General features: G+C 37.8%; 1 protein-coding gene across 1 annotated transcript; it reads right to left on the minus strand.

Annotated features, from left to right (window-relative positions):
- Positions 1-23,277: 23,277 nt before the first annotated feature.
- Ftcdnl1 (formiminotransferase cyclodeaminase N-terminal like) lies at positions 23,278-57,017 on the minus strand. The gene is given in 7 exon segments (XM_090354562.1): positions 23,278-23,297; positions 30,176-30,308; positions 30,525-30,565; positions 49,699-49,740; positions 49,743-49,793; positions 54,719-56,237; positions 56,925-57,017. Coding segments are annotated over 6 exon segments (441 nt in total). The 5' UTR covers positions 54,873-56,237; positions 56,925-57,017.
- Positions 57,018-72,089: the final 15,072 nt, after the last annotated feature.

Genomic DNA, 72,089 nt, shown 5'->3' on the forward strand with positions numbered 1-72,089 from the left:
GCGGTAGCCTTTAGCTGAACAGGTCAGAGACAGTGCCCATGACACCCCCTCTCCAAAATATGATACTAAGAAAAGGTGGCTTTTTTCTGGTATTTTTCTTTTTCTTTTTAAATTGTATTTTTGACGGGGTGATACATAGAGGGATTACAGTGACGTTCTTCAGTAGTGGGTACATTACTCTAGTACTTTTCTAGTATGGTATCTAAGGCACAGTAAGACATCCTCTGACCTGGGTAATCTTGTAAGCTGTCTTTTGCTCACCTATGCCACACTAGTTATGAAGATAGATTTAAGATAGCTTGAGGGTAGAGAGACTATTTAGTCAGCCAGGCTGCCCTGCCTTCAAACTAATCATATTCTGCTCTTTCTACAGTGTGTCTGGTCAAAGGGCATTTTATCAGTAAGACTTTTTTGTTTATTTATAAAATTATTGTTAATTGCTGTACAAAGGGATTTTTCCATTCAACACATCAATTTATGATTACAGGACATCTTAATCAATGTCTTCTTTCCTTCTTTTTCCCCATAACCTCCTCTATCTCCATCCATGCCTTCAAATACCATCTTTCCTGACCACTTTATAGAAACATTTTCCTTATTCTGTTTCATGTCCCTACATGGTACTTAGTGTCTCCTGTGGGTATTTTTATTTAGCCATATCTCTGTCCACTGCCTATTTCCTACCACTAGAAAGCTAGGTCCTGGGGTGGGGGGAGGCATTTCTTTGTATTGCTCACTGTTGTCTTAGAGCACTGCCCAGTAGTAGGCCCTCAATAAATATTTGTCAAACAAGAAGTTTCTCAAAAGGTAATTGACTTCCCAGCAAGGTGGTAATGCTTCCAAATCCCTGATGGATTTCCTTCAAGATGGAAGGCCTTCTAGCTAAGTCTAGACTAAAAATTGCAAAGGAGAGTTTGAAGAAGGTCCCTCTTCTGTGCTTTTTGGTGATCTATATTGCCATTCACTCTTCTTTTCCTGTACTTGTTTGCACATTTTTCCTAATATTAAGTGTTGAAACAAAATCATCATGGCTATAGAATTATTTGCTTTTCATGTACTTGTCAATGTTGAGAGAGAACACTTTTTGCCATGTGAGAAAGATGTAGCTCTCTTAATCTGGACCTTGAAAACTACCTTTCTACATTCTGAAGACAGTGCTCAACAGGTTGGAAGATACCTTGTATGTCTTCCCGAAATCTGAATTGCTGAAAAGATGTAACAGACTGAGCAAATGTGCTTATGTTCTAAACATTTTAAACAAGATTTTAATCATATTAACTTTTTATAATTGTCACTTTAAAATCTTATGTAAGTTTTTGGTGGTAGCAGTGAAATTAATGAATACTACCAAGATAATTTAAGAAGTAGAATTTTACCTGGATTAGTTAGAATAATTGCTTCAAGTTGCTATTTCCCACATATCATTAAATAATGAACTTAAAAACTATTAATAGTCATCAAAATATATACATTCAATAGTCTTATCTCAACTGGCATATACTTCCCTAGCAAATAGTTCCATAATTGGAGTTAAAACATGTGACCTATATATGTAACACTCACAAATTGTATGCCACTTAAAATTGACTTTATTGGATTGCAATTAAGAGATTATTGACTGGGATGTTGACTGTACTTGGTTTTAACTTTAAACAGTCAGCTCTAGGTCAGTTGCTTCTTAAGTCAATGCTCAGTTTTAGTGGATAATTGAAAAGTTCAAATCATATACTCATGAGCTGACTAATTGTGATTGATATAGTTCCTATTGTAAGTTTTGATCAATGGAAAACGTAGCCATATTACAAAATGTATTCCTGTAGTGTTTTCCTTACCATAATTATTATCCTCTTTCTTTTTCCTCTTTCTTCCATCTTTCTTTCTTCCTTTCTTTCTTAACTAACTTCCTTCCTTCCTTCCTCCCCTCTCCCCACCCAACACTTCTTCCAACTGGACTGCACCAAAATGTGCTTCCTGGTTCAGAAAACAAGTAGCCTTTTAAATGTCCAACTTTATGTCCTGGGTCCTCAAATAGTGATTCTGAAGTGGAGATCTTGATATTAGTAGTTTCATTTTCTCCTTTACAGCTCTTCAAAGACTGCCCATTGAGTAGTCCAAAAAAAAAATCCAGTAAAACATAATGGAATCCAATTCTTGTTACAACTTAGCAATAGAATTACAATGGTTATACCAATAGGGCATTATTGATATTTTATAGTTATGTTCATAAGCTATGCAATCATTTATAATGAGATATATAATATTGAATAGTTAGAAAGAGATATTTTTCACTTTCAATCTACATTCATTAGCAATAGTGGAGTCTCAATCTATTTAAGTAGGAACAAAAATTTCAATAGGCAATATGAATGAATCAATTCATACTGTAGGTGAAATTTCATGAGATAAAAATATAGTTATTCTAAATAGAAAGCTACATATTACACTGTCTGGGTAAGAATACCTGAAATTTTATGTTTTTGACTGCCTTAGTTCTTTTTTTATTTACATAAAAAAATCACACACCAAAAATGCTATTTTAAAATCAAAGAAATCTGTTCTGAATCTCATTTTACTATTTAATAGAGCAGCTGAAAAATGACTTAAAAATGTGGCCATATGGTGTGAAAATCCAGAATCAGAGAAAAAAATGAGATACTGTAAACACGTAAAAAGCAATAAAAGGAGACAGCTATGAGCTTAGTTAATGAAAAGCTGAGGATGAAGGCTGTCGTTTATTGATTATATTTAAGGACACTGACTCACCAGCTTTTTCCAAAATACAAATTCTGCATCTCAAGTGTATGAGAGATTCTGCTAAGTCTCTTTCCCTCAGCCTGGAATTGTTTGCACAGAGACTCCATAGAATAAATTACTGAGGCTCCAGCACATCTCAATTAACTGAATGAAGGAGGGAGAGAAAAACTCCAATCTGGTAGCCACAGAACGTGGCATAATTTTTACTTAGAGAGATTACACGTGGATGATGGGATTTAAAAGACTATGTGAATTTCAGACTTAGAATAACAGGAAGAGACAGCAGGAGTTCAAACTAACACTCTGATCCCTACACACTTAGCCATAGGAAGGGAGGTGTTTGCATCCTAGACATTTTATGTATGTCTTTATCAGGAATTCTGATAGCCCCTTCACCACACATACAGGATGAGCCCAACTTTCTGTGCCCTGGAAGTTCCAAATTATTCTTTCCTTCATTTAACTGTAACTCATAAACGTAACTCAACTTCATATAATACAACCTCAAGTTATTTGATAAGCTATTCAATAATCCATACTTAACAAGAGCTGTCTCATCATTACCCAATTCCGGGCATTTGAAACCAGTTCTTTGTCTATTAATTTATTCAACAAAGGTCTTCTGAGGTTGGATGCAGTCTTAGTTCTCTCAATCTAGTGGAAAACAACATATATGATACCTGAATGAAATACCATAGCCAGTGTGTGTGTAGCTTTCAGAGGGAACTTCCAAACTGGGGGAGTGATAGTGGTTTTCCTGAATGACGGTCTATCAGTGTTGTCAGAGCCATTTTCCATTTAACTTTGTAAAAAACAAATGTGGACACTTTGAAGGTATTGGGGTATTTCCCTCTCTTCCCTTAAAGTGCAGTGACCAGAGGAGGGCATTCTTAGAGGAGAATCACCAGAGCTCAATAGTTGTGCCCAGAAGACCATATGAAATGATGCTTATCAGAATGAACTCCAAGAAATGGAAACAGGAAGTTTTTTTGGTTGTACTGTTTGCAGCTCTTCCCCCTCCCCTCTCTGGTTTTGATTTCTGTACCCTTTAGCTTGTATGTGAGTTTATTTGATTTGGAGAAGGGAAAAGAGAAGCAAAGAAATAGCGGGACAAAGGATAAACTAATTCAACAATGACACTCACTAGACACTATGTTGGAAATGTGCAGAAAGAAAGTGCACTGTTGACCCATCCCACTCACCCTTTCCTCTTAATTTCACAGTGTGGGAGACAGAGAAAGATGGGAGGGTGGTGTTAGGCTGACTTACAGAACAAGGAATGTATATTCCCTCTGTCTCCTGATTCTCCTAAGCCACTTGGTGACAGGATAACAATAAATAAGGAAGAATTGTAGCCATCTTAGGGTTTGCACATTAACAACTGACAGTTGGCCTTAACCATACTTGATCCCACCGTCAGAATCAATAGCAAAGGAAGCTGAAGGAAACCACAACTTCAATGCTGAGAGCCCCACATCGTACCAATCAGTAGATGACATCCTCACCAGTAGCAAGTGCTGAAAACCATGCAAAGACAGAAAGACTGGAGGCCCCATGAGTGAATCTTGAGGCAAGTAAAATGCTCTTTAGGACAGCGAGGGGAAATCCTGATCCATCAATCTCCACAGTCACCTAGACCTGCTCTTCACCCCACATTCCCTCCTGCCTGGGGAATTTGGCTTTACCCCAGCAGCAGTGCCTTCATGTGCTACACTGAAAATCAAACAAAGGCACCATTCATCACAGTTTTCAACAACTGGTTTCTTTTCTGAAGTTTGAAAGAAAAACTTGGCAATCGTAATGCTGAATTTTTTTTTAATTTTTCAATATATTTTCTTCTCAGTGTCAAAATAAACTGGAAAAGAAAAAAAGAAACCGTCCAATGGGAAGCAAAGGAAAATACACAAAACTGTTCAGAGCTCAGCAGGCCACACACTGCCACTGACGGACACCAAACCATGAAATGCTTCACTCTCAAGCTCTCTCAAGCCCTAGAATCTGCTGCCTTCTGCTTCTGTAAGATTTGGCTACTTAGGGAAACGCCCAGTGTTCACTGGGCTGCATATTTACTTTAATCAAAGTGACATTTCCCAGATGGTGTCATCTAGCAAGCCTCATCTGAAATGAGGAGTATGAGAGAATTTAGTTGGACATTCCAGGAAAAAAATTGAATACAGGTGTTCTTCCATTTTACAGTGATCTGGTTTACCAAAATATAACACTATGGGACAGATTCACTTATGGCATATGAATGCCTCTCCCCATGGACAGCTAGTATGTGGAAGAGGTACCAGAAAAATCTGTCTGAAAGTGACAATTTTGTTGCATTATCAACCGCATAATCCAACACTCCGGGTTTTAACTCTGAGGTTCAATGTTTTGCAGTTCCCAGACCCTTCTCCAGCCTAAGCAAACTAGTCAAAGAAAAGGTGAGAAAGTATTTGCAGCAAGTATTTTCAGCTGCTCTAAGGTACTTCTGAAAATTAATCCACAGGAAGGATTTCACTGCATACATCGATGGGAAAAACATTAAATAAACTATACATATTTAAAAATTGAGAAATGCTATCGTTACAGAAGATTCTAGGGAAACAATACACTTGACTACTTATATTGTACTTTTCTACAAGTATTTCTGTGGCTATATGCTTTGTGTCCACCTTTTCAAATGACAACAGTTTGTTATTTTGTCTTTTGTCACTTTTAATTTTTTATTGTTTCCATATCCTGGAGTTCATTTAATAGTTTTTGAACTTAACATTTTTTAAAAATTCTGTTCCTTCTAGTAGCTGAAAGATTTCTGAAGAGCAAAACATATATAAAATTGTTGATAATTTTCAGACACTAGCATAATTAAAATCATGGTACAATTTTCAGTACATGGAAAAGGATTGATTTACTGACTGGTTTCATTCACAATCAGGAATTGAACTTATCACTATCATCTAAGGAGCTCAATACATATTGACAAATTTTTTCATAGGCTATATAGTGTCCTAAATATATTGCAAATTTGGGTTTGATAAAAAAAAATTAGCAATCCTGGTAATGAAGTATTTTCAAGGAGACTGAAACATATCATTTCCTGAAAGGCCTATGCCACTTATTCATGTTACTTTTCTATTACTTAGAGGATTTTAATTTCTGAGTCCTGACTTGCACAATAGTCCTATCTATTTCCAAAGGAAGAATATTATCTTTTTAATCCCAGAAGTAATATATTTTTATAATAATAATATGATAATCTTATCTAGCTACAATTTTTGTTCCCAGAAGGTAGTAACAATATTTCTAAAATTTATAGAAAAGATGGTTTATAACAATAGATCATTTGTCATTTTAAAGAGAATGTAAGTCTGACTTATATTTTACTTAGCATTGTTGACAGATGGCTGCTCTTAATTGTTATTTGAGATACAAGTTTCCTAGTGTGTACCTTCTGACCCAGATGTACTTGTTCTTTATGTTGCTAGTTGAGATTTATTTGCAAAAAAAAACAACAACAAAAAATAGGAATTCTTATCAGGTCCATTTCACTGATTATCATGGAGGAAGGGATAATCAAATGTATTTGTAATTGTAGATTCTGAATCCGAACATGGGTCTTTGCAACGCTGAGCTTCTGTTTAAGGATGGAGCTCATTAAAGCTCTGATCTTTGCTTCTAAAACTAGGAAGACTTTCCACAGTTTAGTTCCTGGCTCCTTACTTATTTTTTGCAAGTCCTGGGCTTGAATTCAAGGCCTGAGCACTGTCCTCAAGGCTAGAACTCTACCACTTGAGCCTCAGCACCACTTCTGGCATATATATATAAATAATACTAAGGAAATGAACCCAGGTCTTCATGTATTCTAGGCAAGCACTCTACCCCTAGGCCAAACTCCCAGCCCCTGGCTCCATACATTTTAAACCTTGTGATTCCTTCATGTCATCCATACTTCTGGCGTCTGTGTGATAACCTTTCTGAATCTGCTGTAAACATCACAACCCTAGATGAGCCAGGGACTCTACCTAGAAGCACTTTATATATTGAAAGGGCTGGCAAGAACTTCACTACACATGGAAGTAACTATAAACCACATAACCATATTCCACTAAATCCTAATTATCATCAGCTTAACTTCCCCTTTATCTGAGTCCAAAAATGTCCAGATCTACTCTCAGAACAGACATATAACTTATGGGGCCCTGTGAAAAAGAGAAATGTGAGTGCCCAGGTTGAAACTTTCTGAATAAAGGAAAAAACACAACAAATTAGAGTTTGGGCAAATCGGACTGCATTAAACTGCAGAGCTCCTGTATGGCAAAGGACATAGCTAGCAAGTTAAACAGAAAGCCCACAGAGTGGGAGAAGATCTTCACTAGCCATAAAACAGATGAGGGCCTCATATCTAAAATATACCTACAGCTCAAAAACTTGAATCTCTCAAAAACAAATCTTCAAAGAAATAACCATCCCATTAAAAAGTAGGCCAATGACTTAAAGTCCTCTGAAGAAGAAATAAGAATGGCCTATAAACACATGAAGAAATGCTCAACATCTCTGGCCATAAAAGAAATGCAAATCAAAACAACTTTGAGATTCCACCTCACTCAAGTTAGAATGAACATTATCAAGAAATCTAATAACAGCAGATGCTTGTAGGGATGTGGCCAGAAGGGTACCCTACTACACTATTGGTGGGAGTGCAAACTCATTCAACCACTCTGGAAACTAGTATGGTGATTCCTCAAAAAACCAAACAAAGTTTCCCTATGATCCAGCAACCTCACTCCTGGGCATTTACCCAAATGTCCATAAACAGGAACATACTAAAGCTACTAGCACAACCAGGTTTGTTGCAACATTATTTATCACAGATAAGCTATGGAAACAACTCAGATGCCCCTCAATAGATGATTGGATCAAGAAAATGTGGTACTTACACACAATGGAATTCTATGCTGCATCAGAAAGAATGGCATTGCTCCATTCATAATGAATGGAAAGACTTGGAAAAAATCGTATTAAGTGAAGTAAGCCAGACCCAAATAAACATAAGCTCCATGGTTTTCCTCATTTGTAATAATTAGTATACATCTAGGATTCTCTTAGCAGAAGATCACAATAGCTCAAAAACTATGTGCATATGGCCATATCAGATAAGGCTAAGTGCAATGAACTCTAGAAAATGAAAACAAGTGGTTTATCTTTGTGATTGTTCTTAATGTACTATGTGAAGTTCTTTCTTTTTCTTTGTTTTGCTCTCCTTATGGTTTATCTCGTGTTGTTACTGTATCTGACTTTGGTACCTAGTATATTGTACATACATTTATTTGCTTATTTGAAATAGGGAAGGGAAGGGGAAAAACAAGATGATTGGGATGGGGGGAAGCAAAGTGGGAGAAAAACATGTTCAAGAATATACCCTCTGAGTGCAAACTCATTCAACCACTATGGAAAGCAGTGTGGCAGTGCCTCAAAAGGCTAAACATAGAACTCCCTTATGACCCAGCAATTCCACTACTTGGCATTTACCCAACCATCCAGAAACAAGGACATACTAAATCCACTAGCACAACAATGTTCATTGCAGCACTATTCACCATAGCAAAGATATGGAACCAACCTAGATGTCCCTCAGTTGATGAGTGGATCAACAAGTTGTGGTATTTGTACACAATGGAATTCTATGCTGCTGTCAGAAAGAATGACATCGCCCCATTTGTTAGGAAATGGAAAGACTTAGAAAAAAATCATATTAAGTGAAGTAAGCCAGACTCAAGGGAACTTAGGCTCAATGGTTTCCCTCATTCGTCATAATCAGTAGAAACCTTGGGCTCTACTAGCAGAGATCTGCAATAGAGCAAAATCTTGATACATAAGGACATATAATGTGAAGCTAATTGAAAGGACCTCCAGGATATTGAAACAAAAGCCATATAATGAATGATTGTTGTCCTTAATGTACTATGTTGTCTCTCATCTCCTTTGCTGTCCCTTGGTTATCTCATATTGTTATAGTATCTCACTTTGTTATCTGATATATTGAATTTATTTGTATTTGGATATTTGAAATTTGATAGGGAAGGGGGTGTTGGGGGGAGGGAAATGGGTACCAAGACATGTGAAAGGGTATCAATGTATGTGAATTAATGTACCTTCTATCTGGCAAATATCATGTAACCCTTTTACTAATTACAATAAAAAAAGAATATACCCTCTATCTGATGAATGTAGCTGTAACTCCTCTATCCATCATCCCGACAATAAAATACAATTAAAACAAAAAAAAATAGAAAAAAAATGTGAGTGCTGTCTCTGAAAGTATTAAAACAACCCTGTGAACTGTGCCCAGGATTGTGTGCTGTTGCAGAGGATGTGAGTCTATAACCGTTGACCCTGGCTATCCCAGTTCCACTGGTCACAAGAAAAAGAAAGATGAAGTGACAATAGAAAAGACAGCAGTTGCAACAAATTGTGCCTAGAAGATCTTTTCTTTTGCAGATTTGAAAAAATTATACAATCAATGAGTATATTACTCAGGCTTGTAAATGCATTACCTAGGCTTCCCAATGTTTTTTGTGCAAGTAAGGGCACCAACAGCTCATGTGTCATTGTTGTAATGCTAAATCTGCTTTCACTGAAATAAGGTAGGTGCTCAAAAATATCCTCAGGATTTTTATAGTATACTCAGTAAAATAAACAATGGATCATTAAAACCCGACCACCTTACAATATACCTAAGTAAAAAAAAAAGCTATACACTGCATAAAATATAGGAATTACAGGTAAAAGGAATGACTAGCCATCTAGGACTTCTGAGTGTTGGGTACACCACCTTGGTAGCACCGTTTCCTCCTTTAAATACTAGTGGACACATCTCAGTGCTGTGGCTGACCTGATTCTTTCAAGAAAGTGAAGGTGGTTCCTGGAACAAATTTATGACTCAGCTCAGGGAACTTTGGCTGGGAGATACTGGGCTCTGTGAGATTCTTCCCCCCTTCATTCCCTCGCTTCATGAGATAGGGTGATAGGTAACTGTGTGGAAGGTACAGTCCTGCAGAGGAAGAACTGAGAAAGTCATGAATCTAGACACTCACAGATCTTCTAGTTAGGAAGACAATGAGCAACAATTCAAGATAAAAGTGTGTAAAAGACAAATAGTGGAGTTTTTTTCCATCTTCAATCGACTACGATTTCTTTCTTCGGTGATTTATAGTTTTCATTGTAGAAGTCTGTCATCTCCTTGGGCTTCTTCTTAGGTATTTGTGAGGCTATCTTGAATTGCATTAGTTTTCTTATTTCTTTCCCAGCAGGTTTGTTGTCCAGCTATAAAGAAACTGCTTATTTTTTAGGTTGAATTTGTAGTCTGCTACTTTGGTGAAGGTATTCAACAAACCGAACAGGGTATTCAACAATTGACTTCTTCAATGACTTATTGATAATTCAAAGATGTGCTGTTCCATCTCCAGGCATTTATTCATCTGTAGTTTGCCTTGCAATTATTTTCTAATTTTCTTATATGATAAGGTACAAGAAATAATTTCAATTTTATTGTAATTACCAAAGTATTTGCTTTATGGCATAAAATGTGATATATTTTGGAGAAAGTTTTATGGGCTGCTGAGAAGAATGGGTATTCTCTTGCTATTTGGTGGGATACGAGATAGATGTTTATTAAGTCCATTTGATCTATGGTGCAGTTTAACTCTGTAGTTTCTTTATTGGTTTTTGTCAGGATGATATATATAGCTATTGATGAAAGTGGGTCTTGAAGTTATCCCTATTATTATACCTGTCCTTTTAAGTCCAGTAGTATCTGTTCTATAAAAATGAGTACACATGAGAAAGGGTATCAATGTATATGAATTAATGTACCTCCTATCTGGCAAATATAATGAACCCTTCTATTAATTACAATAAAAATATATGAAAAAATGAGTACATCAGTGATCGGTACACACATATTTGCATGTTATATCTTTTTGGTTCATAGTCAATCTTTATTTGTGACCTTTGCCCTTCTTTATACTTGAAGACTACTTTGTCACATATGTGTATCTACTCATGCTTGTTTTTCTTGTTTGCTTTAGATATCATTTTCCATCGTGTCTCCCTCTCTCTCTTTCACCCCTCTCTCTTTTTCTGTGAATGTTTTTCTTTTCCATATGAGTGAGTGTGAGTGAGTGTGCACGTGTGTGTGTGTGTGTGTGTGTGTGTGTGTCTGGGTGTATGTGTTCATAATCACATGCTAGTGCTGGTAAGGAAAGTTTCTCATAAATAGCAAATGGGTAGACTTTGTTTTCTATTCTTTCCTCCATTCTATTATTTTTAATTATGTAGTTAAGATAATTTCCATTTAGAATTATTATTGAAAAGCATATATCCTCTTCTGCCTTATTAAAGCTATGCTGAACTACTGACTTACTATTTCCTACTTTTCATCTGTTTCATTTGCCACCCATAGACAGCAAAATGCCATTCCCAGGAGTTTCCCTAAGTGCTTCAGAGGGTAGAAGGCAAACAGCATCCAACGCCCCTTTGAGGTCCATTTCTCAATTACATACTGTGGTGGGAGGGGTTCAGCATCCCTGACATGTGTTCTTTGTTTTCAAGTTTTCTGAGTAGCCCAGCCACCCATAGAATTCCTACCTCACTCCACCACCTTTCAAAAATAGCACCTGGCTACCATGCTCTCGATACTGAAGCTGACATTTCCTCCAATGCCAGTCTGCTATGCAACAGCAGACAGTGTTACCACGGATTCCCCGATAATGAGAACTGTTTCCTCTGAGGCTAGGACTACAAGTGTGTGGTCATCTGGGTGGCCTGACTTACTCTGGTTGTGGCTTCAGGTTTCCCTCTTCCTTTCCTCACTGTGGGGGATCAAGCATTGGATCTATGAACTGTTCCCTGCTTTTGTCTGTGTAGCCTTTCTGCTTCTCCATTGTTTGTAGCTCACTCCTCTGCTTCTCAATGCTTTCCCCACCCCACCTCTCTCTCTCTCTCTCTCTCTCTCTCTCTCTCTCTCTCTCTCTCTCTCTCTCTCTCTCTCTCTCTCTCTCTCTCTCTCTCTCTCTCTCTCTCTCTCTCTTTCTCTCTTTGTTATCCTGTTAAAACATCTTTTTCTTCTATATTGCTTTTTAACCTTCCTTATATCCTTGCAAAGTATGCCATGAAGACAGATGAACAACTAAACATGACTTTGGGTACACACACACACACACACACACACACACACACACAATTATATTTCTCAATTACCAAAAATCCCTTTATACTTACTAGAAATGACAGATTTATATGACAATGGGTCATTGATAAACTATTTCAATCTTAGTGATTGCTTTTCCTGAAGCCATTAGTCTGCGTGGAACTACAGGGACCTAAGAAGGTACAAAACAATGATTGGCTATAAATGTGGTTTCGTTGGTATAAATTGATAGGTACTACACTGAAAGGCTGGGAAAAGTGCTTGGCTGGGCCTACCACTCCTTAAAACTATCACCTACCTGGTAGGTGAAGATGGCTACACAAATAAAGACAAGTAACTAATACAGCATTGAAAATATTTAAATTTTTTAAATTGCAGAATTACTTTAGCTTGCATTTTAAATGAAAGAAGCTATTCCATGCCAAAAAAAGATTCATTGGAAATCTCTATAAAGTGATTATCATAACATTATCCCTTTAATTAAAGTCAAGATGCAATTATAAGAATGTCAGTATCAAAGACAGCACTAAATTTTGGACAATATGAAAACAGTGAGATAAGACAGCAAAGTGTTAATGTTGAGGCTAGAGGAAGTAGGTTCATGCTGAGCATTTTCTGCCTTCTCTGAGCCCTCTATGTTGGTCTCCAGGCTGAGTTATTTATTTCTGAGAGGATCCAATACGAGGGCCAGTTAAGAAAACAGAAATCAGCAGAGTGGTAGTATGTGCCTCTAATCCCAAGAACACAGAAAGTAGAGACAAGAAGATTGTGAATTCAAGGCCAGCATGGGAAAAGTCAGTGAGATACTGTCTCCAAAGCAAAAAGCAAAAGCAAAGGGCTCCTTGCCTGGGTCAAGTAGTAGAGCACTCCCTTAAACATGTGTGAAGCCCTGGATTCATCTCCAGTACCACGAGGGTGTAAGATCGAAACAAAAGGACCACACTAAATAGTTCAAGATACAATACTGAATAGTTGATACAAAACCGGGGCTCACAGAGCTGTAGTGACAAGAAGTAGTGCCCGCTAAGGTTGAAGAACAGGAAGACTCTGAGGCTCTCAGAACCTATCCTGACAACCACTGATGAATGGGGCCACCGGAAACAAGAGCAAGTCACTTGCCATCTGCAACCTGTAGCTCCTCTGTCTGGCACCTCACATTCCAACAGAAAACTAGCTAAGAAGAAAAGTGATTGGCAATACATACATACATATATATATATGTATATATATATATATATTGTGCCTTAGACTTGTGAGTGTGAAGCTGAGACACAATCGGTAGACAACATACTCATTAAAGATGTAGAAAAAGATCTTTTCTCCCATTTTAATCTATAGTAAACCAATTGAAGGGAAAAAATGACAGAGTAACCCAAAGGCAGCCCAAGTTCTATCTAATCTATGCTTCCCAGAACATTTTCTTGAACCTTCAAGACACAGTCCAAGGCATTGCTCATACCTATGAGAAAAGGACTGCCAGCTTGCTTAAAACAATAAGCTTTTCTAACCCCCAAGGACAACACACTCTAGGAGCATGGTCTGGATGCTTATCAAACAAGTTCCTGGGCTGTTCTCTGAAGTTTCTGGGCAAGTACAAACAACAGAGTCAAATAAATGCCTTTAAAAGCAAGACAGTGGAGCACGTACCCTGTCCGTGAGATCCTCATATTCCCACAGAGTAAACAGTAACATGAGAGTATTTATATGAAACAAAACTGTATATCAAGCCTGCTTTGGCTCAGCCAGAGGGAATGATAAATTTCTTGCAGATCTCTCATAGAGTGGTCTTTTGTTGACCACGGACGCCACTTTCAAGACAGTACAAACCAATTACAGAGCAAGACTTTTCATTATGTCAAAGAATGAAAATATTCCACCCCATTTTGTTTTATTTCACAGCTATATTTTACTTACTCCCCCATCCTTTTGTTGAAATAGTTTTAATTTATCATGAGTCAAAGTCCAAATTTAGGTTAGAAACAAATGGTAACTCCCATCCACATCTACACCCACACATACAAACAAACCTTATGACCCTGATTGTCTGGCTTGGTTGCTGTCCTTATACCTCTTTCAGAAACTCAAAGTTGAAGTTTAAAGTTAGGTAGAATGAAAACACTGAAGAATTGACCAGAGGTAAATTCCATCTATCCACCTGGCTTTGGGCCTGTTCACATTTGGCACAAGTCATGGGCAAAGTGCAGTAGAAGGAGCTGGAGGAGGAATGAGCTGTGATGCTATATACCATCCAATGTTCACTTAGAGGTGGCATTTTAAAAAATACCAAAGAAATATTCCCACAAAGTTCTCTGTTACTGAAGAAGCCCATCTGAGAAGATTAATATGAATATTTATTACTTCCATTATGATTTCTCAATCCAATGGGATCATCCTTCTTAGTCATTATAGATATATCACAGCTAATTTCCACTCGCTCATACATGGAAAGAGCTGCTAATACTGTATCAGTCCAGAAATCCGCAGCTGGTTCAGATTTCCTAAAGAATCATGATGGCACAGGGAAAGGAAGAAAAACAAGGAAAGGAAAAAGTAAAAAGTATGATTGAGCTGGTTTTGAAAATTATTTATATCAAAATAGCAATTCACCTTTCTTTCTCTTTTTGCCAGCCCTGGGTCTTGAACTCTGGGCCTAGGCACTGTCCCTGAGCTTCTTTTGTCCAAGGTAAGTGCTCTACCACTTGAGCCACAGCAACACTTGTGGATTTATTTTTGAGTAGTTTCTTGAGATAAGGGTGTCAGGGGGTTTCCTTCCCAGGCTAGCTTCAATCCACAGTCCTCAGACCTCAGCCTCCTGAGTAGCCAGGATTACACGCATGAGGCAATTTACTGTTTTTTTTTTAATTGCTTTCTTTTTTTATTGTCGGGGTAATGTATAGAGGGGTTACAGTTACATTCGTCAAGTAGTAGGTGCATCACTTCTCACACATTGATTCCCTTCTCATGTTTTTGTCCCCATTTCCCTTCCCCACCCCCTCCCAATCATCTTGTTTCCCTCCCCTCCCTTTCCTATCAGATAAACAAATAAAAACATATATAAAATATACTGGGTAAGTCAGATACAGTAACAATATGAGATTAACCATAAAGGCCAAAAAGGAAAAGAGAAATAATATAGTACATTAAGAGTAGCAACCACACAAAATAAAACTCTTGTTTCCATATCCTAGAGCCAAATGCTTTCTTTTTTGCAACTTACTGTTTTAATAAAATGTTGTGTCAAAAAACCAAATTTCAAAAGTATGAATTTAGTGAAACTATTTTATTCATATGCTTATCTTTTCTTTTGTATTTCCTTGACTTGTGTAGGTGAGACAAATACAGGTTTTCCTTAAATTTGTTTTTTAATCATTTTTTTAAACCTGTAATTCAGTAGCATTAAGTATATTCACATTGCTGTGAAATCATCATTACCATCCATCTCCAAGACTTTTTTTTTATTTTTCAAAACTGAAACACTGTACCATTAAGTAGAAATTTGGCTTCATGTAAACCTTGCCCAAAGCCAGTAATCTATAATGTAATAATAGGAACCTGGAGAGGTTACATTTGGTAACTGACATAAAAGAATTGAAGGTTTTCTATGCTTTTACTTCCTGTTATCGCTTTAAGAGAAGCTGTAGAGTAGACTGGTAAAGACTATTAACAACTTACTGCAATGTAACAAAAAAATATATTCCCCCCAAACCTCCCTTAGCTATGGTTGGAATCATTTTCCTCTTAAGGAATGGAACTATGGCTACATTGAAGGCGAGCAAAAAGACCAGAACCCAAGCCCAGCAATCCACTGCCCAATTGTTTTTCACTGGGACCATGTGGCTGCTGACAAAGTAGCTCACTACTCACCATTGCCTACTATGGTTTCTCCCCGCTCAGAGACTGAGAAACTGATCCACAGTCTCTAACAGACAAACATCTCCTTCCTTCCTGAAATAACCAAAATTTCCTTATGAATGAAAACCATCTTCAACCCATCGTATGTTTTTTTATCTTAATTGCAGTTACATTGAAAGAGAAAAGACAACAACCACAGAATTTCAATTCTGGAACAAACAAATGCAGGCTCAGGAAATAAATATAAGTAAAAACAGAATAGATCACTGAATCCTATAAATAAACCTCATTTTTATTTTTTAATCCCTCAAAGGAAACTTATATGTTCCTTTTAGAAATGTTCAAAAATCTTCACTAAAGAAATTAGTGAACACATGTCTCTGTGTTTGATGGATAAAAAGCATTTTGTATTAAAGCAGTAGCAATGCTAAAGATTTATTTTGCAGGGTTTTTTTTTTTTGCCAGTCCTGGGCCTTGAACTCAGAGCTGAGCACTGTCCTTGGGCTTTCTCAAGGCTAGAGCTCTATCACTTGAGCCACAGCACCACTTCCAGCTTTTTTTTTTCCTATGTATATGGTACCAAGGAATCGAACCCCCGTCTTCATGCATGTTAGGCAAGCACTCTACCACTAGGCCAAACTCCCAGTCCCTATGCTAAAGGTTTATATAAATTGCCAGAATCAAGGAGTAGCTTTCTTTACTTCACAAGAGTACATATTTTATTCTATTTCATATGAATTTTCTTTTACGCCAGGTGCTGAAGGCTCATGCCTGTAATCCTAACTACTCAAGAGAATGAGGTCCAAATTGTGGTTCAAAGCCATCCTAGGCACAAAAGTCTGTGAGACTCTTATCTCCAGTTAACCACCAGAAAACCTAAGGTGGTACTGTGGCTCAAAGTGGTAGAGCACTAGTCTTAACCTGATGAGCTCAGAAAGAGCATCCAGGCCCAGAGTTCAAGCCCCACAGCCGATCCAAAAAAGAAAAAAAAATTATTTTACTAGTGTCTTGTTTTGTTCAAAAATACCAGATTCACTAAACCTTAAAAAATTACATTTGAATTACAAAAAAGATAAATGCTTTCTTAAAATCCTTCAACAAACCTCCATATCATCTTCCTATATAAACATAAAATAATTAGATAAATCTAGCTTGTGGACTGCATCTTAAATCAAATCATAGGTCTTCCACAAAGTGGCAAGCAAGACAAAGAGGGGAAAAAGAAAATAATGATTGGAATGGAAACTTTTTTTTTTTTTGCCAGTTCTGGGCTTAAGCTCAGGGCCTGAGAACTGTCCCTGGATTTTTTTCAAGGCTAGAGCTCTACCACTTGAGCCTCAGCACCACTTCCGGCTTTTTCTAAGTATGTGGTACCAAGGAATCGAACCTGGGGCTTCGTGCATGCTTGGCAAGCACTCTACCGCTAGGCCAAATTCCTGGCCCCGGAATGGAAACTTTTAACATTTCTCCCTACTTCTTAATTGCTTGGTACTTGACTATTTAGTGCATATTTTCAGTAATGATTATTCAAAGAACGAGGAGTGTTGAAACAGAGCATGTAAAAGAGTTCAGGAAAACCAAGTCAAATCCATTATCTACTTTAATTCACAAAAGTCAAAGATGATTTGATCCTTCACAGTCACCTTACCCATGTATTTCAGAATGGCATCTAAGTCACCTAAACACAGAGTAGGCTTGCATGAAGGTTTGTTTGTAAGTGTATTTTACTGTCTGGGTAATATATAGAGGGGTTACAGTTACATTCGTCAGGTAATGGGTACCTTGCTTCTTGAACCTTAATAACCCTTCTCATTTTTGTTCCCTTTTCCTTCCCCCTACCCCCTCCCAATCATCTTGCTTTCCCCCTTCCCTTCCCTATTTCAAATAAACAAGTAAGTGTCTATACAACACACCAGGTAACAAATTGCATGAAGTTTTAATGATGACTAAAAGCATGACCAGTGATCACGAGGAGTTCTAAACAAATCAAACACCTGAAAGTGCTTCCTAGATTTCTGGGTCTTCTCATCCCCAGTGCCAAAAGGAATGTTTATACTCACTGACATTTTCTAGTAAATTATCAATGAAGATTGGATCACATGAGAACACTTTGTCGGGTCTTCCAGAATTCTCCAGTTTTCCTTTAGAGCATATTCAGCACACTTCTTGCACTCTTGGGGTGTAAATCTAACTAATGCCCTTCCTATGGTTCCCATTCCCCAATCACTTGCCAACTCGAGCTTCTATGTAATAAGGAGCCACATAAGAAAACTGGCAACCAAGGACATGGTAAGCCACATACTGAGCATCTTCTAAGGTCTCTGTAACCTCAGGGTCTTCAAAACTCCCCACATCACAAGCAATCTCAATTTTCCCTTCATGGGGAAACGCCATTGCTTGAACAGCCCTCAGACCGTGTGGATGTGAGCCTCGAATGACAGTAGCAATCTCTCTTCTTGCCGGTAAGTCATGGGAATCTCTAGTGATATTGCAGTTCATCACATATGGACTGGCACCAGCACCTAAATCATTAAAGAGCATCTTAATCAAACCAAGTAAAGGCCTTGCATGCAAGGTTCTAGTCTTTAGCCACCTTTAGTCAAGAAAGTTTCTTGTATTTTTTCCTAAAGTAGTATAAATATTCCTCATTGTCAACTTCAGAATGTCCTAAAACTCTCTCTTTTTTTTTGTTTTGTAACCGCATTGCATGAACTATAAGCAGGTGACAGTATCTATTCTAGAAGTATCTAAGTGATGTTGGTTTCTAGGAGAGTTAGAGTCCAGACATTCTAAAACACCACTGGAGAAAGGAAAATACATATAGAATTAAGTATCATCAATAATGGCAGACCTTTTTCTTTCATTCATTTCTAAGGCCAATCTCTTCAGAATATGGAATTCAATGACAGGACTACAGATTTCAGAGACAAGGACAAACCACGCCTCTATATCCACCTGCTATTCAGTTAGTTGTAGGGCTTGAACTCAAGGCCTGGATACTGTCCCTGAACTCTGTTGCTCAAGATTAGCACTCTACCACTTTGAACCATAACGCCACTACCCATTTTTGAGTAGTTAATTGGAGATAAGAGTATCACAGGGGCTTTTCTGCCTGGACTGGCTTTGATGTCAGCCTCAGATCTTCAGATGTGATCTGAGATGTCAGCCTTCTGAGCAGCTAGGATTACAGGCAGAAGCCTCTGATGCCTGGCTCTCCCAACACTTTTAGACATTGAATTAGACCAACACAAGGCCAAAATGAATCTTAACACCAGTCTTGGTTAGGAAAGGAGGCCACTGAATAAAAGTAAATAGCCTTGAAATTGGGAAGAGTAATGATGATAGGAGTTTGGCTGGGTTTCAAGTATCATGTGTTTACAAACTTCATATCTTTCTTTTTCACAGCTTAACAGAACACCTCTTTCTTCTATCCTCAGCTCTCCTCCAGAGACTGGGCTAGCCATTGCTAAGCAGAAAGAAGCCTGTTAGTCTAGAGCTCAGGGACAAATGTCCCAATTTTCCCTGCCCTCAGGGATAGTGTAGCTCACATTACAGAAATAGCACTGCTTTAATTATAGTTTATATTACAAGATGGACAACTTGGTTAAATTAACATTGGTATAAAAAGCTTAGGTTAGCAGTTTCCCCCTTTGGGGGAACCTCACATTTCTAAAAGCAAAGTTGACAAGGGACTAATGGGGATAAAAGGCTGACCTCATCCTCAGCATATGACAATTCCTGAGCTACTGTTTCAACCCTATTTTATTGTCATGGCTTTTTCTTGCTTCTTGCAAACTTCTTGCTCATGCTGTCCATATTTTTCAGAGAAGTGCTTTCTCAGTTTTCTTTTCTCTTTACTGTAGTAGTTTGAGGCTTTGCTGCCTAACTTAATTATGCTCACATTAATGGATGTTTCAAAGAAAATCAGTGCACAAAAAGAGCATTTTAACTTTTTCCTACTCATGTACATACAGAAACATTTCAACTTATGAGACTGGGCCTGTTTCTATTGGGAATTGTCAGGAATGAATCAGGTTATGGTATTTCTCCATAATACTGGTTGTATAAAATTAAATTTCCTTACAACCAATATCTCTTCTTGCTTCTCTCTCTGTCTCTGTTGTCTAATCTCTCTGTGTCTCTCTCTCCCTCCTTTTCTCTCTCTCTCCTCCCTCCCTCCTTCCTTTCCCCATTCTCCCCCTCCCTCCCTCTCATAATCTCATACACTTACTCTAAATATCTTGGAGAATTCCATCCCCTTTAACGTTTCATAAACTTTAACTGAAAAATATTCAAACACAGTTTTTCCTCCACTTTCAGATAACACTATAAGTAGTGTCATTTAAGATCTGATCTAAAGCTGGGGGCATATCCTAGTGATACAGTGCTTGCTTAGCATATATAAAACCCTGGGTTAGATTCCTGGGTACTACATACACAAAAAAAGCCAGAAGTGGTGCTGTGGCTCAAGTGGTAGAGGGGCTAGCCTTGAGAAAGCCCCAAGGACAGTGCTCAGGCACTAAGTTCAAGCCCCAGAACTGGCAAAAAAATAAAATGAAAAAAAAAAAAAAAGAAAGCATCTGATCTACACATTCTCTCTGTTTCTTTTCTTTTCTTTTTTTTTTTTTTTGTCAGTCCTGGGTTTAAACTCTGGGCCAGGGCACTGTCCCTGAGCTCTTTGGCTGCAGCGTCACTTCCGGTTTTCTAGGGGTTAATTGGGGATGAGTCTCACGGTCGTCGTCAGTTCTTGGGCTGGCTTTGAACCATGATCCTCAGTTCTCAGCCTCCCGAGTAGCTAGGATTACAGGCATGAGCCACCATGCCCGGTGACACATACTCTTCTAACTCAGAAAGTGGTGACATTTTTACCCTAATTTCCATGAAAGGCTGGGTCACACTAGGGTTTGGTTGAAGAGGATACACTCATGGGTTATAGCCAGCACACCTACTGAAAATACATGTCAAGTGTATTCTTGTTCTTTGTATTCCATAGCTTTAATAGGTCCAATCAACATTCATACAATCACATGTAGTTTATCAGCTTTGGGGACCAAATCACTTTCAAAAGATATTCCTTTATGTGGACCAAGGGAGCTTAGTAGGCATGGTCATGGCATGGCCCATTTAATCCTTATAATCCTGGGATTTCCTCCTGAATTCACCCAGCAATCGTAAGGCATCTTCCACAACTGTGTATTTGATAACTGTCCTGTTACTAGTAGAATTCCCAAAGTTGATTTTTCTTGTCATGAAGTCATTGCATAGATAAATCATAGAAAACAGAACAAATTTAGGTATTAATCCCTATACCTAGAATTTCCATAAAGTATATGCAAAAGTATATTCCATAAAGCATATTCCATAAGGTATATAGTCCATGTACTATTTCTCAGTTTGAGTAAAGAGAAACATTGCTTGTAAAATCCCATCAACAGTATACCTTAGACATAATTGTTTCTTCAAAAATTAAAGACAAAAAATTAGATTATATTCTTTTAAATGAAATAAAAGGCAACTAGATATGAACTAGATATGTGGTTTTAAATTCTTCTCTTAATCTTTATTTATATAATAATTTCATTTTTATTGCTATATCTCATTCATGGACTGTATAGAGGTGAGATAATCAATGGATCCAGCTGGTAATCTCTTCTGGGAAGACTTCTAAGGCCATGATCATTTTTTTAAATTTAACTGAATTGTGTCAAAGGTGATTTATAGAGGAATTACAGTTATGTAACTAAGGCAATGAGTACATTTCTTGTTGAATATTGTCACCCCCTCATTTATCTCCCATTTTCCCACCTCCCCCACGCTGTACAATTCATTTCCAGCATAGTGTCTTGTATCGCTGTTGCATTGGTTCACCTTTTGTCCCTTGTCTCACCATTTTATTATTCCTCTTCCCTTCCCCAAATCAGATAAGTGTACATTTGAGACATGGAAGACCAGAATCAAAAAATGATGTGAAAAACCAAAGGAAAAAAATGAAAGAAAAAAGAAATAACTTCATACATTAATAACCAAGGACCAGGAGTATCGCCTAAGTGGTAAGAGTGCTTGGCTAGCACACACAAAGCCCTGAGTTCGAGTCCTCAGTACTACATATTAAGAAAAAGCCAGTAGTGGCACTGCTCTCTCAAGTGGCAGAGTGCTAGCTTTGAGCAAAAAGTGTCCAAGGATAGTGCTCAGGCCCTGAGTTTAAGCCCTAGGACAGGCAAAAAGAGAGAGGGAGAATGTGTGTGTGTGTGTGTGTGTGTGTGTGTGTGTGTGTGTGTGTGTGTGTGTGTGTGTGAGAGAGAGAGAGAGAGAGAGACAGAGACAGAGACAGAGACAGAGACAGAGACAGAGAGAGACAGAGGATAAAAACAACAACAAAAACCAAAACCAAAACTTCTTGTTTCCAAATCTTGGAGTTCATTTTAATTAGCACCATTTTATGTGGTCATATGTTCATAGCTATTGACCTATTGTGGTCCTCTGATAGGACTATCCTAGACATATACTAATTACTACAAATAAGGGAAATCATAGAGCCTTTCTTGAATCTGGCTTATTTTACTTAATACCAAGTCTTTCCATTTCTTACGAAAGGGGCAATGTCATTCTTTCTGATGAAAGCATAGAATTCTATTACATATATATATATATATATATATATATATATATATCACATTTTCTTGATCCATTCTCCTGAGGGGCATTGATGGTAAATAATATTTCAATAAACATAGTTGTGCTGGTAGCTTTAATGTTGCCTTGTTTGTGATCATTTGGGTAAATGCCGAGGAGTGGGATTGCCAGACCTTAGGCGAGCTCTATGTTTAGTCCTTTGAGGAAGCTCCATTTTGCTTTCCTGAGTGGTTGAACCAGTTTACATTGCCACCAACAGTGTAGTAGTGATCCCTTCTGGCCACATCCCTGCCAATATTTGTTTCTTTATAATGGCCATTCTAACTGGGATGAGGTGGTTTTAATTTGCATTTCTTTTAGGCCATGACTATTTCTTTCAGCAGGAAGGTAGGAGAAGAAGAAAGAAAAAGAAGATTTTTTTTCTTCTTTTATTGGCCCAAATTCATGCTTTTCCCATTTCCTCTACTTAATCCTTCCAAGTCAAAGCCAATAGAGTGATGCAATTATACAGACTCATATTCTATACTTACATCCAACAGTCCCATTGACCTAATTTAAATGCCGAATTTAATTTTATATGTTAATTTAAACCTAAGAAGGTATTTTAAATGAAAAGTAATTAATCCCAACAAATCGTATTTCTAGTTAAATGTCATATAATGAAAATAATTACTTCAAAAAAAATGTTGCTCTAAAATTAGAAGCCTGATGTGAAAGTTTGTTTCTCAGTTTGTGGTTTCACTCCTGTCCTGCGTGCTGTGGATTGGCACTCAGTTGTGCTGGTGGCAGCATGAATCCCTGCTCTGCAAGGCTGAAATTCCAATTTTATTCCAACACAACTGTCACAACGCCCTGAAGCAAGCTAAAAACAAGGGGGGAAAAATCTCTCATATGATTTCACTTTCCATGTGTTCTTTAATGAAAAAATTATCATTCTAAATATTGGTGTTTACTCCTAGTTAAATACTTTTTTTAATCAAAGGGGGGGGAAAAAGAAACAGATTCAGTTGCTATTATTTCACAGGATAACAAGCCTGATGTTTGCCTGACAATTCTGCTATTTTTCTTGTGTGGAAACACTGTATTTATCATATACTCTATGTCTGGTGATTCAGATATTGTGGAGACCTTATGGTGAACTGATATAAATGTAAACCCTTTATGCCAGATTGTTTAGGCAGAAAAAAAAAACCAAACGCACTTAATTAACATCTGATGTGGAGCTTTTACAAACACAAACGCAATATTTGTGTTTGAGCACTGACAGTAATGACTGTGAACTATGCTATTAATGTCTGGTTTAAAGATGCTTGTGGTGGGACCACGTCTGGAATAACACAAATAAAAAACTGCATTCAGACAAAACAATAGTGAAAGACCCATTAGAAAAATGAAGAAACACATGCACATCTTTCCCTTCAAAATCATTCTCAGAAATAGTTCCAGATACTATTGTTTGGGATCAATGAAAGGTGAAAAGATTCCATATATTTCATTTCACAGAAATGTTTCTCTTTCTTTTTTTCTTTTTTTTTTTTGGTCAGTTGTGGGACTTGAACTCTAGGCCTGGGTATTGTCCCTGAGCTCTTCAGCTCAAGGATACAGCCCACTTCTAGTTTTCTAGTGGTTAACTGGAGATAAGAGTCTCATGGACTTAGTGCTTGGCTGGCTTTGAACTGCAAACTTCAGATCTCAGTCTCCTGAGTAGCTAGGATTACAGGCGTGAGCCACTGAGCCTGGCAGAAATGTTTCATTACTTGAGTTTCTCAATGATGTTTACAGAAATTGGATTTATCTCATCAGCCTTCTCTTTAGTGGTTATCATTTACAGATGCAGACAGAAGACTATGAATTTGACCATTTTCAAAATTTGAAAAATAAGTTCTCGCATATCTGAAGACCAAAAAATAAAATGTATGGATTATACTACTGTTTGAATAAACAGATCCCTTCATTAAAAACTTTTTTTACTAAAAACCTATAGAGTGCCAGGAGCCTTGCCGGTTGCTGAAAACAAAAACACAAAACTAAAATAAGGTAAACTTTTTGTCAAAAGTGCTCTTTGCATCAGAGTAACAAGTACCAGACTCTGAAAGCAGGGTCAAAAATAATGCCAGTTGGCCGGGAGTTTGGCCTAGTGGTTAAAGTGCTTGCCTAGCATGCATGAAGACCCGGGTTCGATTCCTCGGTACCACATACACAGAAAAAAGCCGGAAGTGGTGCTGAGGCTCAAGTGGTAAAGCTCTAGCCTTGAGAAAGTCCAAGGACAGTGCTCAGGCCCTGAGCTCAAGCCCAGGACTGGCAAAAAAAAAATAATGCCAGTTATTTCATCAAAAGCAATTAGTTGCCTATTGGTGCTTTCAATGTTTTAGAGCATGAGCTAAAGAGAAACCACAGTTAAAACTGGACATTTCATATCTGAAGCCATAGAACAAACGGAAATGCTAAGTCCCATGCTCCTAGAGTAGATATGATACAGAATGGTCACCCACATGGCCAGACCCATAGAAAAGAAAGCTAAGGAAAAACCATGTTATTCGGGGCTGGTATTTCTTCTCCATGGGACTGAAGTCAAGTTTCAACAGAGGAGGACATTGCTGGTACTCAGCTGGTTGTGACGTTTTCCAGCTCTGGGAAGAACTAAGAACCTCAATATATTGGCTTTCATCTTTCTGAGTAACAGTAACTCAGAACTAAGGCATTTGTAGAAGTGGGTAGACAGTAAAAGAGATGATGCCAGTCTGGGAGAGGGGATTCTTAGGTGGCCTGGCTATTCCCCACTATAAAACAATAACCTTCCTGAGTTCATACAAAACCTCCAGGTTCCAAAGTAAGTCACACATTGATGTTCATTTTTACCATCACAAGTCAACTTATTGGCAAGTATCAGAAAATAATATTTTTTTAGAAAAAAGTTCCTTAAGACAGGAGTCATTTTAAAATTGGAAATTATTTTCCAGTGACTAAGCAAAATGTCTTGGTGTGGTACAAACTCAATTATTCTATGCCAAGAAACATGTCACACGATGTATTTCTTATTTACAGACAGAATACTCAAGCATAGCACTCCATAAGCAATGTAAACAACCAAACAAAAAATCCCAATTCCAAGAGGTGCAATGACCTTCGTGGATGATTCTAAGGCATCATGTGAAACTAGAGTTATTAGTTATTTCTCTATATTTTAAACAATTCACAAATCTAAGATATTCACAATGTAACAGACAGTGATGTTTAAATTATCCTGTAAGTGTTTAGATTTTTAAACATACATACAGTCAAGTCTTTTAGTTACAGACTTAAAAAGTATTAACTATTACTGCTTTGCCATTATTTCTGTTCCACCCTAGCTGGGCAACTGCAGGTTTTTAGAAGGAACTTGCCTGCAAGATGATGTTGTGTGTTCGGCACTAGGATGTTAAGCATCCCTTAAGTGCCTATTTTTATTGTCCTCTTTTATTTATTATTCTTTAGGAACTCCAAAACTACCTGTTCTTCTGTAAAGTCTGTTTCTTATAGGCACTGTATAAATTAGAGTGTCACTGGAATGTTCACAATGGCCTTGTTGATAGCATCAATGTTTTCCATTTACTTTTTTTCAGAAAAAGAAACAAACATAGCAACGATGTACCAAAATTCTTCTGTTTTGGTGGGATGAATAAAAAAATCGTTAGGAAATGCTGATATTATACCCACCATAAAAGAGGAAAAATTAGTATAAGGCCATTGCATTAAAAATAGAGCAATCATAATGATTGGCAAACAAATTTATTAAAAAATTAGATAAATACCATGTCTACCTCAATTAGCAAGAAATATAAGTTTACTTCAATGGATGAAATCAATTTCCTGCTTTCTTGATGGAATCTTTTAAGGAACAATATGTGCCATTAAAGTTATCTAAGATTTCAATTAAGGGCATTAAATTTGAATTATTATATGGCTCATGGAATATCTGAAACTAATTACTCCCCCTTGCAAATACTGTATTTTTCTGCTAAGAGCTCTTGTGTAGAAATCTATTAAATGAGGTAAGAACAGTGGTTTGCTTGCAATTGGCAACTCAAAGTTTTCATGTTTCTTCAACAAACTCAGGTTGTTACTTTTTGTTGACATGTATTAGTGGGAAAAAAATACATCTGGAGAAAAAGTTGCACATTTTCCCTTCTTTGACAGTTGTCCATCAAACCTAACCTGGATGAATGAACTGAAGTCAAACTTGATAATGGTTACTTACTACTGATTCAACCATAATAAATTATCCATTGAAAAAGATAGAACCAATCATAAGAGTGACTTAGACAAAATAAATTAGAAATTTTAAGAACTTAAGAATGTAATATAAATAAAATATAAACATACATATGCATATATATATGTATCTTTTGGCTTTAACCTTGTCTGTTCCCTCTGCCTAAACTCACTCCACTCTATTTCAATGTTACTTTTTCCATGACCCATAATTTGAATCATTCCACTTAAAACCAGTTTACCCCAGTACTCTTTCTGTCCTTGTTCTGTTCATTTTTCCCCTTTATCTACAGCATTTACTATTTTATAACCCATTATGAAATCAATTTATTCATTAGCTTGTTATTTATTGTATGTCTCTTCACTCCAACTACAATGTTAATACTTAGAGAATATAAAAATTCTTATTTGCCCACTGAAGATACTGTCTGACAGGTTACTTAATAAACACTGTTGCACTCACTAATTAATTACAGATTCTCTGTATATTATATTTGCTTATATTTTTCCATGTCCAAAAATTTTGAATTTCATACTTGGGGTATGTCATAGTTTGCTCAATTGCTTTAAAATAGTAAACATTTACATTGTTTCAAGTATTTGCTACTATAAATAATGTTTTCATAAGTATGCTTTTATATATAAATTCTTGTGCCTAATATTTTCTCAATATTTGTCACTAGACCCTGGTAGGCAGTTAAGCACTTTTTTAAAGCTCTTAGTACATGTCATGAACTCATTTCCACAGAGTTTATATCAATGCTACCATTGGCAGTATGAATTCCTCTAATGACATCATCAGCAATATTAAATGCTACCTTTAAAATATCATCTGTAAACATTTTTGTGCCATTTCGTGTAAATTTTTATAAAATTCAGCATATAAATTACAGATCTCCACATAAAGCAAAAATAGAAAACATTCGGAAATCCCTATAGGTTATCTATTTCAAATCAAACAATATAAGTGATGATAGAGAAGAACAGAGTATCTCAGCTAAAGCAAATCGGTAGGTGAGACTGGGGAGGGATGTTCACTTTGTTTTAAATAATTACTTACATATCAAGATTGCTCTCGAGAGACTAAATAAGATCTGTAAGAATATCAGCATTTGGTCCTTTCTTTCCCTTTCCTGTGATATTAGGGATTGAAACCAGGGCTTTTTTTTTTTTTTTTTTTTTTGCCAGTCCTGGGCTTGAGCTCAGGGCCTGAGCACTGTCCTTGGACTTTCTCAAGGCTAGAGCTTTACCACTTGAGCCTCAGCACCACTTTCGGCTTTTTTCTATGTATGTGGTACCGAGGAATCAAACCTGGGTCTTCATGCATGCTAGGCAAGCACTTTAACCACTAGGCCAAACTCCCGGCCCCAGGGCTTTTGTTATATAACTTAGATGTGCCTTTTACATCAGGTTAAAGCACTTCAAAAATATTGACTCATTTATTCTGCTAGCACAACAAAAATGAGAGCTGAATTATTCAAGTGTTTGCTTAGCCCAGTGCTCAAACCACTTCTTCCACTCCTTTCCTGCCAGTGTGCCTCTTCCGGATTCTTGTCCACCTGGAGTTTTCACAGCCCACCTGGCACTGAACTGTCTGAACTTGCAGCTTAATCCCTTCAGTCTTAGGGGGGGCTCAAATTAGAAACAGGAAATCAATTTCTGAAAATTTAGTCATAAAACTTATACTTTTCCATTTGTGAAACAAATCATGAGAAAACATGCCAAATTGGCAGAGAACTATCAGTTCCTTCTTTCCTTTATAACAAAATACCGAATGAAGCTGGGTGCAGTGGCTCACGCCTATAATCCTAGCTACTTAGGAGTGAGTACCACACTGGGCATTTTACAGACATTATTTTAATTTCACTGTACTATAAAGGAAATATCATTGAGCCCATTTTATGGATAAGAACATTGAGGGTTCCTGGGACTAAGGAACGCTTCAAGATGATACAGTACCATCTTGGAGATTGCCTTAAAGCCTATGTGCTTCCTCCTACTACTCTACCTGATTACAGGTAATACCTAAGTGCGTATTTCTGGAATTAGTAACCAAAGGCCAACCTATAAATGATTCTGAAGACTTTGGCAGAGCTGTGCCATGAGAAACCCTATTCTTATCCTTATCTACCTGCCATTCCTTATTTTTCTTGGATTATCATAACTGCTAAGGTATTAACCAACTGCCAAAATGTGGTTTACTTTGCGTCTCCTTACAGAAGATATCTGACAGACAATAAAAGAAAAACTCAAGCAAAAGACCCTAACATGGTATAGCATAGATCACAGGGACAGTCTTTGCCTTTTCCCAGAGGGTTAGTAGTGAGGGCTAGGGAAAGGAAATCCCTTTTTCTGCTATTTATTCTAGAAAAGAAAACCTGATTTCCCTCATTTGTCATAATTAGTAGAAACCTTGGGCTCTCCTAGCAGAGATTTACAATAGAACAAAGCCTAGATACATAAGGCTATATAGAATCACTAAATGAAAGGACCTCCAGGATATGAGTGATTATTGTCCTTAATGGACTATGTTATCTCACACTTTTTTTGCTGTTCCTTGGTTATCTCATATTGTTACAGTATTTCACTTAGTTATCTGATATATTGGATATATGTTTATTTGTTTATTTGAAATAGGATAGAGAAGGGGGGGAAACAAGATGAGGGGCGGGGTGGGGGGAGGGAAATGGGGACTAAAACATGAGAAAGGGTATCAATGTTTGTGAAGTAATGCACCAGAAGGTGCATATAATGTAACCCTTCTATTAATTACAATTAAAATATATGGGGAAAAAAGAAAACTTTCTAGGTGCAGTGGCTCATGACTGTAATTCTAGCTACTCAGGAGGCTGAGATCTGAGAATCACGGTTCAAAGCCAGCCTGAGCAAAAAAGTCCATGAGACTCTTATCTCCAATTAACCACTAGCAAACCGGAGGTGCGGCTGTGGCTTCAGGGGTAGGGTGGTAGCCTTGAGCTGAAGAGCTCAGGGACAGCACACAGGCCCAGGGTTCAAACCCCACGACCAAAAAAAAAAAAAAAAAAAAAAAAACCCAGCCCCTAGAGCTGACATCCACTTGTGAGTCCCAAGTTAATGTTCATGTAGTGAAATAGCTTTCTAGCAGCTAGGAGGGTCCTCTGCCAAAATCCCCACACCCCAGTGATCATCACACTCAACACTCAGCCCCACATCTGGTTTCCAAGTTGCTCTCTGTGAGAAGTTGTGTCCTTTTTCCTCATTGGTGGTCACGTCATTACCTATCTTCCATGTCATTCCTGGGAGAATCTCCAAGCATCTGATGGAAATTTCTAGATTCACCAGTTTAGCCTAGGACGGCCAGAGTAAGAGCTGGGAGGTGACTGTTAGAAGGAATCACTTCTGTAATCCTCCTGGCATTATGAGGAACTGAGCAACTAAAGGAACTCAGAATGCTAGTATCTAATTTAAAAAGAAAATGAAATTGACCACAACCAAGACCACAGGCCAAACCTGTTACACCACATCTTCTAGTAGGGGTAGCCCCCAGGTCAGGCTCAAGGTCACTCAAATCTCTTTTTGTGAACCAGCCCAAATGCTTCCTTCTTTGGACAAGAGGCAGGTCAGTGTCACTAAAGAAAGCACACTGCGGGGCCGGGAGTTTGGCCTAGTGGTTAAAGTGCTTGCCTAGCATGCATGAAGACCCGGGTTCAATTCCTCGGTACCACATACATAGAAAAAAGCCAGAAGTGGTGCTGAGGCTCAAGTGGTAGAGCTCTAGCCTTGAGAAAGTCCAAGGACAGTGTTCAGGCCCTGAGCTCAAGCCCAGGACTGGCAAAAAAAAAAAAAAAAAAGAAAGCACACTGCAGCCAGATATGTGCAGGACCATATTCTGAGGAAGGCCTGTGGAAATTGGGAAATTTTAACACAATCAGACCAAAACCAGGCCCAATAACATAAAGCTGATAGGTTTGACATCCTCATTATAACAATAATCACCTTAACCACTTTTATGTGCTACATACTGTCATGAAGCCAACACCATCAAAGCATATATATAATTTATATGACTTATACAATCTACCAATCAAATATTGGATTTCCTTTGAAATTGAGCTCATAAGAAAAGTTTGTATTTACGTAAGGACTTTTTAATCTGATTTCACAAGGAAAATGCATCACTAGATTAATGAAATAGGTGTCTTTGATTTTTAACAATTCTGTAACTGCCTCAACAAATACATTCTTAGAATACATAAAAGTTAAGAGTCTAAGGAAGATCGTCACAATTCAAAATCACTAGCTATACATGCTATTTAAGGAATTAAAATTTTAGGTTTTTGAAGAGGTATTTGATGCAACTTAAGTGCTCACTAGCCACACAAGAGAGCACAGATACACACTTGTGTATGCAGTATGGATAGCACTGGGTCAGCTAAGGAAGACTATGCCTTGAATGTAAGTGGAGACTATTCTAAGTGACAAAAATATTCTTTGTATAACTACTTGAATAAAAGGGTCCATGGCAGAACATCTTTCCATCTTCTTCTGCTATTTTTTATGTCTGGATTCTTGGTGTCTGACACTATCTTCTCAAGGAAGATTGCAGAATTGTTTTCCTATTTCTTTTAGATTGCTGCATCAGAGGACCTATGCTTGCTGCTATGGCAGCTTTCCAAGAGGCTAACTACAATCCACGTTAAGCAAGGATGGCAGCAACATGCACCTCCCTGTCTCATGTATAAAACACAAGTGCTTATGGAAGTTTGAAACAGGCCTGACTCATCAAAAGGGTGCATCTTGGCCTGGGAGTTTGGCCTAGTGGTAGAGTGCTTGCCTAGCATGCATGAAGACCCAGGTTTGATTTCTCGGTACCACATACATAGAAAAAAGCCAGAAGTGGTGCTGAGGCTCAAGTGGTAGAGCTCTACCACTTGAGAAAGTCCAAGGACAATGCCCAGGCCCTGAGCTCAAACCCAGGACTTGCAAAAAAAAAGGGGGGGGATATCTCTTCCTTATTTGGAGATAAGGAAGGGGCTACATCCAGGACCTCTGGCCACTAAACTTTCCCATCTACAATTTCGGGGATGGTAATCTGTTTATTTATTTGAAACATAGGCTACCATGTTGGTAAAAGAGATTTTATAGAGAAAGATTGTATATTGCTGGGATGTAAGACATCTTAGAAAATATCTCTTCTTTGAGTCAATAGTTACACAATCAAATGAGGCCAAGCAATTGCTAAAGAGTATGAGGCTCCAGTACAAGCAAAAACAGAAGGAAAAGAAGGATGATAAGAAGGAGGAAGGAAGGAGAAGAGGAAAGAGGAAGAACAGGAGGAGAAGAAGGGGTGGAAGAAGAGGAGGAAAACAAAGAAGAGGAACACTTCAAACTCAAAACTTTTATCTCAGCAATCTTCAGATGCTTGACATCATTATTTAAGGCAACAGTTTTGTGCATACTTGCTGACAAATCATTGTTAACTATAATTGTCTTGGCTGTCTGTTCTACTCTGCAGTGGAATCAAAGGTTTCTAAGCTCTGACTCAAGACAATCACAGTGAGTCCCAGGAACAAGCACTCCAGGACTGCACTGATTCCCACTTTACATTTGTGCTCTCCTTCCACTGGCATTCATTTTCCCCCTCTGGTGCTCATGTGTGATTTCAGAGCTTTCATTTGTTTTTATTGACAGCACCAAATCTAATCTATTTGTATTAGACAGGTGATGATGCATTTGCTTCCCCTTTTAGTTTACTGAGGTCCTAAAGCAATGTCTTACAGTTTTTCACCAAAGGATTTTTGAGTAAAGTGACTATGACCCGAAAGCATTCACTGCCAACTTGCAAATGAAAGTAAGGATCACATTGACCAAAATGAGAAGTGGGTTCACCACCAAGGATACATTGTATCCCCACTGTGAGGCTATGGGAACAATTTTCTACCATGTGTTCACATTTGATATACTGTCCTTGAAACAGCTCCCATCTGCAAGAGTAAAGCCATATGTGCTTGGGGAGATAGTAAACGAGTTTGTCGAATATGTGTATGTGCATATATATGCATATATGGTATATCATATAATATATGGACATATCTATGACATATAATTCTGAATGTGTATTTATATATAGGTATATGTATTTAATGCATGTGTATATACACAGATATTAAGCCTTTATTGATTAAAATGACTTTTAGCAGTTCTGATGTGTGTATGTTGGGCTTTTACCTTAGTTTGAGACAGCTTTGTATTTAGTTATGTTTCTTTTTTTATTTGTATTATTTTTAAGTAGTTGTAGAAATGACTTGCCATTTAACAAAGCTGTTTATGAATACAAGGCATCTTGATCCATGTTACCCCTTTGCACATTCTCATCCACCTCTTCCCTCAATCTTCTTAATTTTGTAGGGCATACATTGAATTTCTCATCTTCATGTGCCTGCCCTTTTCCCTTAACTCCACCCTGTCCCTTTCAAGTACTCACTTCCTGGTGTTGGTTTTATTGAATGTTGACTTTGCCTTTCTTAAGAACTACATCATTTGCACATTCCCTTGAATGTACCATATTTCAGTCAATACATTCATATACATTTGTCGTCAAGTCAAACATGCTTATTTATACATTTATAAGATAAATCTAGTTTCCACCTAGAAAGGAAAACATGCATTCTGGGCCAGACTTACTTTTTCTCTTTGCAAAAGAAGAATCAATGCAATGAGAAGTTTCTTGATGCAACAAGAACTTGAGGCTTCATGTTCTTAATATAAATGTCTCTATTATATCTAAATTAGCCACTACTCTGGCTGAAATGTAGGACTTTAGAGAATATACAAGAGTAAAAGGAGTATACGAACATAATATTTAAGAACCTATTGAATTAAATGTACCTGTTTGCTTTACATTAACACATGCTTTGTGCCTGTAGTGGTATTTTTTTTATTTCAGTTTTCTTTTTTAAAATTAGTTGTACAAAGGAATTACCATTCAACAAATTAACTTATTAGTACAATGCATCTTAATTAACGTCACCCCTTTTATCATTCCCTTCCATACTCCCAACTCAACCCCCACTCTGCACTCATTTCTTTCTACATTTCTTTCTTTTAGAATCAATGTAGAAAATCTAATGTAAGCGGAGTTAAAATTTATCCGAATTGCATTTCAGCAGCTCAAGAAACATAACTCGTAAAGCTTAGTTGGTTATATTTTTTGATAGCAGCCAAAAATGCACAATTTAGAAAAAAATCCCTCAAGTCTATCACTCTTTTCCTCTAGGAATAAATTCTCTTTCTGCTCCTGCCCTCCCAACCATGAATGTGTGGTTTGTCGTTATCATTCTTAAATCAAAACTCTAGTAATGCTCAAAAAGTATCAAATCTTTTCATAAGCACATACCAATCAAAAAGAGTACTTTTTCTAACTTAGCACCTCAGACACAAATCAAGTAGATGGGGGGATAAAAGCACAAAAATCTAAAAATTAAACTGGGTGCTAGACTTGAAATCTCATAAGCATCCTCTAGTTTTAGTATAGCTCTCTTAATATAGCCAAGTTTTTTTGTTTCGTTGATTTTTTATTTATGTATTTTTTAATGCGAAGGGGGAAAAATTCCCTACCAGAAGTGATAAAAATCTCTCAGATGGCTAAATAGATAGCCCCAAAAGTTTTGTCTAAATCCATGCACACACCTAAAATAAAACTGGCCAATAAATCTTGCCACATAGTACATTTTAAAAGAGCGGCACTTGGAAATACAGGATAGCAGAGATGAGGCACTACCTCTAATTAAGTACAGACTAGGAGAAATTATTCTTAGCTTAGTCTATGAAAGGGGGTGGTGGAAATTTCTCTTTTGCAATTCAAAATTATTTTAAAGATAGAACATTTTCTTTTTCAATGTCTTCATTAAATGGAGCTGTTAAGAATTGTCTCCCAACCATCCCCAAAAGAGTACAAAGCTAACCAGGATTCACCCCATATGCTCAGCTTTGAAGTGTGAAGCTGTGACCATCCCACTAGAGTCTTACACCACCATCAAAGCCATCTCATTACGCCCAGCACTGAGAGTTAAAGCGTCGGGTCTTACCCACTCCAACACAAACACTGCATTAACAAAGCAACCGCAATATTTCTCCCCCACATGGCTAGGACTTGAAGAAATTCTTACCATATGTACACATGCATGAGATACAAAATTTATTGTGCTAGAACATCATTGAGAAGTACATTAAACATGCTGACTAGAATGGGATGTTATTCTAAGGGACTGGAAAAAATAAAAGGCAGCTGATCTTTCTGATGAAAGAACAGGAATATTAGGCTGAAAAATGAGATTGAGTACAATTCCTAAATTGCATTTTGACTGACACATTCTCTTGCCTGTTCTTTCTTGAGGTAACAGAAAAATAATTTGAGGTGAAAGGAAATTCTACTGTATATCAGTAGATGCTACTGTATACTCTGTCAGGTTTTCTCCAACAAAACAAATAAATGTACAGATGATAGGGTGATGGAAACAACTATATACCTAAATGAACAAAAAGGAATTACATTTGCATCTCTGAATTATCTACAATTTGCATGGAGGTAAAAAAATTACAAAAAAGAAGAGAAATAACATAGTACATTAAGAAAAATAATCTCACAAGATAAATCTCTTGTTTCCGAATCTTAGAGTTCATTTCATTTACTCTCATCCTATATGACCTTAGGTCAAATAGGTTTTGAGCTATTGTAATCCTCTATGAGGACAAAAACATGAGAAAAAATATAAATGTGACAGAAGTAATGCACCTACTACCTGATGAACTCTGACAATAAAAAATGCAAAAAATTGGAAAGAACAGGAGGGCAGCTGCTCCCATAAAGTACTGTTCATGTACAAAGACCTTCATGGGAATTGTCAAAAAGTGCCAAAAAAATGTATCCTGGAAAGAAAGTACCATCAGTACTCAGTTGGTTTTCATGTAAAAAAAGCAATTATTAATATTAATGTATGAACCTAATAATTTTATTCCTTTGTATTTTCTTTCAAGATTTTGTATACAGGACAAAACAAAAGTTACATTGTTGCATTATTTATAACATGGAAGAACTGGGTGATAATCTGAATATTCACAAATAGAGGAGTAAAATATCATTTAAGTACGTAAAAGGAATGAGCTAATGTCTACATAATTCCATGGTTAGATTTCTGTACTGAATGAGTAAGCTGTAGAAACATAGTGTTTTTAATACAAAAACATACAACCAATGCGATATGGAGTTGGGGCACATATTATGCCTTCCATATTCATAGGCTCTGCATCTACAGATCCAACCAACTAGAAAGCAAAAATAATTACATTTGTACTGACCATGTACAGACTTCTTTTATATTAGTTATTCCATAAACAACATAGTGCTACAAATATTTATTTTATTAACCATTATAAATAATGTATTCATGTTTTTAAGTGTACAGGAGGCTATGCCTAAATTAAATGCTAGACTATACCATGTTATGTAAAGAAACTGAGCATTCATAAATTCTATTATGCACAGAATATTCTAGAACCAACTTCCAATGGATACTGAGAGACAACTGTATAGAGATATACAAATAAAATCATGGAGAATTTCTGCATTGGGACATACCATAACCTGGCAGGAAATCAAGAATCAAAATGCTTATCAGAGGTCATTTTAGCCTCATCTACAGTACGTAAAGTTTTATAAAAAGAAGAGCTAAGAAAAAATTAAGACAAGGCCTAAGGAAAAATTATTGCAATAATCCTTCATACTTCTGCTGTCCTGATGGATAAATATGAATGTTCTCTTTTGTGTTTCTATGCAATGAAAAAAAAAGTTATTCACTTGAAGAATGATACTTTGCTGACTTAAATGACACAGAGTTAAACTATATATTACTCAGTATCTTATTTTAACTTGCCACATAGCTCTACTTGTTTCATGAACAAATTTCATGGTCCTAGCTTTGTTGGGAAAAGATACTCTGTTATACTTCTTTAATAGACAAAATCCTGGAAATGGTCTGGGTAGCAGAGGCTCACATCTGTAATCCTAGCTACTCAGGATGTTGAGATCTGAAGATATGGTTCAAAGCCTGCTCTGAAAGACAAATTTGAGAGACTATTATTTTCAATTAACCAGTAAAAAGCTGAAAGTGGAGGTACAGCTCAATTGGAACTTGAGTGAAAAAGCTAAGGAGGAATATGGCATGAGAAATACAAACACAAATACTCCAAAAATATGCTATTTCTCTAAACCATTTTACTCTATATAATTTTACAAATAAAGAACTAATAAAGGAAAAGCCATTTGCTTCTTCCTTGAAAGTTCCAAACTTAGAATTCCAGAGGTGATTCTACTTCCTTCCTCAAACCTTATTTGGAATCTTAATAAATAAAATAGGAGAAAGGGATCCACTGTCTTTATAGTAGACGAGCCTAGTTTGGGCCCTAGTGGCTCAGAATCCCATCCACAGATCTTTAGAGTGACTATCATTGACCATAAAGAAGGACTAACAGTGATAATGGCTGGTAGGATGCAGAAATACTACTCTCATAGATACGATCTCCCATATTATAGATGCCAATCTGAAATAAACTGAAAAGGTGACTCAAAATCTATTTTATGAAACCAACTGGCAAAGAAGGGATATGTGCTCATGTTCATCCCAAATTCTAATTTATTGCCTCTTTCCTCTTTGTTTTCTGTCTACTCCTCTGCCTGAGGTAGTTAGTGAGGTAGTGCATGTTGATCAGAAATAGAAAGGCAGACACACGTGTATATGTAATATACACGTTGGTGTTGAACCTGTCATTTCCAAATACTGCTCAGGCTATTGACAATCTTACATACGCTTTCAGAGAATACCTGAGTGTCCTAAAGAATCATTTAGATGGTACTTGGCAAAACCACCGAATGGTCAGAAATCCCTTTGTTGCTCACATGTATAGATTCAGCTTCATAGGACTACAGTCAACTTCAGTGGTGACCATCATGTTTGCTCCAAAGGAGCCCTACTCAATTTTTCCTGGCATCATTTCCCAGGAAACAGTAAATAGGCAAACCAAAACAGTGATTGGCAGAGCTTAACAACAAACTCCTGGTGAGGAATGTGTCAGACTTCTTGATATTAGCTTAATATATATATATATATATGATATATATCATATAAATATATGTATGTGTGATGTGTTTGTTCACACACACATATATACACGCGCGTGTGTGTGTGTATCCCTTTTCTAATCCAAACTAAAGCAATCCATTTGGTTTTGCTACCACCCAGTACTATACTTGTAGTTGTAAGCTTCCCAATAAATTCCCATCTGTGCCATGTTAACTCTATATGCCTCAGCTTTCTTGAGTTTCACAGAACCTTGTGGCCAGTTTTTGTGCTGCAAGATCAAGTCATAGAACAACATTATGTGTCAACATAAAGCCCGCTCCCCACTGCAAGAAGCAGCCATGAACACATAGTGCTCCTCAAAATGGCAAATAAGTGGTTTGCAGGAATTAGTTTTCTTTCCTGTATTCAGTTCCCAACCCTCTTCCTGGTTTCTGGCCGTAAACAGTATTCAGTAATCTCAGTCATCTTAAATCCCCACCCCAAAGTCAAGCCCTGCCATCTTCCTTTCCCACAGTCCCTCTCTTCTTCACCATTTCTCCGCAAGCTCCATCTACATAAACCACACTACTCCTTCGTTCAATCACCTCTGGGAGAGAAATGCTTCTTGCTCATGACTGATGTTTCCTTCCTCGTTGAGACAGTTCTAGTCTTGCTGTCTATTACAGGTTGAATTGTCTCTCTCCACCCCACCTACAAAAAAGGCATATGTTGAATCCCTGCTCCTAGAATGTGACCTTATTTGGAAATAGGACCACTGCAAATATAAATGAGATCATACCGGAATAAGTTTGGACCCCTAATCCAATATGATCAGTGTCCTCATAAAAAGGGAAAATTTGGACACACACAGTGAACAGAAGTAATGCCATGTGAACAGGAACGGATTATGCTTAAGGCAAGACAGAACAGGCCCTTCCTCACAGCTCTCATTAGGAACCAACCTGTTGACATCCTGATCTCAGAATTCTCACCTCCAAAATTATGAGACAGTGAGTATTGTGTTGTTTAAATCACCTAGGCAATAGCATTCTGTCACCACTGCCCTAACTTAATATATTGGCTTTGCTCTTTCCCAACTTTTATTCTCTGGTAGGGTGCTTGAGAGAGCAGCTGGCTATGTATAGACTTGCCTTGGCTTTACCTTTCTCCTGATCCTAAAGCTGTCCAGAAGGTGGTCTGTGCTACCTGTGCCTGGCTGGATAAGTCTGTCTAGCTCTCTGGCTAAGTCCAAAGGCAGTATTTCCATCTCTCTTCTGCCTTTCTCTTCTGTGGAACTGGTTCAAAATTTGGGATAGAAAGAATGGAATACTTGTTGTGCCTTTTTCTCTAACCCAGCCTTTGGCCTCTTATCACCCTGGAGACAAGGCGTGGGAAGGCTCTTTCTCTCCTTGCTAATTCTATTATGATAGCATAAACCTCATTCTCTTTCTTCCCACAGCCTTTTTTATTTTTAGCAATTTTAAATTTAGCAAATTTTAAAATTTTAAATGTTTAGCAATTTTAAATTTTAACCCAGTATATAAAACAAAACAAAAAAAACTATCAAATCCTTTTTCATAAGAAAAATGTCACTGAGGCCCAGGAAGGTGGCTTAGCAATAGAATGCTTGTGTAGCATGCGTGAAGCCCTGGGTTTGATTCCTCAGTATCACATAAACAGAAAAGGCCAGAAATGGCACTGTGGCACAAGTGGTAGAGTGCTGGTCTTGAGCAAAAGAAGCACAGGGACAGTGTTCAGGCTCTGAGTTCAAGCCCCGAGTTCAAGTCCCAGAATTGACAAAAAAAGAAAAAGAAAAAGAAAAATATCAGTGAGATTCTTTATATTCGTTTTCCCATCCAAGGCTTTGAATTCAGTGTTTGCTCCATGCACTTAGGGCATGGGATTTGAACTAGCTGTCCAGTGATCACTGGTGGCCAGTCATTACCCTATTTGTTAGAATGGTATTAAATTAAGATAATGGGAGTGAGGTCAACAGAAGAACTTACTAGGTAACTTTTTTATTCTTTCTTTCTTTCTTTCTTTCTTTCTTTCTTTCTTTCTTTCTTGTTTCTATTGCTCTTGTTTTTGCCAACATCTTTGCTTGCATCTGCCAAAAAATCAAACATGAACATGTACTGCTACTTCCATGCTGTTATTATGATCATCTTGAGAAATATACCTTCCTTCACTGATAGAGACTGGGGAGATGTCTAGGTATGTACATGAGGATATGTAGACGCTTTGGTTTATGCACTTAATTTTACTGGCCCATCAATGCTACCAACATCTTTATACCAGTGTCTTTTAACTTTCTAAGTCTAGTAACCTTGACATTGAAAGTCAGTGTAAATGCTAAGAAAGAAAGGTCCCAAAGAGGGGCTTGGAGTTTGGCCTACTGGTAGAGTGCTTGTCTAGTATTCATGAATACCCACATTCCTCAGTGCCACATACATAGAAAAAGCCCACAAATGGCAAAAAAAAGAAATGTCACAGAGATCAAGGAATTCAAAAAGAGATCTCTAAGATATTGTAACCTTGGCTTAAAAAAGTACCTTCTCTTAAGCATCATCAACTAAATACCATATCCATTTCTTTTTTTTATTGTACTTAATAAAAGGGTTACATGATATTTGCCATATAGAAGGTGCATTAGTTCACATACATTGATACCCTTTCACATGTCTTGGTACCCATTACCCTTCCCCCTCATCCCCCATCTTGGTTTTCCCCCCTTCCCTATCAATTTTCAAATAATCAAATACAAATAAATTCAATATATCAGATAACAAAGTGATGTACTGTAACAATATGAGATACCCAAGGGACAGCAAAGGAGATGAGAGATAACATAGTACATTAAGGACAACAATCATTCGTTATATGGCTTTTGTTTCAATATCCTGGAGGTCCTTTCAATTAGCTTCATACTATATGGCCTTATGTATCAAGGGTTTGCTCTATTGCAGATCTCTGCTAGTAGAGCCCAAGGTTTCTACTGATTATGACGAATGAGGGAAACCATTGAGCCTAAGTTCCTTTGAGTCTGGCTTACTTCACTTAATACGATTTTTTTCTAAGTCTTTCCATTTCCTAACAAATGGGTCGATGTCGTTTTTTCTGACAGCAGCATAGAATTCCATTGTGTACAAATACCACAACTTGTTGATCCACTCATCAACTGAGGGACATCTAGGTTGGTTCCATATCTTTGCTATACCATATCCATTTCATGGAGCTTTAAATATCTACTGTAAACAAATTTAAAGTCCCTAAACTGTAAGATCCCCAGAGCTGCTTTTTTCTTTTTTTGGTAGGTCATGGGGCTTGAACTCTGGGCCTGGGTGCTATCCTGAGCTCTTCTGCTCAAGGCTACCCCCCCCCGACCCCTTGAGCCGTAGCCCATTTCCTATTTTCTAGGGTTTATTGGAGATAAGAGTCTCATGGACTTTAGTGCTGGGGCTGGCTTTGAACCTCAGACCTCAGCTCTCAGCCTCCTGAGTAGCTAGGATTACAGGTGTACGCCACCGCGCCAGCCAGAGCTGCTTTTAATAGCAAGGGGTGAATGTTTAATGTCTACTACAGGAGTTTTTCAAGTTTTAACTATAAGTCTTGTTTGTGATTCTAGACTAAGAAAAAATAATTGCAAAAAGTGTACAGGCAGGCAGCAATGACTTCATACATTCTCCCTATTCATCCTGATTAGAGCATCAATCTAGGACATTTATTCTTGTCCTTATGTCAATAAATCTTATTCAATATACATCATGAATGACATAGGGAATGAGAAAAGGCCAGTGCTGCTCCCAGTCATGATCAACTGGGACTTAATCGTGCTGAGGTGGGCCTCAGAAATGTCTATCTCAAGGACAAAAGAGGACAGCATTATCTACTATAGCCCTTCCACTAGTCAAGTATTGCCCAATGAGGTGTTAAATTGCTGGCATTTAAAGTTACAACACAGCCCCGGCAAGAGAAGAGAGTATAGTTATTTGAAGTATAATTGGGCTGGTCCATAAGTTTTGATAGGTGTTAAGCTAGTTGATACCCAGTCCCTCATTTATTATTTTTCTTCTCTATTAGTACCTCTGTGTTGCAGTGGATCTAATAATTCTCCTATATTTATTAAGCCTATAGTGATACACACTTGGAATAACCATGAAATTCTCCTTCATAGTTAAAAACGTACTGAAATCACTGTGGGCATCAATCTTCATAGTGTTAAGTACTTTTTATCTGGCTTTTTATCTGGTGGCAGTATCCTGTGATTTTCAAATTAAATGCTTATCATATATGCTCACATACCTGTAAGATCAACTATGAGTTTTACATGATGACAATGAAAGTACTGTTGATATGAGAATCCAGTGCCTAAAAGGCCTTATCTCAGCCACATCCAATGCTGCTTTATCAGACTACCTCCACAGCAGATGGAGAATCCTTGATGTGAGAAGTTGCTCCTGATTTTCCCGCTCAGTCCATATTTTGACAGCCTGTAATGAGGTCATCGAAGGGTCTCAAAATGCCCACACAAGTTTGCTGCCTTCTGAACATCTCATCAAGTCCTACAAGTCCTAAGAACCCTCCAAAAGAAAACGACCTATGAGGCTAGTAATTCAAATCTAGCTCACTAACATTTGATATATATATAAAACAAAAACCACATAAGAGCTACTTTTTCATTCATACATTTTACTTAACTAGCACCTTATCTTTCCTGTCTCATAAATAATGACCTTGATTTTTATAGCATGCCATTAAATATTATTTTGATCAATAATATAAAACAAAAAACCCTTATATCTACAATGTTCATAGCTATACTCAATACTATTTTTTCCTTTTTGTAATTCAGGACCTCATGTTGGGATAGGGAAGTCCTCTACCACTTGAGCAATATCCCTATACATGTTTAAAGACAAATCACTAGGAGAATTTGCCTTCAGATCCCTCTTCCCTTACCTCCGCTCAATCTTTATGAAAGTTTGTGGGGACTTGTTGTGGGGTGGGGGCAGGATGAGGAAGATAACTACTGGCTGCTGTATGAAAAAATAGAAAGTAAAAAGGAGAGGTGGAAAACACTGAAGAAGCATGATAGTCCACAATATAATCATGTAAAGTATACCAAGTTTACAGGAATCCCAACATTCAAATTAAATATGGTCATAAAAATGTATGACTCTATAGACATAATGTTTTATTACGTAGATTAATATGTATCTATGACACACAAACCCACAGCCTAATTTTAATTATGTTCTAAAATCTAAGTGCCAGTGATTGTATATATAAAGATTCCCTTCTTGAATACTTGTTTGTTAAACACGTCATTTGAAATATGATATAAAAATCAATGTTAATAAATCTTTAATAAAAAATATGGTCAGTACTGAGTTAGAAGTAGGATTATCAAAGAATGTTCTTGCAAATTTACCAGTGATTCCAAATGAGATAAACTTATTGAAGGATCCAAGGCAATTAAAAGTCACTAAGAATTAGAGAAGTGAAGACTTCAGGTAAAGATGAGACTAAGGCTCCATATGTCTACTTCCAGTTCTACCAAAACTATCTAGAAAAAATGTGATAAAGAGATGATGTGTAGACAATTTTTTCCACTCAGTCAGATACAGATGAGCAAATGGCATTGAAAGTCGTACAAGAGATATGCAGGTGGTGGGTAGTTTATCAAACCCCTGTTGGCAAAGGAGATAGTAGAGACACAATCTCATTTATACCACAGGTACCTGAAAACAGTGAGAGCTAGCAGCATCTTTGAGGGAAGGAAGGTCAAAAGGAAGATTAAAATAAGGAATAAATTATCTAGCTCGGGAATATTGGTCACAACGAAAGTGGAGTGGGGGCAGGAGGGAGAAAGTGATTAGTGGAAATAGGAATTATGAAAAAAAATATTACAAAGCGCTAAGACTTTTCAGCCCTGGACTTTCCAACACTGGACTCCACATTTAAACTTTTGGTTGAAGACTTTACCCAGAATAAAGACCAAAGCAGTTTCTTCAAAAAATAACTCAGCCAACTCAAACACACCAAGAGTTTCTACTGAGCCTTTTAGTGTCCTCTCTTAGTAAACAGCAAATAGATCTAAACAATAAAAATAAAGCAACTATGTTGTAGGGATGGGAAAAAGGAGACAGGAAACAACTATGAAGGGAAAATAAAATGCCAGATATGTTAGATATTGCTAGGATATTGTTGTAACAAATAAATATAAGGAACACCCAGGGAACTAATTAAAGCAACTGGGAGTTAATAAGAAAGAAATCAAACTTTTACTGAAGGCTTTGGATATAGTATAGAAGAAATATATAGAGGAAGCATTATAAGATAAAATATGAAGTAGTATAAAATGTAAACTAATATAAAATAAGAAAACAAACTATTCATTGGGGATGTTTATATAGCTATAATATAGCCAATAAATAACAGTAAAAATTTCAGTATTAAGAAGAAGGAGTGCCATGTGCTGATGGTTCAGGGCTATAATTCTAGCTATTCAGGGAGCTGAGATACAAGGATCATGAGTTGAAGCCAGCCTTTGTAGTGATTAGTCCAGTTAATCACCAAAAATACAAAAGTAGAGGTATGGGGCCGGGAGTTTGGCCTACTGGTAGAGTGCTTGCCTAGCATGCACGAAGACCCCGGTTCGATTCCTCGGTACCACATACATAGCAAAAAGCCAGAAGTGGTGCTGAGGCTCAAGTGGTAGAGCTCTAGCTTTGAGAAAGTCCAAGGACAGCGCTCAGGCCCTGAGCTCAAGCCCAGGACTGGCAAAAAAAAAAAGTAAGCCCAGGACTGGCAAAAAAAGTAGAGGTATGACTCAAGTAGTAGAGCACCAGCAATGAGGGAAAAAATAAAACCTAGGGAACAGTGCCCAAGCTGATTTGAAGTCCCTGGCACACAAAACGAAGGAGTATGTTCAGGAAGTGCAATGGGGGAGGTAAGGAGTGGGATAGAGGAAACCAAATTCCTATCCTCCACAGTGAGATGGAAACAAAAGGTGTCTAAAATGGAACAACTAAAAATTATTAATGTAAGTATAATATTTAGATATACTGAATCTTATATCTAGATATTAAATCTTAAATAACAAGATGGATGAGTGTGGTAAAGGTAAGGGCTAGGGAGGTGATTAAGAGGTTTTGGAACAAAGTCTATAGAATATTTGACATATCTACATATATCCTTTTAACTAAAAAAATAAAAGAAAGAAAAGGGAGAATGAATAAAGAAAGAAAAGGAAGAAGAAAACTCTCAGAGATATAATAGAGGTAATAAGGTATATCCTAATATACCTTATCAAATGTGGGTTTTTATAGAAAATGAAAGCCAAAGTCTAAAGTAGTGAAGGTATCTACAATCTGTACAGAAACATGGACAAGATATCTATCACCAGGGCTTGAATGACAAATGCAACAACCAAATGGTAGTGCATGTAGGACCCATTCATGCTTTTTCTCCTCAAGTTCTCATTCTCAAGTCATTTCTGATTGATGACAGTATCATACCATGGCTTTGTTCCTACCCTCTGATATCCTACAGCATGTTTGTAGGACACTATCATCTTCCCACAACTGTCCACCTCACCTGCTTCTCGAATGTCCATCACACTCCATCACATGCATTCTCTAGCATGCAGGCATTTTTGACTTCAAAGCCAATCGTACCACATTCTGGTTTAAAATATTGCAGTGGCTCCCACTGCCTTTAGATAAGGTTTAGATAAAGCTCCATAACCTAGACTCTGACATCCTCTTTTTTTTTTTTTTTTTTTGGTCATGGGATTTGAACTCTGGCCCGGGTGCTGTCCCTGAGCTCTTCAGCTCAAGATTACCATCCTATCCTTGAGACAAGCCCCACTTCCCATTTTCTAGTGATTAATTGGAGATAAGAGTCTCACAGACTTGTATTGCCTAGGCTGGCTTTGAACCTTGATCCTTAGATCTCAGTCTCCTGAGTAGCTAAGATTACAGGCGTGAGCCACTGTGCCCTGCTAGACATCCTCTTAAGCTCTTAAAATTTTCAAGAATGTTATCCCATCCTACCCCATCTCTAAATTTCAGCCAGTTATATTGAAGTCCTTCACATTTCATCTCTCACATCTGCCCTGCTTTCCCTTTCATCCTAAAATGTCTCCAATTAAAATTATAGGCAAAATTAGGTGTGTTTCTATTATGTACACATGAAGGAACATGTACAAAAATCATATACATGATGTTGACAGTGTCTACAAATCCCCAGAATACCAGTTTGTCTTGAGCTAAGCAATGGTGGGTCAACTCTGTATGTCCTTAGCTACTCAAAGGCTAAGATCTGAGGGCCATAGTTCAAACCCAGCCTAGACAGGAAAATCTGTGAGGCTCATAACTCCAATTGAGCTCCCAAAAGCCAGAAGTGGAGGTGTGGCTCAAGTAGTAGAATGTTAGCCTTGAGTAAAAAAGTTAAGGAACAAGTGCCAGACCCTGAGTTCAAGCCCCAGTACCAGCACAGAAAAAAATAACAAAATGTTTTCCTTAAGATATAATGTTACAGTTGAACCAAAAGGTGGCACAGCTTTTGCATACAAAGCATACATGAATTACATATGTCAATATTAACTATCGTTTTTGTTTTGTTTTGTATTTTTGTTGATCATGTGGCTTGAACTCCTGGCCTGGGTGCTATCCTTGAGCAATTTTTGCCCAAGGCTAGTGCTCTACCACTTTCAGTCACAACTCCACTTCTAGTTTTTGAGTGGTTAACTGGAGATAAGAGTCTCACAGGGACTTTTCTGCCAGTTCTGTCTTCAAACTGTGATACTCAGATCTCAGCCTCCTGAGTAGCTAGGATTACAGGTGTGAGCCACCAGTACCTGGCTTTAACTATGTTTTTATGTTACCAGCATGTCCTACATTGTCTTTCATCCCCCCAAAAAGTTAACTAAATTATTTGAAAATTGGATTCCTTGGAAATGAGCTAGTCTGGTGCAAAACATCTTTACTGTTCTGAAAACAGTGGGATCCTAGGATGTGAATACTTCTGCCTCATAAGAATGCCTGAGCATGCTGTTACCAAAAAAAAAAAAAAAAAAAACTCTAAAAAATTTGGATGATATTAGATGAACAGATGTGTAGGAAAGGGAATGTAAAAATAAAAACTGCATGTTGAAGCATCAAAATAGTAACCGTGTACAGTATATGACTGTTTTTAATCAGATGAAGATTGAAGCTATTACATTTCAAATCAAATGTTATAAATTAGTTCAAGAATGCAGCTGAGCTCTCATTTAATTAGAAATGTCCATGTTTAAATCATGAGGTACAGTAGCTGCCAATGAAGCAAAAGGGCAAAGGAAGGGAGAAATGCTGTGTGCTGGCCCTCTGGTTCTCAACCGTCTCCTGCACAGAAAGAACATCTGGAGTGGAGTAGGCCTGGACGTCAAGAACTTCATGTACTAGCTAATTTGAGAGTTAATCTAATTGTCCATAATTGTTTTGAGGACAATTAAAATCCTTATTCTAGTCTGAACAATTCTAAATCCTTTATTTGTGTGAGTGTGTGTGTGTGTGTGTGTGTGTGTGTGTGTGTGTGTGTGCGCGCGCGCGCGCGTGCGCACATGCACGCAGAAATGTATTTTCCCCATGCTGAATTTTAACTCTTGTTTGGATCAAAAGTAAAGCCAATTTTGAGTCAAAAATGTCCTTGGTAAAATAACCTACAGCTGTCAGGTCACATTAAAACGCAGCACAACCAGTAAGGTTACTCCTTTGGAAACAAGTCTGATTTCCTATTTCTGCTGCTTGGTTGAAGCTGAGCGAAAGCCCAAATCTATATCCCAAATGTTGGATAATGCCCCATTAAAGAAAAACGAGGCAACATCATGGAGGATTTTTGAGGTCATACGGAGAGGAATGTAATTACACTTAGGCAAGCTTTTCCCCAAAGGTTATGAGCCTCCCCATCTTATAATTAGCCATGGTACAGCTAGATGGTTCAGGCAAAAGGTCTTTCTTTTCTCCCAATTTGTCTAATTCAAAAACACCTCAAGTGACGTGGTTCAAGTTTTCCAAATTAAACTCCCCCTGGGGTGGAAACCACGCATGTGACAGATCAGCTCTACAGAAAATCTTTGAGTTGTGCATGGGGGTGGGGAGGGAGGCAAAGGAGAAAGAGGAAGAAGGGGAAGGAGTTAACAGTTAAGTGGTTTCTCAACCTCATCATTACCCCTGCTCAAGAAAATAGAACACAGATGGCAAAACATGCCATCATTCTGCCCCAAAGAATCCAAGGAACTCATTAGACATTACTGTGGTTTCCTCACAATCTATTTGAATTTTGAAGACAATTATTAATGATCTTTTTCACACCCCATGACATCTCGTCAACTATAGCGCCATGGTGTGGCAAGTGAATGGATGTGTCGCAAAAACACAATGTGTCATTGGAAACTACACACACTTACTACAATACAATTCCTCAAGATCAGGCTTTCCCGGGAAACTGAGGAGGGAGTAGATGTTCACAGGCTGTTGTACTGGTAAAAAAAAAAAAAAGTTTCCAGTAAGAAAAATAACAACCTTAAAGTCTCTCTTACTTCTGGCCAGTGCTCCACACTCTGACACCAGAGACAGGTTAGATAGGAATGAGGTCTACAGCACCAAAGTATAGGTGGATCCCCTCTTGAGCTCAGAAGGCCTCCAAGCAAGCCGCCAGAACGGAGCTGCCTACAAATATGAAAAAAATTAAATTGTAATCATATCTAAAGAAGTTATGTCTTTGTTATCCCATGAGTTTCTTTTCTTTTGCCATCTGCAAAAAGATTATTTTCTCATCCAAAATAATGAGAAACCAAAGAGTCAACATTTCCCCTTAACCCACCTCCCAACAGTCATAAAACTTCACATTTCTTCCAACATTTTTTTTCTCCCCAAAGTGGGGAGAATTATGCTATGTTTATTGGTCTTAAACTACTTTAGTCTTTAATGATTGTTTATTTTTAATTTTGTCAATTTTCTACAGTTAATTGGACATAATTCCTTGCTGACAAAATGGTAGATGAATAATAATGTTAAAATACATGCAAAACCATAGACTTTTAAAGCAAGAATACTGTTGGCTTTTATCTGGTGATCAATCATATATTTCATTGTACTACTCTGAATAAATAAATTTTATAGACAACTAAGTGTTTTCTGTTATGACTCAGTTTCCATTAGCAGTTTAGAATGACCAGTTCCACAACTGAGTACAGTTTTTGTTATGATTAGCACTCAGGATGATCTATTCTATGCTTGTGAGAAATTAAAACTCCATCTCAAAACAGTGATACTTTCTGAATAAAAAGAACATCTTCAAAATCAAAAACAAGTTTATTTGAAAATATGTGGGAACTTTATGTAATTTTTGCTTAAAAGATTTTGCTTATTCTTCAAATTCAAGTCTTGTAATTTGAGACCTGACATCTTGGTACGGCATGGGGCCTATTTCATTTCAATCTATATTCCAACTTAAGATTTCAAGCAATCAGCTCAAATCACAACTGTTTTACATGTTCAAATCCATGCCAATTTAATCATCAGAATCAAGGTGGATTTCACAGGTTAAAAGCTGAACATCTTTTTCCTAACCATAAAGGCTGAGTAATCATCTTCAGTAAAAGGATGTTAGTGAAAATTAGATCCCGAGGTTTAATGACAATCAATGGTAAATCTGTCATGTTTAAGATGTATATGCTTGCAGAAAAAAAATGCAATTTGGGGATAGACTACTGAGTGAAGGGAAATACTCACCCTTATAAAATATCAAGTATTAAAGAATATTCCATTCTACCTAAAACCTACTGTTCACCAAAGAAAGGTAGGTTTCAGACAGACTGGAATAAATCACATAATTTTATGTATATGCAAAGATAAATTTAACTCTTACCTAGCTTCTCAACAGAAGCCACGATTGTGATGACTGATCTTTGTAGTCTTGGTGAGAAAATATATTGAGCACAGATACTTCAGGATGTCTCAGTACTGTAAAGAAACAACACAAAAAGGCAAGAATATTTTTCTGTGGCGGTATTTTAAGTTTAATTTCTTCTGATACAAAATTTAATTCGGTATAAGAAACTTCACAGTGTGAATTTTGCAAGTGACACTCGCTATCTGAAATTCGTAAGTTCACGTTCTGCAGAATCTTACTATATAACCAAATGGCTCAGCTCAAACACCAGAGTTTGGAATCTGAGACCTTCTCATGAACTTGCTGCTGAATTTAACAGTTCTCCCAATTCAGTCTAAGAAAGTAGCCCATATTGCAGTGATTATCTTGTATTAGTCAAATCCAAGTAAATGATCTCCACAATGAAAACTAGAAATATAGACAAAAGAAATGGATGATTATACGAATATTAAGACTTCTAATGTTCATGGATTCCAAGTATTAGTATGGTTAAGATATTCATACTCCACAAAGTAATCTTCAGATTCAATGGGATTCCTATAAAATACCAACGATATTATTCAGAGAACTAAATAAGGCAATTCAAAATGTTGTCATCCCAAAAGATTCCAAGTAACCAAAACAATCCTGAATTTAAAGCACAAAGCTGGAAAAATCCTAACACCTGACTTCAAAACACAACATACTTCAAAGCTACAGTAATTGAAGCATCATAGTAATGACAAAAAAAAAAGACCTAACAACTTATGGACAGAATAAGGAGCCCAGAATAAGTGTATACACCTATAGAAACTTATTTGTCCACGAAAGCATTAAGAAGTTTAGGGGCCGGGAGTTTGGCCTAGTGGTAGAGTGCTTGCCTAACATGCATGAAGACCCAGGTTCGATTCCTTGGTACCACATACTTAGAAAAAGCCAGAAGTGGTGCTGAGGCTCAAGTGGTAGAGCTCTAGCCTTGAGAAAAATCCAAGGACAGTGCTCAGGCCCTGAGCTTAAGCCCAGGACTGGCCAAAAAAAAAAAAAGAAGTTTAATGTCTTCACTAAATGATGCTGAGGCAATAGGGTACCTCTATGCAAATAAACATAAGTGAATCTCAATATCACACACCATATACAAAAATGGGTCAAAATGAATGTAGGTAAGATTCCAAATGTTCCTACTTAAAAATAGGGAATTTCTTGCAACAGGAAAGTTAGTATGAGCAAATATTATTTTGGATAAGATCCCTAAACCATAAGATATAATGGTAAGAATAGGCAAGTAGGGTTCCATCAAACTAAAAAGCTTCTGCTAAGTAGAGAAAACTATCAGTCGTGTGAAGAGACAATTAACACATCTGACAGAGGCTTAAAATCTAGAATATCTAACTAACGAAAACAGCAATTCAATAATTTGATTTTAAAACAAAAAAAAGCCAGATTCAAAAAGACAAGTGTGACATCTAAACAAAACAAGCCAACCTCCCTCCCCTCTTCCAAATGCAGAAAATTGGTACCAGGAAAAAGGTCAGCAGGAAGGAAGTGAGATAATTATTAGTAGGGATTCAGAAGGGGTGGGACAAATTTAAAGTACACTGTATCTACTATGAAAAGTGATCATGAAAACTGTTTTTCATCATTAGTATATTGAAATAAAACACACAAAACATTACAGAACAGAAAAGGTGTCACTCCAAATTTTATACCTTACTAATCGCATCCCCTATCAATCAACCGACAAAGGGCCTTATTAATATTTCCTTCTAGAAAATCAGAAATCAAATTGCCTGGGCCAAGATCCAAAATCTGGAAGAACTAGGCTAGCCAATTAGTGCAGAACAGAGGTTTCTGGTATGTCTGCACCTGTGCATTAGAAATGTTAGACCCCACATCTCCCTTTTGGAGGCCACGAACAGCCTTCAGATCTTAACAACTTCCAGCTTTGGTGGCTTATGACTTACTTGAATGTATAACCAGAAAGAGAGTGCCGCCTTCCCTGTTATGGCAGCCATTTATAAACCCAAAGTTATTTTTGAAGTTTACAAGTCTAGTTCTACCTCAATAGTCCCCTTTAAGCCTACAAAGCAAATTCAGAGTGCAACACAAATGTTTTCAGGCAGTAATTAAAGCTTTAACTAGGCTATTATACCTTACTTGCTGCCCTGTGCCCTGGCAGCTTAACAACTACTCCTTTTAGAGTAAAAAGAAAAAAAGAAGGTATACCTAGGAACTACTACAGAGAATATAGTGGCCCCAAACTATTAATTTTAATAACATGAAAAATAAACGTTACTCATAATCTAGTGAATATCCATAAAGACCTAACCTCATGTAGGTCTAAAATTCGTAACTCAGGTTCTGTTACTGAAGATCTTTTACATATGCTCACATTGCTTAATTACGGAAAAAAAATGTTTTTATTCCACTCACTTAAAAATAAATGCCTAGGGCTGGGAAGGTAGCTTAATGGTAGAGTGCTTGCCCAGCACGCATGAAGCACTGGGTTTGATTTCTCAGTACCACGTACACAGAAAAAGTGAGAACTGGCACTGTGGCTCAAGTGGTAGAGTGCTAGCCATGAGCAAAAGACAGTGCATAGGCCAACTTCAAGCCCCAGGACTGGCACCAAAATAATAATAATAATAATAATAATAATAATAATAATAATAATAAATGCTTTTGTTGGGAACTGGTGGCTTATGCTTATAATCAATCCTAGCTACTTCCAAGGCTGAAATCTGAGGAAGGAGGTTCAAAGCCAGCCTAGGCAGGTAAGTCCTTGAGACTCTTAACTATTCACTAAAAAAGCCAGAATTAGAGCTGTGGCTCAAGTGATAGAGCACCAGCCTTGAGCAAAAAAAGCTCAGAGACAGCACCCAGACCTTCAGTTCAAGCTCTGCAACTGGAATTTAAAAATTAATTAAATTAATGTCTTTAAATTATTTGCAAAGTAATAGGTTCACTTCCTTAACTAAGGAAGTCCTTCCCAGAGTTTTTTAAACTAGAGAAGATAAAGCAAAAACAAGAACAGAAAGCCTACTTTATCTGGGTTTTCAACGTACTCTATCTCCTTGAAGAAAAAGATATGATTTGCTTTTTATTTTCATCTAAATCTAAGCATTTATTCTTAGTTTCAGATGATTCAATTGAATCAAATGCCAAGGAAGAATCACTACTACAATTTCTTAAGCATGCATATAGAAAATTTGAAGGCTGGTGGGAGGGGCTGTCAGAATGAATCTCTGAGGAAGTAAATTACTTGGTATTTGTAATGGTGTATAATAGCTATAATTGCATTTTAGTGGCTTACACTAATAAATTGATAAAAAAAAAAACCTGTGAGTTTAACCCAGTGTCCATCAGCCTGCACCTCCTTCCCACTCGTCTGTGCACATTGACTCAACCACAGACACAGGTAACCCAATTCCATTGGATGAACTGTTTCTGACAATTCAGATCCCAAATAGGCTCTTGCAACAAAAAGAGGAAAGAGAGATAGACAGAGAGAGACAGGAGAGGAGAGGAGAGGAGAGGAGAGGAGAGGAGAGGAGAGGAGAGAGGGAGGGAGGGAGGGAGGGAGGGAGGGAGGGAGAGAGAGAGAGAGAGAGAGAGAGAGAGAGAGAGAGAGAGAGAGAGAGAGAGAGAGAGCTGTACACTGACACTAAAGAGCTAAAGGGTTGTTTTAACTCAGCAATTATCATGAATTCTCAGACATTTTCAGCTCTTCAAAGTTACAAGATATCAACATAAATGTGCTCCTAGTTAGAGAAGAAATAGGAGAAAATCTCTTTCATAAAATCACATCAAGAATGACCATCAGAGTTGGATGCCGGTGGCTCACACCTGTGATCCTAGCTTCTCCAGAGGCTGTGATCTGAGGGTCACAGTCCAAAGCTAGCCTGGGCAAGAAAGTTTCTGAGACTCCTTTCTCCAATTAACTAGCAAAATGCCAGATGTGAAACTGTGCCTTAAGGCTAGTGCTAGAGTTCAAGGACAGAGTTCAGGTTCCAGAACTAGTACAAGCGTGCATACACACACACACACACACACACACACACACACACACTAAGAAAATAGCAATCAGAATAAAAGTATAGAATCCCAAATGCTTGAAGATTGTAATCTCAGTGCTCACCTGTTACCAAAAAACTATAGATAGTAGGAAATTAATAATAGGAAATTATTTTTATTTAAAGGATTGCAAGGCTGTAAGTACTCTACGTGTGGATGCATGTGTTTAAGTAAAAACAAATGGTACCAAAACAAATTAATGGTTTTTGAAGGATGTAAAAGAGTAGAGCAGCATCTCTCCCTGATATTTGCCAGGTTTCCAGTCTTTGTGGGCTTCCCTTGAATACAATTACCTACCCATCTTTATACAGAGAAAATGCACAAGAAATAATATTAGTATCATGAAAGCCAGCAGGGGTGCTTTCAAATTAAAGTGATTGGTTTGGGGCAAGTTTGTTTTTCATTTAACATGCTGAATAAAAAGCACAATTGACTATTGTTGTTATTCTATTAATGGTTAAATAAATGGTCCATGGGCTGGGAGTTTGGCCTATTGATAGAGTGCTTGCCTAGCATGAATGAGTTTGATTTCTCAGTATATACATTTAAAAAGTTGGAATCAGTGCTGTGGCTCAACTGGTTAAGCTCTAGCCCAGAGAAAGCCCGATGACAGTGCTCAGACCCTGGGTTCAAGCCCTGAGACAAGCAAAAAAAAAAAAATACATTTTTATGTAAATATATCTGTTTCAGGAGCCTGCTACCATTCTGAACAGACCTCATGCCGGAGACTGGTGGGCAAATGCGAAGAGCTGCTCTGCTGAGCCAATGCAGGCCCTTGCAAGAGCACATGTGTACCTCTGAGGAAGACCAATGGCAGCATCTTTCAGCCAGTCACAGCAGGGGAAACAGCTCAAGACAATCTAGGAGAAAAATACTCTATACATAGCATGCAGAGACTACAAAAATGACTGCCTCATCAAAACACTGCATTGTCTGTTGATCCTACCATTTTTGTCAAGAAGAGCTGCTTTTGCTATGTTCTCAACAATATATTTTCTTCTGGCTACAGAAATGTTTAGTAAGCAGGCAGCCAAACGGAGCCCCAGTCTGGAGAAAGACATGGCTTTTCTAGAATAAAAGAAAAAAATGATTCTTTTCATATTTCATTGTGATGGTCATGTTCATTAACCACAAAGTTCTAACTTTCTGGACACCAGGCAATCACAATGTGAAAAGTTCACTGTTTTGTTCCCAGAGAATGTCTATTGAAATCATCCTCAGGAATGACTCAAACAGGTAAGCATGTGAAAGTGGTAATGTGCATTTGGACATAGGAACACAGAAGCAACACTACAAAATACTTTGCAAATTACTCAGCATGCACTCTGTCATGGGTGTGAAATTTCACCATTAAATATATTATTCCATTTAAGCATGTTCCTTGTTAGCATATCTTTTTTCCCACAGGTCTGTACTGTGTAACAAACATGCATAGTCCTTTTGTTAGCTTTCCTGAGGAAAGTCTGGAAGGGGAACAAGAGAGACTACTTAAAATGCTTATTTTTATAAAATGTATTCTTGTAGGAACAAAGGGAAAGGAAGGAGGAAGAAAAAAAAGACGAGGATGAAAAAATGAAAGATAGGAAAGGAAAAAGGGGAGGGAAGGAAATAAGGACATAAGGAAAGAAGTAAGGAAGGAAAGAAGAAAGGAAGGGAGGAAGGGAGAGAGGGAGGGAGGGAGGGAAGGAGGGAAGGAAGGAAGGAAGGAAGGAAGGAAGGAAGGAAGGAAGGAAGGAAGGAAGGAAGGAAGGAGACATGTTAACAGCCTGTCTAGGCTCATAGTGCCAGGCACTATGCAGATACAATCCACTTGAATCTCTTTAAACAGTAACTGTTTGACAGAGCTCCTCCTTGTACTTTGATCTCCAAAGTTTCTGAATCCGTTTAAATTATTTCACAGGACTGTGCCCTGTACTAAAAGATGACACATATTTTTTCTAGATGTTACTCAATAATGCCAAAAGTGTGATTGTTTTATCAAAAAAAATGAATTCATGCCACAAGTTTCGGAGGTTGCCTTGATTTTTTTTCCTTTTTTTTTTTTTCAGTATTTCAGAACAACATTTGTCAGCTCATCTTTCTATACCACGAATGTCATTATGATCAAAGGAGTTAAAGCATAAAGAAATTCCACTTCTCAAAATCAGAACGCCATAGTGCTGGCCTCTTTCAAACAGCATCACTCAACATGAGTGAGGCTCTCACGGATTCATTCAACAAACACTTGATGAGGGTCATCTTCTGTCCGGAAACGTTTTCCATGTAGGAGGAGACTGCAGTAAACCGGACTCCAACTGTGAGACGAACTTTAAACTCAAACACTTATGCTGAAAGGATTTTGGTACAAATCGTGGTACTCTCGGCAAATGAATCCATTCCTTCTGTTCACTAGCATTGGTGGGATAGCTCGGCTTTGCAAGCAGGCTTTTCTACCGTGGCCATCATCATCTCATCATTGAACACCCCTAAAGAAAAATAATAATAATAATAAGCTTGCCGTAATAAAGCAGCCCGGACCTCACTCTTTTCTATGTAAACAACAACAACAACAACAGTCCCTTTACACCAGGGGCGTGGGCGTCCTCTGGTTTTCATTTGTTGTCAGTGTGTTTATGCAGCTTAATTGTCTCATCAGGCACTTTCCCAACATAATTATGCTTTTTAACAAATGGTGTTTATGGCAAACCCCTAACAGTGCAGAAGAAAGGATTAGTTTCATCCTCTCCTTCCATTCTGACTCCCCGCGGACAGTGCTGGCAGCCACAGCCGGACCGCCGCCCCCTGCTCAGGGAGGTGACCCCGGGCCGGGGGTCCCGCAGGGCCCGGCCGGTCCCTCGATGACGTGGGGTGACCGCAGAACTCCGGGGTGGGGAGGGGACGGAGGGAGGAACAGGTCAGGGGCCCAGCGCGAAGCGAGGCCCCTCCCGGCTTCCCCGCCCCCGACCCGGACGCTCGCGCTCCGCTGAGCCCCGGGGACTCCTTCCCCGGAGGGCCTGGGACCCCACAGCTCCGCAACCAGCAGGCCGGCAAGTCACCGGGACAGGAGGGTCGCCCGCCCCAGTGAGCCCGCGCCCACCAGCGGGAACACTGCCTGGCTCCGCTCCCCCCTCTCCCCCGCGTCCCAGGCCAGGGCTGGAGGAGAACCCACCGACCTGTGTGCCGAGGACCCGCGGGCCACCGCGGCCGGGCGGGATTCCCCGCCCTGAGCGCCAACCCCGCGCGGCGGCGGCGGCGGCGGCGGCTCCGCCTCCCGTGCGCCTGGAGTATGCCCCGCCCCTCCCGCGAAGCCCCGCCCCACCTGCCAATCTCCGCCCCGCCCCTCTTGCTAAGCCTCGCCGAGCCCCAGCAGCCAACCTCCGCCCCGCCCTTCCCGCGAAGCCCCGCCCCTCCCGCGAAGCCCCGCCCCTCCACACCTGCCAACTTCTGCCCCAGCTGCACCGCCCCAACCCCGCGGCCCAAGCGCCTCGGGTCCCCTGAATGTCCATGCACTCTAGGGCTCTGCCCTTTCTGGTAAAGTGCGTGCTATCTACACCAGCATATCAGGATGAGGCCTTCACCCAGGGGTCCTGCACCGGCAGGGGGCTCTTTTCTGCGACCTTTAGGACACACACACACACACACACACACACCCTTCCTGCTGGTACATTCTCTCCTGAGGAATACCTCCCTGAATGCCCAGCCAAAACCGATTTCCTGGAACCAAAGCAACACTAGCACACCCCCATCCTAAGCCAGTAGGATCGATGTTTACCTATTCCCCCTGCCCTCCCTCCCAGGTCAGTCAACCTTGAGAACACATTTCCATTTCTCTTTCCAAAAATATTCAAGATTTGGTTTTGGTCGTTGCTGGGTTGTTTTTTTTTTTAATGTCACAAGAATTAAATGTCACCATTTTGATGCAGTTTCTCTTCATGAGGGAAATAATCACTAAATAACTACTTTGACGGGATAAATTAATTTCTAAATCTATTTTTTTAAATTTTCTAATTATAATTTTTGAACACAGATTTGAGGAAATTAACATTTATGTGGACATTTGGTTTCTAGCCTAATGTGGCATAAAAATAAGTAACATAATGAGTGTTAAAAAAAATCAGGTTCATGATGCTTCTCACATCATCATCATTGTACTTAGATGTCACAACAGTATTATGTGCGATTATGTCAGACCCAGCCTTCTCCATCTTGGAGTGTTGGCAGGTAGGAGGGTTGTTGGCAAGAGGAGGGGTGTTAACCTCAGGATCCTGGATCCATTCCAAGGCTGGTAATTACATTCTGCCAGCCAAAATTCATCCCATAATTTTAATTGGATAAATCCTTCCTGGCCTAAGCTACTGCTATGCCTGTCAAACTGTTGCCACATTTCACCCCAGAGGTGTCTGTGTTTTAGTTGCAAGAATCAGTCCCTTTGAGGTCGGCTTATCAGTTTAAACCTTCAAAGTGCTTTGGGATCCTATGGAATTAAATATATATTTAGGTATTTTTATACTGAATCTGCATAGGAATGCACAAAATAAGATACATACCCACGTTAACACCTAAAGATCGCTATCCCTGTAATGTCAGCATTTACTAGGAAAATTTAAGGGTGGTTTTAGCCAGATTTTTGGCCTTCATTTCCTTCATCTTTCCTTGAGAGCTTTCATTCCGAATAGCTTTAGTTTCTATTTCACTCCAAAAGTATCCTGTCAAGGTAAGAGAAAGAACGGATAACCCTGGATTTCACCTTTGTAAACATTGGGCAGATGAACCCACTCAGTAGAGATAGACAGCGTGGTAACATGACATGTGGTCTTCAGATGCCTGTCCAGACAAAAACATTGTGACAGTGACAGACTTCCTCTACTGGCCCTAGCACCTGCCAGGAGGAAAGTTGCTTACTGAATTTCTGAAGGATTCCTGAATCTCGTTAGGATTTCTGTCTCACAGAGCAACTTGTGCGCTAGATAACATTCTGGAAGCATATTCTTGCCACCTAACTCACTTCAAACATTAAAAAAAGACTGGTATATTGTATTTATGTTTATTTGTTTATTTGAAATAGGATAAGGAAGGGGGAAAAACAAGATGAGGGGAGGGGAGGGGGGAGGGAAATGGGGACAAAAACATGGGAAAGGGTACCAATGTTTGTGAAGTAATGCACCTCTGTCTGGCGAATATAATGGAACCCTTCTATTAATTACAATAATTTTTTTTTAAAAAAGAAAAGCTTAGGCCAATAATCCTCTCTATTCAGGAGGCTGAGATCAGAGGATTGCTGTTCAAAGCCAGCCCAGGGAGGAAAGCCCATGAGACTCATTTCCAACTAATCACCAATGCCTGAGCACAAAAGCTCAAGCCCCATGACCAGAATAAACACACACACACACACACACACACACACACACACACACACACACGCTCGTGAGGTTGGAGGGGGTGGAGAACAGGGCCCCTATATATTTGGAAAAGGCAAAAGGACAGATACAAATAAGCTTGTTTTTTTTTTTTTAAGTTTGGCATTTAAAATTTGAGGCATTGGCTTATTGTCTTAAAAGTGGAAAGAATTTACTGGTGATAATTAAATTCTACTACATGTAATCCTGCCCATTTCCTCACTTACAAGAGCATTGTCACTTTATAACCAAGTCTCTCTCTTTTTTTCTTTTTTTATGTTAGAGTTCTTTGGAGGGAGAGTTGTCATTTTTGAGTTAATGAATTATTTAGACTCATGTCTCTTGTTCAGACCAATTCCAGAGCATTAGAACTGTTTGCTCGTGATGATTCCATTCCAGAAACCAATTAGCCCTAGAACAGGGGACAGGGCAAATGCCTAAGCATTGCTAGGGATGCTTGGCTCGCATGCCTGAGACCATTGGTGTGCTCTGTAGCATTGAAACAGACAAATTCTTCCAATGGCAGTTGCTCTTTCCTTCCACTCTTTAGACAAGGAGGATATTTCAGGGAGAATTTAGCTCTTTGTACCAAATTTCCTTGCCTGTGTGAACAGAAGAGAACAAAGGGGAGAGGTTGTACTCTACTGTCACCCAGCACCCAGAGCCAGGCCACTGGTTACACACCACCAGGACTAGCGGGAATCTGGGCACAAGATTTGCCCTCAGTGCCAACATTAAATGGTTACCCAAGAACTGGATAAAGTTCAGTATTTAAAAAAAACTTAATGCCAAATAAGAAATCGCAAAATACCAATATTTAAAATAAAGACAGGATGTTACCTACCTTTATTCTTTCACTTGGCCTCATCTCAATCTCGGTTCAGTGATTACATTCCTCCTTTATGCCAGATTATTTGATTGTAGTACTAAGAGGAAATCTTACCACTTTGCCCTGCCTGCAACCTAGATCTCCCCCAACACCCGCCCCAAGTTGTCAAAGGCAGGAATTTCTTGGCCAGTGGAGATGTATAATATATATATGTATATATATTCATGAGTTTCTACATTTCTAAATGTAGGAGATGGTTATCTTATTTCAAAAGGAGGCCTTTATTAGTAAAGAGCAGAAGAGTCCATTTTACTTACCTAATTCATATTAGAATACAATGATTAGGCTTCCCATATCCTGAGGAATTTTGAGATGGTTTGAAGAACATCTTAATAGTACATCTTATGATGTCCAAGAAGTAATGTACCCACTACCCGATTATTGTAACTGTAACCCCTCTGTACAATAATGTTTTAAAAATAGTATATATCATCTATTTTCACATTTTAGCATTCATAAGAATTCAGAAAATCTGAGCAGAGAATTTCCCTTTGAAAGTCAGAAGTCTAATTTCTAATGTAGCCTGTTTTTCCTTTGCAGATTTTGCTTTCACCTTTTCTTTGTACAAAAATTCCATGTTGCCTTCCTACTGCCTCATAGAATATGAAAACATTTCACATATGATTTGTCATTCCAGAATAAATGCTTTTAATTACTTATGAGTTTTTAAATGATCTATACCAGGTGGTATTATGAAATGTTTTTCGTAAGTCATTAGCTAAATATAAAATGAGGTGTGCTGCGATCAGGTTTTTATTCTGTAATAATGGAAACTATCATTAATTTATTTTAAAAGAAAATAAATATGATGTTCAGAATGAAGGTGTAGACGCTAACAGAAATGTACCCAATGCCCTACGTATCTATGTATTAGCATAAAATTATCTCTAGCCACTTTGTGTCTTAATAAAGAAGCAAGAAAAGCCCCACAAAATTTGCAGAACTATTTTTTCATCCTGTTTTGGAAATATTCTCTCCTTTATACAACATAGAATGGATTCTTCCTTTTTGGTTGCTGATTTCATTATCATGAAAGACCAGTAGGCCAGAAAAGTTAAAGATCAGCATAGTAATTTCTTTACAGTGAAATCACTTGTTATGCAGCCTATTCACTTAGAGCCAGAATCTCTCATGTATCTAGATGGAAAGTCTAAAGCATCTGCTCAGTTCATTGCTTGCCTTTTTATGCCTCCTATGTAGGATTCAGTTCTGCTTTCTTTTGTTGTGGAACTCACACATGAAGTGAAGTAGGTCTCAAGTGGCTCACCCCTGTAATCCTAGCTATACAGAAGGCTGAGATCTAAGGATCATAGATCAAAGCTAGCCCCCAGCATGAAAGTCTGAGATTCTTATCTCCAATTAGCCACCAGAAAACCAGAAGTGGCACTGTGACTCAAGTGGTAGAGCTCTAGCCTTGAGCTGAAGAGCTCAGGGACTGCACCCAGGCCCAGAGTTCAAGCTCCACAACTGACAAAAAAACATATGGAATGTAAGGAAAGGGTCTCTCACTCTTTATCACTATTAATTACATGACAAATGAAAAGTGATTCTTAACACAGACTTTAAGCTTTTGCTGAAATTTTGTTTTTAACTTATAGGACTGCATTAAGTTGATTTCTTCCCTGAGCACCAATCACTCACATTTATAATCCCAGCTACTCAGGAGGTTAAATTCTGAGAGTCTCCAGTTAACCAACAAAAAGCCGGAAGTAGAGGTATGAGTCAAATGGCAGAGCCAGCTGTAAGTGGAAACTCCAAGCAAGAATGAGAAGCCCAGAACGCAAGTCCAAGTATGAACACACAAAACATATACAGAAAGGTAATTCAAGAGCTATTATAGTTCACAATATAGTTCACATCATATTCAGACAACCACCGGGCATATGAGACATCTTCCCTGAAGTAGCATGAATTTCTGTTGCATTGTGAAGTTGTATCAATTAATATTTAGTTAAAAATTCCAACCAGTGGGTGATGAATGTCAGCTTTCACTGAGGACGATGTTTCAATGTGCCCAGCCACACCCTCCACTTGCAGGCTTTATTGTCTTTATGGAATGTCGTGAGGTTTGCACGAGTGAAAGCCACTCTTATTACCACCCAGAAGGTAAGGCTGGGTACATACAGGAATCAGGGACCCTGAACAGAAGCACTCATGGTGTTTCTGACCAAATGTGCGTCCAGAGGATCCCTCTTTGCAAAGGGAACTTTCTAAAGAAAAGCAGCTTTCCTGCTCTTGGAAAATTTCCTGTTTCTAGGGAGGAAAACTGAAGGTCCACTGTTTTCCTCATGTTTTGTCTTTTACTGTATAGCTTAGTGTTCTCTCCTTCAATCTCTCAATCTTTCTTTCCTTCCCCTCCCCCTCCTCTCTCTCCCTCTTCCCCCTCCTCCTGCTCCTCCTCCTCCATTTCTGTAATCTATCTTTCTCCATAGGGTCTTTCTCTACTGCCAAGGCTGGCTTGAAATTCATTATATAGCCCACATTGGCCTCAAATTCAAGGACCTCCAGCTTTCACCTAGCAAGTCTGGTGTTACAGGTATACATCTTTTATGCCTGGTTCTGATGTACTTGTCTTAAACATGGCTTTCATTGAATGTAAATAGGAAATGTCTAATTTCTTAGGAAGCAGTGAAAAAGATATTTCAGTGCTATTGTTTTAAATGTTTTCTCTATTCTTCTAGTCATTATTCTTTTACACTGGAAGTCTAAGTTCAAGGGAAAGTTTTTGTTTGTGGTTTTGTTGTAGTTTGTCTTCTTATTTCCTTCCTTCAGACAGGGTCTCACTACCGCTATATAGCCCAGGATACCTTGAAACTCACAATCTACCTGTTTTGTAACTGCAGGGATTATAGGCTCGTGCCACCATACTCGGCTTGTGGAAAACATTTGAAAATTCCAAGGATCTAAGAGCAGGAGTCTTAAAAGTCACTTGACAACTCTATTACAGAGTTATAGTAAACAAAACAGCTTGGTATTGGCACAAGAACAGGCCTGAAGACCGAGAAATCAATCCGCAGATTTATGGCCACCTAATTTTTGATAAGGGAGCCAGAAAAATAGAATGGAAGAAAGACAGCCTCTTCAAGGAGTGCTGACAGAACTGGTTAAGCAGAAAACTAAAGCTGGATCCTTTTATGTCATCCTGCATCAGAATTAATTCCAAATGGATCAAAGACCTCAAGTTAAAAGCAGATAGCCTGAAACCTTTACAAGAAGGAATTGGAAATACACTAGATCTCCTTGGCACAAGTCAAAACTTTCTTAATAAAGACCTAGAAATACAACAAATTAAAGAAAGTTTGGACAAATGGGCCCATTAAACTGCAATGCTTCTGTACGGCAAAGGACATAGCTAGTAAGTTAAACAGAAAGCCCACAGAGTAGGAGAAGATCTTCACTAGCCATACAACAGACAAGGGCCTCATATCTAAAATATATCTGCATATCAAAAAATTGAATCTCTCCAAAACAAATCCTCAAAAAAACCATCCCATGAAAAGATGGGCCAAAGACTTAAAGAGAGTCTTCTCTGAAGAAGAAACAAAAATGGCCTATAGACACATGAAGAAATGCTCAACATCTCTGGCCATAAAAGAAATGCAAATCAAAACAACTTTGAGATTCCACCTCACTCCAGTTAGAATGGACATTATCAAGAAAAACAACAGATTCTGGTGGGGATGTGGCCAGGAGGGATCACTACTACACTCTTGGTGGTAGTATAAACTTGTTCAGCCACTCTGGAAAGCAGTATGGTGGTTACTCAAAAGACTAAACATAGAGCTCCCCTATGACCCAGCAATTCCACTACTTGGCATTTACCCAATCGTCCAGAAACCAGGACATACTAGAGCCTCTAGCACAAGGATGTTCATTGCAGCACTATTTACCATAGCAAAGATATGGAACCAACCCAGATGCCCCTCAGTTGATGAGTGGATCAACAAGATGTGGTATTTATACACAATGGAATTCTATGCTGCCATCAGAAAGAATGGCATCACCCCTTTTGTAAGGAAATGGAAAGACTTGGAAAAAAAATCATATTAAGTGAAGTAAGCCAGATCCAAAGGAACATAGGCTCAATGGTTTCCCTCATTTGTAATAATTAGTACACATCCAGGACTCCTCTAGCAGAGGATTACAATAGCTCAAAACCTAGATACATAAGGTCATATAGGATGAGACTAAATGAAAGAATCTCTAGGATATGGAAATGAGCCTCATCTTGTATAACTGTTGTTCTCAATGTACTATGTTATTTCTCTTCTGTTGCCTTTTGGTCAATCTCATTTTGTTACTGTATCTGACTTTGTTACCTAGTATATTATATATATATATATATGTTTATTTGAAATAGGAAAGGGAGGGGGAAAACAAGATGATTGGGATGGGGTGGGGGAGGAAATGGGGACAAAAACATGAGAAGGGGTATCAATGTATGAGAAGTAATGCACCTACTACCTCACTGTAACCCCTCTATACATTAACCCCTCTATACATTACCCTGACAATAAAAAATAAAAAGTTTAAAGTCATCTGGCAAGCTGCATACCAGTGGCTCACATCTGTAATCCTTGTTGCTCAAAAGGCTGACATTTAAGGATCCAGGTTCAAAGCCAGCCAGGGCAGTAAAGTCCAAAAGAATCTTATCTTCAATGAAACACCAGAAAACCAGAAATGACACTGTGACTCAAAGTGATAGAGCACTAGCCTTAAGGAGAAATGCCGAGAGACATCAAGCCCCACAACTGGGGGAAAAATAATTTGGCACCTCCTAAAAACCCTTAGTTCCATATCTTACTTGGAAGGAGACACTAGAGTTGAAAGCAGAGCTGTGAGGAGGGCAGTTGAGCAGCTGAGGTCTTCTTCTCTGTCAACACTCTGCCCTTCATTTTTGCTCCTCCAAGATGAACCTCAAGATGCTTTTGAGAACAGCGAACTAGTTCACCCACTTTACTTGAGCTTGAAACTCTTCCCCTAACATCACACAGATCGCTCATCTTGAAGATTGACCCTCTGTCTAGAAGGTAGCCTATGATATGCTCTCAAACTGCTTTGGAAAAATCCCCATTGCTTTGCAAATTACTGGATGTGCTTAGTAATTAATATGGAGGAAAATACATTTGAATGGACATTTAAACCTGGACTGATACATCAAAGATTTTAATTAGCATCCAAAGAAATGTTTTACAGAGAGCAGAAGGATAAAGATCTGGGGAAGGAGGAAGAAGAATTCAGAAAGAATGGACAATTCTAGTTCAGACACAGCCAAGAATGAAGGTAGCTTAGGTGCTCTTAACACTAGCTGGTTGAAAGGACTGCAAGGTAGGCCCTCAGAAGTGAGGGGCTTCCTTCTGAGGGCCTACGTCACTTTTAACACTGGTGTTCCTTGTGGGACATTTCCAAATTTCCTGTTTTGTTTAAATATGGAGTTCATTTTTCTTTTCTCCATTCCTATCCATTTGTTTCACTTTTATCTCCTGTTACCTTACCCGATCTGGGATAGATAATAAATTCTATAAATCAGGTAGGATCAGTGGTTTGTTCTATTTTTCATTTTAACTCCAAATTTAAATTACAAAAATATATAGTGGCAAATGAATAATAAAGTATATTCTGTGAATCCAAAATAAATCATATCAAATATTCATTTAATTTCTGCTAATTTTACTCAAAATTCATATCATTATTAATATTAGGATCTTCTCTTTTCCTTAGTAATGAAAGATACAAACACTCTCCAAATTCTTTTCTAATACTTTGCAAGCAATTATTCAAATTATAAACAATAAATTAAGCTACACAGATTCATTGATTGTCTAAAACTTATTGAATGGGTACAAAATTAACAGGGAAGGTTGACCAAAACAATTTTTAGAATTAATCTCCAAAGCAGCTTCCATTAGTTACTGGCATTGTAATATGGCCAAGCTTAACTTAATCTTAAGTATGTATAACCTTAAAACAAACAGCAAGAATATCAATAGAATTGGTTTGGGTCATTAAAATGGAAGTATCAGTGACAATGTAAGTTCTGTACATTGAAAACACTATTTTATGGATGTGATTTTTTTACTAATAGTTGTAATATGAATCAAATATATAGTCTTTAATGAAGGTAAATGGATTGACTTTCTAATTTGAAAAGATGCCTTCTCTTATTAGAAAACAAAAGCTTTTTATCTTGGTGTTTTTGTGGGGAGTATTTTGCAGTACTGTAGTTTGAACTCAGGGCCTGGCAGTTGCTACGCAGACACTCTATGGCTTAAGCCATTCCTCTAGCCCTTTGCTCTGATTATTTTTGAGAAAAGGTCTCACTTTTTGCCCTGATCCTCCTATTTATCCTTCTGACCATAGCTAGGGCCACAGACATACATTTCCACATCCAGCCTTCCCTGTTGAAATGGAGCTTCAGGAACTTTTTCCCAGGGTGATCCTAGACTTCCAACTTCAGAGTAGCTAGAATTACACAAGCTGGCAGCTGTGCTGAGCATGAAACAAAGCATACAAGCTAACAGAAAAATCAGACATGGTCTCATTAGATACTTCACGGGTGTGAAACCCAAACTTTTAAGAAGTTAACTGATTGCCACGTGGCAAATATCTCTTTTCTAGTCTAAAACTTAAGTGCCTGGAGGATGAAGTCCAAAGCTGTTCCTAGACTGGCTCCTGTTCTACATTTTAAAGAATTTTGTTTCCTTTTCCCAACTTTACACATTTGCACATTTGTTACACTAACAGTACATTCTCACCACATTCCCGACTTTGCACATTTGTTACACTAACAGTACATTCTCACCATACACACTTTTATCTGTTATTTGCTCTGGCTTTGCATTTTGTCCAAAATTCAGCCTTGTGAATTCTAAACTCCTCCTCAGGATTCCTTATATAGTTTTCTTGTTCTATCTTCCACCTAGCAGTAATGTAATGTGATGACATTGTGTTGTTCACATTGTAACATCGTTATATTATTCCCTAAGAATCTTTTTTTCTTGTTACCTTGACCAACAATACGAAATAGTAGGCCAGGTGCAGTGGATCACATCTTTAATCCTAGCTACCTACGAGGCTGAGATCTGAGGATCCTGGTTCAAAGCCAGCCCAGGCACTAAAGATCTCGACATTCTTATCTCCATTAACCTCTAGAAAACAGGAAGTGGCACTGTGACTCAAGGAGTAAGGTAGTAGCCTTGATCTGTAGAGCTCAGGGACAACATCTTAGCCCAGGGGTACAGTGTTAGCCTTGAGCTGACGAGCTCAGGGACAGGCCCAGAATACAAGCTCCACTACTGACAACAACAACAATAAAAAGAAGAAGAAGAAAAAAGTCTTCTGAGAGTCAAGTATTACAGCTTAGTTCAGAATCAGGAAGAAATTAATAAACTATAATGGGCAGATAGAGATATACATAATGTGTAGCAGAATTAATAAATAAACCAACCAACAAGAATGGGAACAAATAAGTCAGGTTTTTCAACCTTAACATGATTGACATTCTGGATCAGGATACTTCTTTCATTGTGGACACTGTCTTATACATTGTAGAATATTTCCTACCCTCTCTGACCTCAACCTGCCTAAATCAAGGACCAGCAGCCTCACTTACCCATCCACCCAATAATAACATTAATAATGTATCCAGCCAATAAAAAATATAATCCAAGTATAAAATCATTCTTGGTTGAAACTCTCTGGAATACACAGGAAGATGACTGGATGCTGCAATTCAGATGAAAAGCAGAAATTAAAATTTTGGTTTCATTGTACCCAGTGCTTTTTCCATTATGATTTAGCTTTTATAAGATTCAAATTCAATTCTTAGTTTTCCAACAATCTATTATTAAAAACTGAAGAGAAAAAAGCTAAGAAAGGTATAATTTATGAGATAAAGTACTTAGAACAGCACCAGGAGTAAAGTATGCCTTTTTTTTTTTTTTGGCAGTCCTGGGCTTGAGCTCAGGGCCTGAGCACTGTCCTTGGACTGGACTTTCTCAAGGCTAGAGCTCTACCACTTGAGCCTCAGCACCACTTCCGGCTTTTTCTCTATATGTGGTACCAAGGAATCGAACCCACATCTTCGTGCATGCTAGGCAAGCACTTTAACCACCAGGCCAAACTCCCGGCCCCATAAAGTATGCCTTTCTTTCTTTTTTGACCTTTGCGTTTAAAAAAAAAATACTAAACTGTAGTCCAGACTATTAAATACTTGATTTTGGCAGAAAAATTTGTTCCCAGAAGCTCCAAGATTTAATTTTTTTTCCCCTAAATGCCACTAAATAGCACCATCTTGTGGTAATTAGAGGAATTCATTTGATTTCAGCTTAAAATGTCTTGTTATTTTGCAGAAAAGAGAATACAGAGCTACTTTTGAAAATTTGCTTATGGAAATATTCTTCTAAATTCAGAATTAGTGTCTTAGTGTGAAATTTGACTTTGATTGCAGAATACAATCAACACTTTATTACTTGACTGTGACTACAATTTCCTCTTTGGCCTTAGGAAAGACAAATAATCATCTACCTGTTTGTTGCCATCACAGATGCAAATTACCACTATGTTCAGTGAGCAAAGCAATGGTCTTCCAACAAGGAGGCATATCTTACTACACTATTTAATATCTAAACATACTTATAATTAAATTTCTATAAGAATTGCAAGTACTGGATAAGCAAAGTGTTTATTATAAGATTGAAAAGACTGAAAAAGCTAGTAATGTTTCATTGAAAATACAAGACTTATTAAAAGTGACAAATTCAGAAATAGGGAGGTAGATAAGCATGTGAATATTTGTTTATAATGCCATGATGTCAAACTTCTATATTTTATATGCTAATATTTTAGTGGAAAAGTATAATTGCAATTACCTTTCTCATTTCTTCTTATTTCCAGGAAGTGTATTCTATGATACCTTGCAACAGCCAGTGAGGGAAAAACTTTTGATGTAATATTCAGCCACCTAACATTGGACCTAAATATGTACCCAAAATAGCATTTTTCTCTAAATTTAAAAGGGAGGTGTCATGAAAAGTAAATTATATCAAAGTAGGTATGGAGTATTCTCTTTTTGAAATGTGTGAACTTTTCCTTGGTGATCTGAATGAAAATATCACAAAATGCCAATAGCATCAAATGTTAATGGTACCTCACAATGCCCTTATGAGATTTCCTGGTATGAGAAGAATATCTCTACTAAAATAGGCAATTGAAGTCTAATTTCAAAGGCAAAATACTTAATGGACTAAAATTCTCGTGTTTTCATCCTGGTAGTTTGTCTTCTCCATGAGATTAACTTTCAGGGACTCACATGTAAAGATCCTGCTTAAATTTGCCCCTTGGTAATCGTTTTTTCATGCTTCCAAATAGAAATAGAAAGAACTGCTAACCAGGTTCAGCCTGGAACATCTAGTTTCTAAGCTCTTATTTTTCCTTAATGTAAGGTTCCACTGTTTTGGGAAATGGTGAAAATTCAAGGGTACCCAAAAGAGAAGGTTTCCTGCAGGATATTTATCATAATTGTTCTGACCCCAAAGTTAACTATTTTTTTATTGTCGAGATAATGTATAGAGGGGTTACAGTTTTGCTTCTACAAAAAAAAAGGCAAATAATTGGTGTTTGGCTTTGAGCAAATTTGGCCTGTGATTGACCAAATTCCACCATCATAGAAGGAATTCGGGCCAGAAATAAGGAAACTATATTTTTATTCCAGTCTGCTTCTAAGTGGTGTATAATATGAGCTACATGACTCTACCCCCCTGTGCCTCAGTACCTTTATCTATAAATTGAGGTGAGTTGAACTAAATGGTCATCAATATCCTTTCCAGGTTAATCAATATGATGCCACAACTCAGCCAGATGTGATGGCACACACCTATCATTAGAGGGTTGTGGTCAGCCCAATAAAAGCAGTAGAGTGTTTACTTGATAAGCCTGAGGCTCTAGGTTAAAATCCCAAGAACCTCTCCCCTCTACAAAAAGTGGTAATGAATTGTCCTCTGGAATAGGAACATAACTCAGCTTCAGTATCCTCATTCTAAACGTAGCACCAAAGGACAATTTGAGAAGTGTTATCCTTCAAAGTCTGTGTTTCTAACGAAGCCATCTCAGATTCCTCTGGGTGACCAAAGACACGTGTATAACTTTTTTAGAAGTTTTAAAATTTTTTCCCATAGTATCATTTGTTTTCCATAGCATCAAGACTTCATTTTACTTGTAAATATTTTCTTCAAATTTCAGATTTCTTCTAATTCTGCTGTTCCAAAATCAAGCTCCTAATTCTTTGCACCTTTTGCAGTATATAGATAGTAATCATTCATACCTGAAGAGTTTCTTACTGAATTAGGCCTACAAAACATTTATTCCTGTCGGTGCTCCAAAGATCGGGTATCTCTGCATGGCATATTGTCTTGTTCTGCTCTTTAAAATCTCAGTTTGGTTAACCAATTTCTTTTGGGCAGGATGTATCACTTCAAGGAATAATTTTAACTATCCTTCTAAACCTAAGATTCATTCTGTTTTAACAGTGGAGCCATTTCTGGAAATATCTGATACATCTCTGGTTAGATTTCCCATTCCTTTTTTTAAAAAAATTGAACTAATTTTCTCTTAGTAACAAATTAGGACCTCAGGTTTTCTTTTTTAACAGTAGGGTGACCCTTTATCACATACATGACCTATATCAGTCTAATCATTACTTTCAACCACTCATTTTCTTTTCATTACTTTATCTTCCATTCTAGTATTTAGTACACAGAATTTCCAGGAAAATTAGACATGTTTTTAAAGTGGGCTACCTAGAGTTAAGTTGAACTTAACCTCTTCACCTGCCCTAATCTCCTAGCTACTGAATTTGACACTAACTTTGTAAAACTGTAATTCTGCTCTTATGTTTAATATATCAAACAAATTGTGGCACAAATGAATGGCTCATTAATATCATGACTTCATCCTATGGATACTATAATAAACAGGGTTGGAATCACCAATATAATTTATTAGAATTAAACATAGTATCAATATCAGATATTCTAATAAAAATACTCAGAATACTTTCTATACTAGATTTTACACCATTTCTACAGTTTTATTAATTCCACAATATGAAGCTATGTATTTTAGTAGTGTATGTCATTAGTTGATGGCAACTGTTTTCATCGATAATGAAAAGGTCTTTTATAATTGTTTTTTCTTTTAAAGTTATCGACATTCATGTTATTTTTATCTTACTTGTAAATTAAGCTCATTTAAATTACTAATCTACATTTAAATTCTATTTGAGATGTTTTTAAAAAGTAGGAATTAGACATATTGTGTGCAAAATATTGAAAAACATAATCCCTTTAAAAATATCCACCATGTCTCTCCTCCCTTTCCTTTTAATTCAAGCTAGTTTCTTTTGAAGAAGTCTTGCCAATGTTTCTGCGAACTATTTTTGTTTGAAAATTTTAGGGTGGAATAGTTGTTTTAGATGAAGGAAACTGTATTTGCAATTACAGCTTATAAAATAAAGAAAACCATGAATTCCCTTTGGCATCAATTTGAGTCAAGGTCAAAATTAGATTTCCTCTTCCTATAACATTTGAATTAGAAACTCCTTTTTCTGTAAGTAAATAGATGCAGGCAGGGGCCAGGGTGGGTCAACTGGAAACTACAAAATATACTGCATGATCACTACAGTTAAAATATAATTTTAAGTGAACAGCTCACTTACTTTTGACCTTGTCTGTTACAGGAAATTGTTTGGGGTCTTAGCATGCATATCATTTAAGATATCTTAATTCAATAAAGAAATTGGCCTTAAGGTTTTCAGATTAACACTACCAAAATGCTGAAGTCATTTATTTTTACATCAAGTTGTGTGACAGTAATAATGGTAATAACTGCAAAGAAAAGTATTGGGGCCCATTATTCAATTTAATTATTAAGTGCCATGAGAAAATGAAAAAAATACTTTTAGAGATATTGTTAGCCTCTAAACACTGCAATATTAAATTGTCCTTGGAAGAAAGGTTTCATGATTAATATTCAAAAATCAATCCTAAAGTTGTCCT

Source organism: Megascapheus bottae, chromosome 21, assembly GCF_031878675.1.
Source record: "Megascapheus bottae isolate mThoBot1 chromosome 21, mThoBot2.hap1, whole genome shotgun sequence".
In the NCBI taxonomy this organism is placed as follows: Eukaryota; Metazoa; Chordata; class Mammalia; order Rodentia; family Geomyidae; genus Megascapheus; species Megascapheus bottae.